Source organism: Rhinolophus hipposideros, assembly GCF_964194185.1.
Source record: "Rhinolophus hipposideros genome assembly, chromosome: 3".
NCBI classification, from domain to species: Eukaryota; Metazoa; Chordata; class Mammalia; order Chiroptera; family Rhinolophidae; genus Rhinolophus; species Rhinolophus hipposideros.
This window is the reverse complement of record NC_138049.1, coordinates 56,965,609-57,037,697: the sequence shown is the minus strand read 5'-3', so window position 1 is coordinate 57,037,697 and position 72,089 is coordinate 56,965,609. Positions and strand designations below refer to the sequence as shown.

General features: G+C 34.6%; 1 protein-coding gene across 1 annotated transcript; it reads left to right on the top strand.

The window, feature by feature from the left end:
* Positions 1-35,719: 35,719 nt before the first annotated feature.
* On the top strand, positions 35,720-71,742 carry UFL1 (UFM1 specific ligase 1). Its single transcript, XM_081044812.1, has 19 exons — positions 35,720-35,903; positions 37,068-37,213; positions 38,263-38,291; positions 38,934-39,031; positions 39,567-39,681; positions 42,482-42,612; positions 47,712-47,770; positions 55,010-55,156; positions 56,405-56,580; positions 57,795-57,974; positions 59,699-59,819; positions 62,113-62,229; positions 64,848-64,965; positions 66,091-66,257; positions 66,342-66,472; positions 67,501-67,581; positions 67,897-67,982; positions 68,494-68,674; positions 69,578-71,742. Exons 1-19 carry the CDS (start codon positions 35,827-35,829, stop codon positions 69,785-69,787), a joined length of 2,370 nt encoding a protein of 789 aa, XP_080900938.1. The 5' UTR covers positions 35,720-35,826; the 3' UTR covers positions 69,788-71,742.
* The last annotated feature ends 347 nt before the right edge of the window (positions 71,743-72,089 follow it).

Below are 72,089 nucleotides of genomic sequence, written 5' to 3'. Positions count from 1 at the left end.
GCTTTGCATTCTCACTGTGTCATTTTGCTACTTCAAGGATATCAGCAAGGAATTGCCATCTGAGGACATATATAAAATAAAGAACATCTTTCTGAGATTTAGTATAGAGTCTTAACTGTGTATTACTTGTCTTTTTCTCCCTAGCTCCTGATATGATTTCTAGATCATAAGAAGCACTCAGTAAATACATGCTGAACCGAACTGAAGTACCAGACAGAAAGTAGACTCAAAATCTTCAAAAGAATACCCTCTAAAGCCTTGAGCATAAAGAAATGATGCTTCTCCCCTAAGCCCAATAAAGCTACACTATACCTACTGCTGAGCTTATCTCTCCCCAGGCTTTTTCACTGGCTGGGACTATACAGTCTAGAATAGTAGGTAAGTGCAAAATCTCTGGAGCACAATAGCTAAATTTAAATCCCAATTCTGCCCTTTTTATAGCTGTGTTATCTTGGACCAGATCACTTGCCCTCTCTGTGCCTCAATATTACATTTGGAAAATGGAGAATAGCATTGCCTACCCGTTAGGGTTATTGTGAAGAATCAATCCATAAGCATATGTAAATAATGGAAACTGACAACTAAGCAGTCAATAAATGTTGGTTGTAATAATAGGCATCCGATCTGGTATTGTCCAGGGTACGCAGCCCAGGGTCAGGTCTTAGGTCCTCCTCCTTGCTAAATCAGCTGGGGAGCTGCACAGATGCTGCAGCAGAGAATACACTTTGCACTCGCACACACTGAGAAGGATTGCTGGAGAGGATTTTCTTTCCCCCACAGATCTAAAGAGCATGGTGGATAGAGATTCACACTGAAAATCCTTAGAAAGCACAGCTGTGAACAAAAAACTTTTATTTCATGGGCAGTTATTTTTCTTCAGTTTTGATTTCAATTAATGCCAAATATGTCTTGAAAACTCAACAAGTCCTTGATTTTACCCAGCAAATAAGGCGGTCTTACCAAGCTTCCCTAAACCAAGAACACCTCGTTTTGTATATTTTTATATATGAATTATAAAGGCTTGAAATGCTGCCACCTAGAGACAAAAAATTCATAAAGATAACCAAGACAGTGATCATGAAAATCACTAAACTAGAACCTGGACATGCCTTCAAAATGTCACTTTTAAATTCTATAATGTAAACTGGTAATTTACCTGTGTTATACAAAATAAATAAGATCAAGTCAGATGGTTACTAGACTTATTGTGGGGATCACTTTGTAATGTATACAAATGTGGAATCACTATGCTGAAACTAATTAATATTATACGTCAATTATAATTAAAATAAATGTAAAAAATAAATAAGATCAAGCAAAAAAATGAAAGTAATTTAAAGTAGATATAAATAGCATCCTTAATAATGAATATCTTTAAACCAGTTGTCTATCACTAGCAATGTACCAGTTGTGTTTTTATGACTGGAATAATCCATCCTCAGAACAGAATGTGAATATGTAGAAGTGAGAATATCCTGCCTTCCTGCCTATCACCCAAGGCTGGGTGTTGAAGTCCCACCTGCTGTGCCCTGACAAATCATATACTTCTTCAGGAGAACAGGGACGAGATGGTTTGTGCATGGGTTTTTTACTAGAGCCTTATTTACATAGTCTACCTGAATTTCTCTACAAATCCCTCTCCCTGTGCACAAACCTTTGAGGAAACCATTTTTAGTGTTCCAGGATTGAAATTATGCAGTGGAGGATAGGACCTAAGCAGTTAGTTAAGTTTGTTGGTTACAATTAGAAATTTCATGAGGATCAGAAGAAAATTGACGAAAACTGTTATTTCCATCCCACCAGTAGGGATGTTTTACTAATACTGTCCATTATGCAAAGGGAAAAAATACAAACATAAATATATAAAAGTTTTCCACATTTTCCATTACTATATAACCATTGCCTCCCTTCCAGCCTTTAAATCTCTCTTGCTGTTGTAAAGTATTACTGTCTTTGATTGTTGTTAGGCAAACTTCATTTTTTTATTGTTTTCACCATTAACTTCTCTCTATGTTCTGGTCCACTTTCCATTCATCTACAAACTACAGGAGTAGAATCATTCCACAACCACCTGCAATTGTCCAGCCTACAATAAAAATGGAACGAAATAGAGTCATGGATCTATCTGAGATATTTTTGGGTCATTAGAGAGAAAAGTGTCACATTTAGGAAAATATATGAAGAATGATAACTCTCAAACAATGTTCTAGCTACAGTCCAACAGATACTGAAAGACGTAAAAGCTGGCATGCCTTTCATTCGACACTTGGCCAAGTGGCAACCCAATTTCCCAATTATCCTCGAGAAGTGGCAGGATCACTACAACCCCCCTATTTAGTGGCTGGAATCTCATATACTACATAACACATTCAGAGATGAGATACAAATTTAAACCTCACTGTTCACAACAGGATAGGATTTGATTACATGTCTAAATGCAATCACAATAAAATTATAGATGTCAGGAACAGGCATCACAATAAGATAATAGTGTATCACTTTTTTTTTCTCGGAGGCTAGATCAAGGACAAAAAAAATGTATGTGATGAGAAGTTCCTCTAATTTTACTTTCCCTATCTTATTAGGGTTTTGCTCTTCTACAGTTAATTTCAGGACTATTCTACTGTTCTGAAAAGAATATAAATTAGGTTCTTGTTCCTCTGCAAATTCCATGCTGAATTGAGTATTTGAAGCTATTTTATAATATATTTTATAAGTAATGCTTTTGAATGCCTTTTGTTAATAATCTACTTCTAATGTGTAGATAAAATATATGGGGAAAGGATTTATAAGCCATACGAACTTACAAAAAGGGAAAAAATAAGGCAGCACAGCAAAGTCTCCTGAGGTGAGGAATCCAGACACACACACACACACAAACACACACACACACACAAATGCAAGTGAAAATAATCAGAAATAGAGAGGCATGACAAAGTAAAACATGTCTAAACTATTGAGAAATGCAGATAAGAGTTAACGTGTGATACTTGCATATTCATTCCTCATATTCACAAATGGGAAGCTTCTATTTCATGGAAATTAAAATTTTATTGATATGAAATCTCAGAGCAAGAAGAGGATGGAGGACAGAGTAAAACTTTTTCCATCTCTGAATGGCAACCCCCTCCACACTCTTTAAAGGTTAGTAGATAACAATTATGCCAGAATTTATTCATGGTGAGAAAGGCCTGGCCAAAGATTTGTCCAGATTCTAACAAGAAGGGTAGAATTTGGGGAAAGAATTTCCCCTAATTTCTTCTAATGGGTCTTCTAAAGCTAGGTTTTAAGAGCAAAAAATATAATTCAAAAGCTAGGTTTTAAAAATTATTAAACTTTGTTCCACATGTGAAGCTACTTTGAAGCATACAATGATTCATTTTTTTTAACAGTCAGGAATTAGGACCATCTACTATGTATCCAAATTCCACTGGGTTTGTAGAATTCTGGATAATATTAAATGATCTCTGCATTGACCAAATCCAAATGACACATGTGATTCACAATAAAATATAAATGCTAAAATTTAAAATAAATCAGAATTCAATGGTTTACTAGCATTTTAATCCATAATAGTACAATAAATAATATCTAGCCTAATTATTAATAAATTTTACCCAAAAATGACCCAACATGTAGTATCATTATGTCATCAAATTGCAAATTCCTATTCCATCTTGCTCCCAGGACCTCCTTTGATAGATACAGTTTCCTTGGTATACCAGGCTGACACAAGCAAGGCAGAAGAGAATTCATAGGAAATTTCACTCACTATGATGCCCACCAGCATCATGCATACAGATGCCAGTGTCACAAAAAAGCTCAAAAAAATAAAACTTTTTTCTAGTTTTTTCCACATTAAAATAGAAAATCTTCTCCAATTCTGTCCTAATTCAACCCCTAACCCAATTTCCAGCATTTCATAATAAAGCTGTTATCAAGAAAAGTGGAGAAAAAAAAGAGCTTTTGATATTTCTCTTTCAGCGTTTCATCTGATGTGCTTATCTGATAATATGCCATATTGCTAATTAGCACTATAAAGTTTCCAGATTCATGCAGGTGCTCTAGATATTTTGGTACCTGAGTTACATAAATCTTTCATAGCCAATGAGTAAAGATAAAAATGTGGTTATTTTTGTCACAAAACGGTTGAAATGAGCCTGAAACCAAAATGAAATACAGAATGAAAGCCTCTATGGTGGTATTATTAATTCACTTTTATTAATACAAAGTTAAGTTTTTATAGAAATCTTCTACCCCCAAGAACAAACAAGAGCTAATAAAGTCAGGCCAATATGCAAACTTTTATATTCTAAACTCCTTCTCTTGGGGACCCAGTGAAGTGGATCCAAATGGAGGCTATTAGAGGATATAACTAAATGATTACTTAAAAATCATAACATAACTAAGGTCACATACATTTTCGTGAGCAAAAATTCACAGATACTCAACGATGTGTAATGTTCTCATTGAAACAGTTTCACAATTAATATTAGCATTTGTTTATCTGCTTTATAAAGGATAAATGTACTCATTCTTTTCTCACATATAACTCTGTTTTACTCAAATCTTTCTCTGACTACATTAAAGGCAAAATGAGAAGAATCTTCTCTCTCCCAATCCAGGCAACTCTTCACAACCAGATTAACTTTCATAAACTATTTCCACCATGTGACTTTTATCCTCAACCACATCAATGGCTTCCGGGTGGTAGCTGAAACAACCTTCTCTGCATTCACTGCCTCTCGTAAGCTTATAACATTTGCCTTTCCTGTCTTAGGCCTGGTGCATGGCCACTCAAATCCTCTGCTCTAGTTGTTCTTATCAGCCCTTTGTTTTCAAACATAATGTGTAGATTCACTAGGGCATGGCATTGTTCCGCAATTTTCTTCACTTGGAATAAGCTCTCATTCTTTTCTCTACCAGTCTGAACCTTACCCATGATTTTAAGGTCAGGGAAAGTCTTATGTTCTCTATGAAGTTTTCCCTAATCAGCCCATCTCACAGCTGTCTATGCTTCCTAGGGACTTGTACTGCATTTATTGTCTTTGCTAACCAATTAATATTTATCACATTCCTTGTATTTTTTATTAACTACTTGAATATTTATATATCTCTTTCCACACATATTTAAATTTAATAAGGATAGAGACACTTTTTAAAATTGCTTTTGCCTTTGATTGTCCCCCTCTAGTGTACTGAACATAGCAGGTGTTCAACAAATTCTCAATTTATTCAGATAAACACTAAGAGCAACACAAGGGATTCATGCAACATAAAAAGTATTCCTTTCCAGAGAAATTTGCTAAGCAGTACTCGCAGTTGCCAAGAGGAACCTTATCCCCTGGATGTCATTAAAAATAGACATACACTATATTGTGCTGGATGATATAAAGGAAAGAAATAACTCAGGAAAAAAATAACCAGGGGTGTATCAGACCCAGTTCTCTTCTTTCATTATTCTTTATATATTTCAATGCCTTCCAGACTGTAAACATCCAAAGAGATTACTTTGTACCTGGATGGGTGCTTTAGTCTCTAGTGGATGTGGAAAATGAAATAAACCATTGATGTTGAGTATTTTTTGTGGTTCTAAAGTTAGGCCTGATAAATCTGTGAAAGTTCCAGAATATATAATATGGCAACATCACATTATATCAGATAGTTTTCACAATATGCAGCTTCTACTAAATATTAGCCAGAATCTACTATCACTGCATCTCTCGGTTTCATCCTTTTCATTTCATCTCTACTGTCATCAATTCTGCTTTTTGATTGGTCTGCTAGAAGATTTAAATTTAATGTGATTATTGATATGGGTGATTGAAGTACACCATTTTGCTACTTGGTTTCTATTTGTCCTTGTTTTTTGATTCTCAGTTCCTCCTTACCTGCCTTTCTTGAAGGGAGAAGGTATTAATCAAATAATTTTTAGTATTTCATTTTAATTTATATATTGACTTTTTAGCTATACCTGTTTGTATTATTTTGGGTGGTTATCCTAGGGATTAATTTATCACACCCTAGTTAGACTTAATAGTGTATTAATTCAAGTAAAATTAAGAAACTTGCAAGAGTAAAATTCCATTTAATTACATCCTATTCTCCTGTGATTGTTTTTATATATTTTACTTGTGTTATAAATGTTTTATGAACCTCAGTCATTTCATTAAAAAAATTAGAAAAAAAGAGTAATCTTTTATAATTATGTACATATTTGCCATTTTTTGTGCTTTTCTTATTTGCAGTAGTTCCAATTTTATCAGGTGTTATTTCTCTCTGACATGAAGAACACCATTTAGTATTTCATTTATCTGAAAATATTTTTATTTTGCCCTCATTTTTAAGAATGTTTTTCATTGAATATAGAATCCTAGATTGACGATTGTTTTAGTTTTCTTTCAATACTTTGAAGATATTTTCTACTGTCTTCAGTCTTCAAATGTTTCTGATGAGATGGTAGCTACTACCATTCATATCACTGTTCCTGTGTATGTAAAATGTCTTGTTTCTCTGACCACTTTCAAAATTTAAACTTATGTGTAGTTTTCAGCACTTTGAATATGATGTGCTGAAAGTGTGGTTTCTCTTTGTATTTATGCTGTTTGTAGTATACTGAGCTTCCTGGAGCTGTAAATTGATGTTTTGTTCTTAATTTGGGCCATTGTTTTTTCAAATATTTTTCTTTCCTATTCTGCCTTCTCTTTTTCTGGAATTTAAATTAGACTTAAGTTAGATCACTTGATTCTATCCCATAGGCCACTGAATCTGTGTTAATTTTTTTCCATCTTGGTTTTCCTCTCTTCTTCAGATTCGATGATTTTTATTGACCTGTCTTTTAGTTTCCAACCCTTTTTTTTATTTCATTCAATTTGCTTGTTAAGCCCATGCAGTGACTTTTTAATCACTTCAGAAGCTGTCCGTTTCAATTCTAAAATCTCTTGATTTTTATAGATTTCCTTTCTTTATTATTGCAGGACGTCATCAAGAGAACATAACCACCAATTGACCTGTGAACTAGACCTGGGCAATCAGCAGCTTCTTACTCCCTCTCCTCTCCTTAGAATATACATTCTACCCACTATTTCCATACTAGGAGTCCATACTGAGAGTGTTGTTGAGACCATCTGGACTGTATACTCATATGTGACTGAACCCCATTAAGGCCTCCATATAAACTTTAAGATTCTGGCAGGTGGGTACGTAGATATACTTGTCTTACAGCAACCCAAGACAAGCCTTGTAGGTAAGTTTTCTTGCTTATTAAAACTGCTGCCTACCAATCTAGAGTGGCCCGCCTCTTTCTTTGGTTCCAAATATAACTGCCAGTTTTGATTTCCCTGGGGAACTCCCTAGGTTGAGACAAACATTTGCTGAGATTTGTTATCTGTTCACTCTTTATAACCATTGATTCCCTTAAGTTATTTAACATATTTATAAAATTAACTTTAAAGTCCTTTGGTCTTGATTACAGTTAGATTCTTCTGTTTTTTGTATGTCTGGAAACTTGAATTGTATATCAGATACTGTGTTTCATGTTGAAATGCTGGAATCTATTATCTTCCCAAGAAAAGTATTGATTTTTGTTCTGGAAGGGTGTTAAGTGACTGGATGATACCTAGAACTTGTGGAGGCTAGGTGTTATGCTTTTTTAGGGTGAATGGGTGGAAAACCCATGGGGTTCACCAAGCTCGATAATTTAAAAGGTCTGGGACTCCAAATTCTGCCTTCACTGCCTTGAGACACATCTAAATCCTTGTTCAGTTTTCCATCCTTTCAGTTATTACTTCTAAAGGGCTTTTGAAAATCTTGTTCATGCATTCATAGTTCAAAAGTCAACCAACAATTTGAAGAGAATTCATCTTCATATTTTAGTCTTGGTTTTCTTCTCCCTCTCTATGAATTCCTTCTGTACAGGGTGTCTTTAAATTTTCATTCACACTAGCATTCTTGAACTCCATCTTCTCATTCTTCAAGCTAATAGAATTCTGGTTTTCTGCTTAAGTTTGTATGTTCTATATCATGCAAATGCCAGAGTGATGTGTCAAAAAAAATCACATAAATATGACTCTCAACCAGTGCATATGGGCATCTGCTTTTAAGGATTAAATCCTCTCTAAGTTCTGTCTGCTTCTGGCCACTCTTCAACACCTTCAAATTACATACACATAAGTAAATGCACACACACACACACACACACACTCACACACACGTATATTATAACTGTTATCTGCCAAATTGTCAGTTGAATTCTCTGCAATTACAGGGATTAGAATTCCATTCTTGGTATTTATTTTCAAGTTGTCACTATGAACTATATAACAAGAGCCTCTAGCTAGTTCTTACGAGCCTTTAAATTTTCTTTGACTCATAATTTTGCCCTATTCCAATGTACTCTATAGCAGCCAGAGTTATTTTACTAGAAACCCAATTTTAATCATGCCACTCTCCTTAACATCCTGGTATGTCTTCTCATTACACCTAGAATCATATCCATAATTCTAAATATAACCTTTAACAACTTACATAACCTGTCTCCTGCCTATCTCTTCCACCCCATCTTACCTGGTCTCCTATTTGTCCGTTGCGTTTTAGAAACACCTCAGATCCGTGAACGTAGCAAACAATATACCAGTTCGATAATTTCAGATATGCTGCTCCCTCCACTACACCCATACTCCCATACTCCCAATATGGACCACCTCACTTAACTCCAGGTTTTTACCTAAATGTCACTTCCACAAAGACAGTAGAGCTGATAGATTATTTTAGTCAAGTACTACATTATGAATGGTGAAACCCTAGTACCTTTCTCCCTGGCTTGGAGAAAACAGGTGATGCAATTTCAATCCACCATCACCTCAAAAACAGATTGGAGGATTCTTTTCTTGGAGTGACCATCCCTAGAGGAAAGATTTAACCGATCCCTTATCACTAGTACTCTACAGTGAAACTGCCAAGCTGGATCATGCTACAGAGAAGCCCACCAGTCAAAAGTATAATCTACACACATGCGGAGAGAGCTTCTTGTCAGGTTTTAATGTCTCCCTCTGAAATGGAAGTAGCCCATCAGGGACTACCAGACTGTTGAGGAAAAGTTTCAAGATGAAGAGCAGAGAACGACACACCTTACAGAAAGGAATTTGCAGGTAACAAACTCTAGATAAAAACCAAACTTTAAAATCTATCATTAATATACTCACAGAACTAAGTTTTGCTTTTATAACAGTATATAATAGAAAATTTTAAAACACCAATGTATTATGAATACTGCCATGTTTCCGTGAAAATAAGACCTACCCCGAAAATAAGCCCCAGTTAAGATCGTCAGCCAGATGGACGCAGTTAATTCGTTATGATGATGTTCCAGAAGACGACATGACTGTATTTGAATAAATGCAGATTGTTGTAAGTGAAAAAATAAGGCATTCCCTGAAAATATGCCCTAATGGAGCAAAAATTAGTATAAGACCCAGTCTTATTTTTGGAGAAACATGGTAGCTATCAAAATGAGTTAAGCAGCAACACCAAGTAGAACTTAAGCATTTCAAAGTGATGTGGTACAGAATTAGACAACTCTAAAACCTACACAGAGAGTATTAATGGGTAACAGTGGAATTGGAGAAAGGATTTGGGAGGAGGATCACATGGGGAGAGTTGCTGGGATGCTGCAAGCAAAAGGGGACGCAGAGGCTCTTCAGTAGAAGCACCGAGAGAATGTGATATGTTCCTGAGAGCTGGGAGAGCCTATCAGACTGGTAACTGACCCCTGCCCAGGAACTCTGGAAGGTCAGAGCGTTCTGACAGGTTGCTTTGATGGTGGCAATAAGGAGAGATGCTACTACTTTAGGGTTAGCTTCCATAAGATGTATGTCTGTTTTTTTTAAGGACAATTGTGGCCACATATTAGAGAGAACAAGCTTAGGAGTTGTCTTGGGTCCTTTCCAAAATGCTCATCTAAAAGGAAAAAACAGGCCTCAGGAGAGAATTTGGAGATGAAAAGCTAAACTCCTGGGGGATGACTGTTCTGTTTGAGTGTATGACTGCTCAGATAGAATATATTAATTAGTCTAAGCCAAGAGAGAACCACAGTAAAGAGTTTGGTTTCTAAAGAATGCACTAAAGTATTGTAGAGGAGGGGGTAACATTAAATATCTTCCAAGTCCACTTGGGAGAGGACCAGTAGTAAAAAGATTGCCCAGTTTCACAGAGAATACAGCCAAGATTTTCATGGAATTAATGTTGATATCATTACATGCCAGTCTCCCTTTTCACAGAAGTTTCTCCAAAGGATGAAAGTTCTGTGGTACTTATTAGAAAGGACAGGAGATCAAATGCTTACCTAGCACTAATTATATTCCAGGCACTTTTTGTGAATTTTATATTAACTCCTTTGATCTTCCCAACAATCCTATTATATAGGTAATATTACCACCATTTTATATATGAAGAATCTCAGGCCCAGAAAGGTAAGTACTACTAAAGTCACAAAGCTGCTAAGTAGTGTAGCCAGAGTTTAAGCCCTTCAGTCTGGTTTTAGAGTCTGTGCTCTTAATCAATATACTTTATGGTTAGCTCTCTCATTATAGATGAACAGATTATTCCCTGGCACATCCCTGATTATAACATATATAAATAATAACATTCTGACATGTTTTTAACTTCATTTTAAACCACATTTTCAGAGAGTAGGTTTCCATTATTTTCAGTTGTCTTAATACTTTTTTAAAAATTTTCTTTAGAAATAGAAGTAAGGGAATCTACACTACACCACTCTAGCTATTGTGGGGTTAGCCACAGTTCTCTTACGTTGAATTAAACCAATAAGCAGTTTGTTACTTACATCACAAGTTTCCTGGTTGACACAATATTTAGATCATATGTTATATGATCTAAATATATAATTTAGAGTTAACTATAATTTAGAGTTAAATTTGATAAGGGCTGTGTTTTAAACATGTAAAAATAAACCTGGTTTAAGAAGCTAATAAAAGGATATCAATTTTCTACTTGGAGGTCAGTGTTGTGACTATGGCTGAGCTTGTTTTCAACCTAAGTAGTTGACAATGACCTCCGTCATAAGTTTGACAGTTTAGGTCATCCAAGACAGAGCTAACAGACCTCAGAATAAAAGTGAACTAGTTTCCATTCCAAATATCACTAAAAGGCAACGCCGTTAGCATCACAACTGAGATATTTAGTTCTCAGGATATGTCACACCTCTGGTTCATAGGAAAGATCTAGATTTCCTGCTAATCCCAATTAATTTTCATCATTGATCTAGTCAACAAATATTTCTTGCACCACTACTATGTGGTAGGCATATACTATATGCTAGGCATTGGAAATTCAAAACTGAATAAACATGGTCTCTGCCCTCATGGAGGTTGCAGTCCTGTATATTTCTCAGGGTTATGTAGATTTATCTTTATGTACCTTTTGAATGCTGAAAAAGTAGGTAATCAGGCAGGTAGAAATGTCATATGATATACAGTGAGTAACCTGTGGATGAGAACCTAAGGGGATTTCCTATCAAATAAAGCATGTGGGCTTTACAATGTGAAGTTCAGGTACTGAGATGCTATTTTCCTTTCTCTTCAGATTCTCCATTTTTATTTTATACCACTAACATTTTTTTAAGAAGCAGTAACATTTGTCACATTCATTAATTAAAAACTTACTTCCTATAACCATATTTTCAGGGAATGTGTTTCTGTTGATTTTCATTACACTGCATTAGGTATTTCCTTTTCCCAAGGCAGAAACAGAAGTAGGGCATAGATTAACTGAAGCAGCACGCTTTCAAGGGATTAGCATGTAACAATAACTGGGTAGGTTGGAAATAGTATCTTCCTTGAGCTTCTTAGGTTGAGTGAAAATAATGCATCTAAAACATTTTTGGTAAGAAGCTTATTGGCCCTGATAATATGTTTAGGCCTAAAATACACTTCATTCTAATTCTGCCTTTCAAAACAAAACAAAACAAAAATGTTAAAATAAGAAAAAGAAAATATTGGCAAACTATGGAATCCTCAGTACCCAAACAGAATGTAGCAACTAAGTTAAACAAGGCTCTATATTACCTAATGTTCTTCATAAACTCCCTCTGAGGGGCACTAAGCAGTTAGCTGCCTCCCGAAAAGACTTGCTTGCCAAAGAGCTGTGGACATGCCAAGCCCACTGGCATCAGATCAATTCACACTTCCTTTGATTTTGGGCACTTCTCAAGTCTAATTCCCTCACCAAACCATTATTGGAGAGGTTCCTTCTTATTCTCTCTGCATTTCACAGTTTTTCAAAATTATGTCTTGTCTTCTTTACTTTTTCAACTCATTTTACCTTTTCTTACTTCAGATCCCCCTCATTTCTCCTTATTTTCTTTCTTATTTCAGGATCTCCTGGACCAAAATATTTGTTTCTCATGTGGAACCTGCTGGGAGGGAAATCAACAAAGATCTCTCATCCATACTTAATTTTCTTCACAGCTGGTGCTGTGATGCAACAGCGGTTCTGAACAGTATGTGGTAGGGCTTTTGTTGCAGCTGCCATGGGATATCAGTAAATGATTAGAACACCTAACACTGTGAATGATTCCGGTGGCGTTGAAACGGTGATATAGGAAACTGCTTAAAATTTATAGATGCACTTGTTCTTTGGCTGTCAAGATTTCAAACTTAACATGCATAGTACCTACCAGTTTCTGAATATATTATTTTAAAGAGTTTTAAGGTTGATATTTTTTGTTTGTTTGTTTCATGCTTTGCTAAATACATTTAGAAAAAAAGAAAAACAATTTAAAAATTTGGGGCAATTGATTTAATCAGATAAAAAGTAAAGAAATTCAGTGAGTTTATTTGTCCATTAAGTAAACTTTCTAGATAGCGAATGTTTACTCTTTCTAGCATAAAAACTTTAAAGTTTATAAGCACTTTGCTTTCAAGAAAGCTTTCAAAATTCCTATACACAATTACTTTTTTTCTTAAAATTAGAATAGAATTTCATCTTTTTCTTGATGCAAGATTCCAGTTACTCATTTGCCTTTGCTCTAAATACGTCTTTAGTTTGTAATTGTGATTTTTACAGCTTTTCCATCTTTCCAGGGCTGACAGAAAATGCCACAACCTCACAAAATGAATATAATTCAAATTCTCATATCCACACTCAGGCTCTCAACACTGATCAGTCCTTCTTTTTTCTTGATCATCTTCCTCTCTTTCTCCATGTAGAATCTCAGCTTTTACCCATCCCCTCAGGCTTCCAATTCTACCACCCACTTTTACGTCCTTTAGTCTGCCTATTACATTGAGGATATTGAACCATGAATCTGTCAAGATCTTGTCTATTCCTAATTCAACAGTTTAACATCAGCTTCCCTTCCTCAGGGGATAAGTGGGTCCTTTCCCTTCAACCTCTGCTTTCAATCTTCTGGTATACAATAGAATTTCCATCACTTATTTCCCCTGACTCTTCCAACTAAAATCTGTTTTTCCTCTTGATCTAGAAACATAATTAAACCTATTCCATCTTAAAAATCAAAAGAAAAAAAAAAAAAACAAAGCAAAGGAAAACATAAAAACAAAAACTCCCATTTATGCTGTACCACATTTTAAATTCTATTGTTTGTTGTTCATACAGACTCTCACTCATGGTGGTTTTTTTCTTGAGTGGTTTATAATTTTGAATTTTGAGCTCAGTTAATCTCAATCCATGGAAATAATGAGGGGATTGGAGTTAACTATGGATTTTTCTAGAATAAATCTATTTGCTTCTGCCAGATATCCTTGAGCGCACTATTTTAATTTCTAGAATTGGGATTATGTAAGTCCAAATACCAATGCCACATGAAGTCAGGGTTATATTTAAAAATTCTTTAAAAATACATTATGTTTGCCCACTAGAGCCAGAGCCAAGGACAAACAAGTGACCTTGTCATGTATCTTTGCTGGTGGGAAGATTTTTTTTTTTTTTCTAGCTTGTCTTTTCACTGAGAAAATGTCCCTTTGATGGAACTAACTATAGGAATTACTCTGCAAGGAACAGGTATTATTGAGCCATAAAAACACAAGTCTCCTTTTGTCAGAAAATATCTTCATGCAGCCACAAATTTGGTGTTGGCTTACCACACCAGATTCCTGCTTTTTCTTTATTTTTGGACAATGAAGAGCTCTCTTGTGAACTTTAAAAAGTTGTTGCATTATATCCAGCACATTTTATACTAGGTGATCTAGCCCTCTAGATTGCTGGGAGCAAAAAATCCTGAAGTTTCCCTAGCAGTAAAGATTGGAGTCCTGTCTGTCAAGATAATAACAAACTGAATCGTTGTGATTACCAGCAGCTCTAAAATACCAAATTTTATATACTTACAAAACAAAACTTTTAAATTATAACATTTTCTGGTACAAAAATGCAAAAAATTAGTCCAAGTTTCTTCACTTTTATATTATCAGAACAGGTAAAAATAAAAATCTACATTACACAGGTAACTATGAAAATTATATTTGACACATATTCCACTTCAAAAAGACAGAGAAAATTAAGCCTTAAAAATATAACCAAACTGCCTAAGATCACAACACAATTAAGGAATAAATCTAGCGCGCAAATCCAGAGTCCCCAACCTCTTAAAAAAGAAAAAAGAAAAAGAAAAAAAGAAACACAAGAAACAGTAAAATGATATCCACCAAGAACTTCTAATCATGTAGCTATTAAGTAAACACTATAAAATAACTATCTTTAGTATAAAAATAAATGACATGGAAAAGAAATTTAAGACATACTAAATAAAGACAAGTCTATAGAAAATTTTAAAGTGTAGGAAAATTTAAAGAATAAAATAAAACTTATAAAAATGAAAAACCTAGCAATTGCCTTTGCTCATGATTTGAATTTCCAGTAAGTCTAAGCAAAGTTAAATCAGATCAAACTTTATGCTAAAAATAAAATAATACACAATTAAAGCTGTCGATTTTTTTGTTTAAATATGCTTGATTCTATTTGAAAATTAAAGAGGCAGGAATGAATCAAAAGAGCAAGATCTAGGGGAAAAAATAAAAAGACAGAAAAGCTCTGTATTTGGGGCTACTTTTCCTTGATGTATATGCTTTTCCTAGAAGAGACATCTGAGAGAATCAAGAATTTAGGATTTTGAACAGATTCATGGAACAAAAATTAGAGTTCACTGCCTGCCCATGACAGGAGTGAAAATAAATACCGTGGACTTTGCTTTGGGAGCATAGTGATATATACTCTAAGAGTGAGGGTCAAGAACTGAAGCCAAAATAAGAATTATCTCAAAATTTGATTGATGTAAGATGATCTGGGATTTCTAACCATTCACCAAAAAAAAATAGACATCCTCTCTGGTGGAAAAAAAACATCATATTCATAAATTATCTTTATTACTTTGGATAAATGTGCAGTTTACATTAATAAATAAACAAGATATAGGGGAAACAAGCCAATATGATCACAGCCAAGAGAAAAACAGATAACAGAAACACACTAACAGGAAATCCAAATAACAATTAGAAATAGATTTTAACATTCTCAAGAAAATTAAAGATAAAATCAGAAATATTGACAGATAAATAAAAACTTAAAAAATCAAATGAAAATTCTGTATATAAAAATGCAATGACAATATTAATAGCTCAATACATGAAAAAAGAATGTGACTTGGAAACTAGATCAGAAGAAAATGTACAGAATAAAGTACAGAGAAACAAAAGGAAGGAAAAATAGAGAAAATTACCAGGACATTCATAGGAGATACAGCAAAATGTTCAAACAGATGTGCAATTAAAATCTCACAAGAGGAGGAAAGAAAAGAAGCAGAAAAATGGTTGAAGAGATTATGACTATGGATTTCTCAAAACTGGCAAAAACAACATCAAGCCACAGATTCAGGTAGCATTAGAATATCAAAAAAAAAGATAAACACAAAGAAAGTTACACATAGACACATCATAGTGAAATCAATGAAAAACAAAGAAAAATAACAAAATCATAAAATCGGTTATAGGGAAGGCAAAGAGACTAGCTTGATGAGATTCATAATAAGATACATCATTGACTTTTTATTAAATATTAAAGCCAGAAGACAGAGAAATTTATTTGCAAAGTGCCAAAAGAAAATAACTACCAACCTAAAATTCTATAATCAATGAAAATATCTTTGAGGAGTCAGAATATTTGCAGAGAAAACAAGGGAATCTTTTGCCAGTAGACTTGTTAGTAAATTCCACTAATGGAAATATTAAAGGAATAATGATTACCTCTAGGTAGGAAGAAGATTATAGTGAAGGGCGCCTGGCATGAGGGGATTCTGGATGCTGGCAAAATTCTATTTATTCACCTAGCTGGTGGTTACAGGGTATGTTTACTTTGTAATGATTCATTGAGATTTATCCTTATGATTTGTGCACTGTATGTGGATGAGTTAAACAGAGATGATTAATGAACTTAATATGGATTTGAACAAACCACCAAAAGAACAGCAAAAGGAAATAGAAATGGATACAATGAAGAAGTTTAGAGACACAAAGGCTAGAACATGCAGTAAAAGTTGCAAAAGTAGAGAAGTTAGAGATAAGAGAGAAGCCAAAAGACTCCAAAGTACTGAAAAAAAATAACTGTCAACCTAGAGTTCTCTACCATGACAATTTACCCATCAAAATAAGAGTGAAATATAAGTAAAGACATTTGTATTCACTCATTTACACATTGTTTTTTTCAACAATTATTATTGAGTACGTATATTGTCTAGATATAGGGACATAGTATTAATGAAAACAGTTCCCACTCTCATACTTTTGATGTCAGAAATCTGAAATGAAGTTAATGAGGCAAAAATAAAGGTGTTAGAGGTTCTAGTATCTTCTGTAGTCTCCAGGGGAATCTGTACCTTGCCCCTCTGGCTATTAAAGGCTACCAGCATTCATTGGCTAATGGCCACATCACTCCACTCTGCTTCAGTCATCACATTGCTTTCTCTCTGACTGACTCATCCTGTGTCCCTTTCATAAGGACCCTTGTGATTACATCAGGGCCAACAGAGTATCAAGAATAGTCTTCCCGTCTCAATATTCTTAACCACACATCTTTAGGTGACTACTATTCAGTCTGCCATAATATGTATGCATTTTGATAGGACTTTACCTATCAAAAAGTGAAATTGTTGGAGTATAAGATATTCCTTATGTTCAGCATTAATAGATAATGCAACTCTTTCTCAATTGTTGTATCTATTCATACTTCTACCAGCAGTGTTTCACATACTCATCAACACTTTCTACTGTCAAGCTTCTTAGTTTTAGCTTTTCTGCTGGATATATATTGGTATTTCATTATTTTAATTTTCATTACATTTAGTTTTCATTCACATTTCCCTAATAAGTAATGAGGTTGAGCACATTTCATATACTTAATGGTCACTTAGATATTCTCTTCTCTGAAGTGCCTATTAGTCTTTTGCTCATTTTCTTACTTGGTTGTAGTATTTTTCTTAATTGATTTGTAGAAGTTCTTTATATTTTTGCATATAAATTATTTCTCACATATATGTATTGAAAATATTTTCTCCTACATGCCTTGCTTTTTAAATATCTAACAGTATCTTTTGATGAAAGTTCTTAATTTTAATGTACTTCAGTTTGTCTTTTTTTCCCTTTTCAGTTAGAATTTTGAAGGGTATTTTATAAAAAATTTTTGCCTATACTAAAGATGAAAAAACTTTATGTTTTCTCTTATAAACCAATATTTTCAAAGATTTCTTTGACTACTATGTCAGCAGCAGTCTTAAATAAACTGCATCAATTAGGAGATTGCTAACATAGACTCTATTACTCAAAGATATCAGTACCAAAATCTCAGCAATGCACCTGGATTTCCTTTCTGGACTCAGTGGCTGTTGAAGTTCTTGCTATCACATCCACATTGTACACATTAAAATGAGAGAAACACAAGAGAAAAGAGTGTTCCTCCCAGATGATACAACTCCCTTGAAGAGCTTTCCCTAAAGCTTCACCTAAAGAAAACTCTGTCATCTCCTCAACCCCTCTTTTGCAAGACAGGTGAAGAATTGTAACTTTTTAGCCAGTTATTTTGTTGTTCTAATATAACTAGGATACAATTTTTAACAAAAGAGGATAGAATGGATTTGGAGAAGGTAATTAGCAATATTTACTGGGAGGACAAGCGTAGAAGCGCGATAATTAGTTATCAAGGTGCTCCCATCACCCATTGGAAGAGGAGTAAGATGATGGTGGTGGAGGTTGGGAAAAGTGGTTGGATTCTGAGGATATTTTGAAGATCTGATGGAATTTGCTGATGAACAAATAAAGACTATGATAGCTTTACTATTAATCGCTCTTTGCAGAGGGCACTGTTAACGGATCTACTTCATAATGAAGGAATTTGAACCAAGAAAGAAAGAGTAGATGAAAGATGAAACAGAGGGAAAATAATGTTGAGCCTTTGACTAATTTGGAAACTGAAAATAGTGGAAAAATTAAAAAGTTTTAAAATCATATTAGTGGAAAAATTAAAGTTTTCTAAGGTCCTTATATTATTCAAGAGAAGAGACGATAAAGACTATTAGAGCAACGAGGAGGGAGGAACTTACTTCACTAGGGCGAGGACAAGGGCATAGCATGTGCAAATATTCAGAGCCCTGCATGAATCCTACAGGTTTTGAGAAAGGTAAAAATGTGGCATGTGGCTGGGTCCCAGCCTTTGTGAAGGGTGCTGCGGAAGATTAGGCTGTAACTGGGACAATAATTTGGAGATAAATTGTGTAGGCTTATTTCAGGAAATTTCTAGGAGTCTGTAGTTTATTTCTTTGATGAACAAAGAGCCATTATGTGTTTTAAAAAGCAGGAGTGGTATGACTATGCTCTTAATACAGTTATGTTTTTTAATATAAATACATTGTCAAAATGTAAACTGAAATCTGCAAAACAGTTAAGTGACTATTGTAATAATCAATATATAAGGTGACGACTTAGTATTTCACCTCAAGGCACTGTGCTATGTACATGTATGTGAGTACAAAAATGAATGACATGGTTCCTAAACCCAGGTAATTCATAAGACAGTTTGCTGGTGGTTGTAGAGAAAATTGAAAGGAAGTAAAGGATGTCAGAGATTAGAAGCAAAGAATCTTTGATATCGAAGAAATGCTAGAAGAAGGTGGTTGGTTTTCCTCCCCAGCATACACACACACACACACACACACACACATATAATGTCCCTTTCCATTTTGGGGCTTGTGTGTTGTTGAACAAATGTCATTAGGAAGTAAAAACACTGCTGGGTTTAGAACATGATATCATACTGTATATTTAGAGTACTTATTTGTTTAAGATGGCAACATCAAATTTCTGAAGCCAAATTCATAGATAACTAGTGAGACAGGTTAGTTAGCATGTTGTTAGGTAGACAGGAAAGTCCCTGATGGAATAAACGAAGGCAGCTATGTATCCTGAAACACCAGGTTCTGAAATAACTCATTCACTCCAGGAAAAAAATGTAATTACTCACTGACATTAACAAGTTATCTCATAAATCCCTTTAGGCTGGACAAACAGAACAAATCTGATAGATGGAACTGGGGTATTTCATAAATCCCTTCAGGCTGGACAAACAGAGCAAATCTGATAGATAGAACTGGGGTATTTCGTAAATCCCTTCAGGCTGGACAAACATAGCAAATCTGATAGACAAGTTCCATTAGAAGGCGCCAGCTCCCTTCCCCAAGCAGGCAAGCAAAGGTATAAGAATAAGAGCTTTTGCCTTAGCCAGTGGGCATCCCATTTGGGGTACCCCCTCTCACAAGAGAGTTATACTTTTGCTTTAATAAATCTTGCTCCTTTACCTCTCCTTCTGAGTCTGCATTCTCCTTCTTTGGGTACATGACACCAAGATCTCCAGGCACCAGGAATCAGAATCCTGTGTCATAGGGGGGGACCAGATCCCTATATCAGTAGTAATACCTTAAGAACTACTTAATGTGTTTTTTTCACATTGTTTTTCTCTACCAAATTATCCAAAAGAAAGCTGTCATCGACAGAAGTAAAAAGTGTCACGCCTCCGTGGGGTTTTTGTGGCTTTTCAGGGTGTAGCTATAGAGTTGAATCCCAGTTCTGCCTTAGAGTTGGAATCATGATCTCAAGTAGAACTACTGAATCTTTTTTTTCTCCCACATCCCAATCTATTCTAGTGTATATCATTTGCTTGAAAGATAAATGATCAGATTGCAAGGAGCACAGATGTGCCTCTCTTTCTCAGCTATAATGATGAAAAACTCCAGTAAGCAATTATTTTGTGAATGGATTTTACAGAATGCCAACTCATGCTGCAAAACTAATTCATCCTTCTGTTAACAACAAATGTTCAACCAAATTTCACTCCACCCACCAAAAAAAGTATGGTAACAAATATAAGATTTTAGAAAAACATGTATTTACCAAGTTCTGGAGCATTGTTCAATCATAACAATATTGTAGACTCTTTTGAGGAAAATCCATTAGACTTTAATATGGTGCAGTATCTCCCAATCTAGAACCTTGTATTGTTAGAGTATTTCAAAGAAGCAATCTTGTTACGAAAGGTGCTTCCACCTCAGGAAAAGAAAGTGGAAATTTCTAACTTAACTTGTGAAACACTACGTATACCTTGAGGAGTTGGGTATTTCATTATTGACCCTTTATTTACAGTCTGATATTTTTTTTTTATTTGTAACTAAATACTTAAAGCTTTCCTGTTAGTCCCTGTAAAAGATTAATTTCTTTTTTAAATGCAATGCTTTCTATTGTGTTTGGGATTCAGTCTAAATTCTGGGTTCTCTACCAAATAAAAAAATCAGAAAATTTCCTGAGGCATCATTATTTACATGACGGGATTTTCTAATTGCTTCAAATATTGTATCACCAACACCTCCAAGATAACCAGTGTATAAACATCCTTACTTTTGTACCTCATGTCTGAAAAAAAGAATATGCCCTCTGATATCCAAGCTTAGTCCATCTTTCTGTGGCTGCTGTAGCAAACTACCACAAACTTGTGTCATAAAGGGAAAGAAATTGATTTTCGCCATGCCTTTTCCAGTGTCTGGTGGCTGCAGGCATTCCTTGGCTTGAGGCCGTATCACATCACCCCTCTCCTCTTCTGTGTGTGTCTGCCCCCAAACTCTCTCTGCCTTTCCCTTATAAGGATACATGTGATTGCAGGTAGGGTTCCTCCAGATTTTACAAAACAAACATTTCCTCTCAAGAGCTTTATCTTTATCACATCTTTTGTCACGTAAAGCAATATTCACAGGTTCCAGGGAATGGACATGGATATCTTTTGGTGCTATTTGTTCAGCCCACCACACACTATCTACCTGTGATTTTTACCTCATACTCTTCTTCCACTTCTGAGATTTTTCTCCCTCTGATTCCCACCCCTTTCCCTGCCTCCTTCTCCCTTCCCCTCTTATCTTTTATTCCTCCCCCTTTAATGATTCCTTCCCCTCATCATATAATCATACTGTATTAGTTTGCTAGAGCCACCATAACAAATTACAACAGATTGGGTGATTTAAATAATAGAAATTTATTTTCCCACAATTTTGCAGGCTAGAAGTTTGAAGTCAAAGTGTTGGCAGGCTTAGTTCTTTTGAGGCCTCTTTCCTTAGCTTGTAGATGGCTGCCTTCTCTCTGTTCTCACATGGTCTTCCCTTATATACTTCTGTGTCCTAATTTCCTTTCCTTATCAGGACACCAGTTACATTATTTAGGTCCACCCTAATGACCTCATTTTAACTTAACTACCTCTTTAAAGATCCTATCTCCAAATACAGTCACATTCTGAGGTACTGGCATTTAGAATACAACTTTGGGGGGAACACAATTTATGCCATATATAAACCATCCTTTCCCATTCTGGAACAAATGCACAAACAAAAGCCTTCCATCTAAAGAACTACTCCCTCAAAGTACCAGCTGTATCAAACATTTACTTCCCATCAAATACCCTGTACTCCTCTACATTTCCTGGTCCTCCTGCAATAACATGGAGCCTTGGGACTAATTTTCGGTAGGCAGTACTACAGTTCTCATGAACCAGTAGGGGCTTGTGCTAAAAAAATGTGGATATAAAAAAAAAAAGTAATTTCGTTTTAGAGTCTTTTAAGACTGGCAGCAAATGGATTATAATGATGTTTGCATCACAAAAAGCCACTTTTGTGATATTCTCAGTGGCATTGTGTTCTCATGTCCTCAGCTCTCATCATTGGAAGTTATAAGAAAAAGCTTCATAAAATCCATTATGACATTTACTATAGGAAAACTGTTTAGTACATCTTCAAAAAATCTTTGTTTCCCCTGAAGGTCCCTTTTCCTGTTTTGGTCAACGATAGTTGTGTAAATGACATATTTATTTGTTTTTGTTTTGTTTTGTTTTAGTTTTACTTAAAAGCCGTATTTGGGATTCGAGTTATAAAACCAGAATGTAAGCTCAATGAGGGCAACAAGTGAGGCTGTCTTAGCCATTTGTGCATCCCCTATATTTAGTACAGGTACTCAGCAAACACTTATTAAATAAATGAATCAGCCAATGTTGTAAGGCGATATGGCCTAAATATCTGCACTTTGATTTTTTCCCCCAGATTTTGACTTCCCATTTTCACTTGTATTTCTCTGCACATGATTATTTTCTATTTATTCTTGATGCAATAATTATTTCTGTATCAATAATTCTGGCATTTACTTTCTATAAATGATGAATGTATATATTGCAATTACAAAAATATTTTTAATAAACTATTATTTGAAAGAATGATCTCATTTGATATATATTGTTTCCACAGACCTGATACTTTTTGAATGATGAAATACTAAGGAAAGCCCTAGCAAGAGGCTTTCTGCATTCATTTTACATCAAGTCAGTAGTCATCACAGACTGCGTTAAGGCAGCAGTTTTGAAAATGTCAGTCAGGAACCTCTGCTGTCCACAAATTCTTTCAGAGGGAACTGTGAGGCCAAAATTATTCAAAATAATCCTAAAACATTGTTTGCCTTTTTCACATTTTTCTCATGTATGCATAGTGAAGTTTTCCAGAAGCTATATTATGGGTGATATCATAATAGATTGAATTAAGCTAGCTATCATCTATTAAGCTTGGGAAAGAGAAACCAAGATGGAGGGCACAGTTTGAATGTACTTTTAGACCAAACTCTTATAGACACATAACCAAATTTTAAAACTGTCCTGATTTCCATGTAATACTGACTCTGACCTTAAAGGAAATTTATTCTGTCTTAAAATCAGCAAGACATTATAGTGTCCTAGCCAATCAAGTACTCGTAAGTGTATATACAAACAAATCAGTTTATGCAGTGATACTGCTATAACCAATCACAATAGAAAACAGTGTGCTTCCTCATTATGCTTTATGAACTGAGCTGTAACTACTAAAAGTCAAGCTTCTACCACTTTTAGTTTTGAAGGCTCCTGTTTGTGAATATGTGAATAGTTTCTTTCTTGCTTAATAAAATATTCACATCAAGTAAAGTTCTTCAGTTTTCTTTTGACAAACCAAATGTTAAAAAGATTTGCAAAAACATAAAACAATGCCACTCTTCTCACTAAAGTTTTTTGTTCTAGATTAGATAAATTTACAAAAATATGTATATTATTTATGTTAACAGGCTTTTACTATAGTTATTTCATTAACTATTTTATTTCAGTTTTAATTTTTAACATGGTAAATATTGATAGACATAACTCGCATACAAAAGTTCCCTGAGATGAAAATGTGAGAGCTTCTAGCTTAAAATAAGAAGCTCCTTCCTCTTTTTGTAGGTAAACAAAACAAAAAATAAATGTTTTCCCTTTCAATACTCCTTTGGACCACTAGTCCCAAAGAACACCCATGATGTCACAATTAGGCAATGATCTTGGAACACGGACACACACACACACACACACACACACACACAAAATGCTCAGTAGAATAAAAGGATTCTGAGTGAGGGCTATATAGATTGACACTATATAGATCTAGAGATACAGCCCCAGCGTATATTTTCTCTTTTCACTTCCATCCTACATTTACTCCAAGTCCAAACCAGAATTATCTTCTCTCAATTGCTGTCTCCTGAGAAATTAAAATCTCTATTTGATTCTCCTGGCACAATTCCCCATTCAGAAAGATATCTGACCATAGTTCATTGGTGACTTATATTTCTGATGTCATTATCAGAGGTCTTTTGACATCTCAGTAGCATGGCCCTGCTTTGGAACGGCAAATATACTTTATAGCAAGTGCCCATTCTGATATATTGTTAGCGGTTGGCTAGAACATTGTTTGAGAAGGATTCTGAGCATTTCAGGGCTTAGCAAGACAAATGTCATAAGCTATTAGTGGTCGACCCTGGGTGCTAGAAAGAAGAGTGTTAGGTCTGTGATGTATATTTGTTGACCCTGTGAAATCAATTGTAATCACTATGGGCAAGACAATGTTTAGTCCACATAAAAATTATACAGAAATATAGTTACTATGATCAAGTATTAGCAATAATATCATATTCATAAGCAAACTCAATCCAGTTAAAATATGAGAATAGATTTTAAGAATGTTCTGGGATCCATGATGGTGATAGATAAATGCTGTGCTTGCCTCATACGGTGAACACATCAAAATTACAACTAAATTATAGAAAAACCAACCTGGAGAACCATCTGAAGTCTAGATAAACAGAAGTTTTATAACTAAGGATATAAGGAAGAAACAACATCCAGACTGGTAGGAAGGGTGGAGACACAAAACGGGCTGGCCCCAACCTCTGTGTAGCAGATGAAAATTAGGAGGTATCATGCGGGGACTCTGATCCTGCTCCCCGTATAAGAACACAGGATAGTGAGGCCAAAAAGGAACACCAACGGAGCTATGGATAGGGGATTCATACCTCTATATTCTTGCTGGCGGCTGGGTTGGAGATACAGGAAGCAGGCTCCACACGATGCGCAATCTGTCGACTGTTTCTCTGCCAACCAACCCCACTTGCTAGCTGCAATCCACACTTGCTAACCGCAATCTGCTTGCTTGCTAACCACACTTACTAGCCACAATCCACCGTCCGCTTCTCTGCCAACCAACCAACACCCTAGCTAGCCACGTAAGTTATATTAGTGGCTAATAGCCAAACAGTTACAGCTGACAGCCAACTAGTCACAGCTGATGGCCATCTAACAACCAAGCCACAACCTTTCCAAGTGAGGCCGAGAGCCTGGAAACTGCTCTCCTGGCTCCAGCCCCACAGAGGTTCCCCATGGAAGAGCAAAATATCCTAGCCTCACCAGGCTCCCAGCTCACAGTGCTGGTGCTGGGAAGAAGAGCCCCCACAAAATCTGGCTGTGAAAAAGAGTGGGGATTCCAACTCTCCAGGTGGGACAGAAGGTTGTGGGAAACCCAAACATACTCTTAAAGGGCACTCAGAGACTCACTCCTAGGCACTTACCCTGGACTCTGGTGGAGGGACAGTGAATTGGGGGGCATCAGAGACAAACGGGGTACAGACTGAGGTGTATAGCTTTGGTGAGGGGGGATGGAAGATAGTCGCCATTTTCCCTGGTGAAGTCCTCCTCCTGTGCAGATGTCAGATAGGCTCCATATTTGCTGTGTTGAGCCTGCCCCCACAGGCCAAATCTGAACCTGATTTGCCTGGGGAGCTCTGCATGCTCCACCCTGCTGACTCACAGAGACTCTGCCTCACCCAACTCTGTACCACATCAGCCTTTATTAGCAGCTGAACTTGACAGGAGCTGGCAAACCGCAGCTAGCTTCAGTGTGTCCCTCCTGGCTTTTTGTGGAGCTGCCCCAGACCAGCCACCCTCAGTTTTAAGTGTGCCGTCTCTCATGCATCTCCATGCCTAGCACAAGCAGCAACAAATCGTGAATCACTTTATAGCTCTTACCCAGTTGTCCCCAGCCTGTCACAGGCAGTGGCTGACCTAGGGTCTACACCAGAGCTCCTACCAAGAGGGCCCAGAACCAACATACTTGGAGGTTGGCTTCAGCCAATAGCAGAGCACCACCCAATTAGTCCCATGAGTGGCACACAAAAAGGGCAGTCTCACAGGGGTAAATCCCGCTCTGTGTGGTAAGTCCCCTGCACAGCCACACATAAGCTGTGGATGTGGCTGTGGGGACAGAGCCAGGAGTGCAGTTTCCAGGCTCTTGGCCTCACGTGGAAAGGTGCTGGCTCGGGTAGTAAATGGCCATCAACTGTGATTTGATGGCCGCCAGCTGTGGCTAGTTGGCCGTCAGCTGTAACCAGTGAGCCATTGGCCACTACTATAACTGCTGTGACTACGCTAGAGGAAAAATGGGGGCTAGCAAGGGCGGATTGTGGATTGAGGATTGCAGAGAGGTGAATGCCGCCAGCGAGAATATAGTGGATGACACCCTACATGACCCTGCGTGACTCCCTGCATGACAGTAGCCAAACCCCAAAGCCATTCAGTCTGAGGGTCAATCCCACCCAGTGACAATATAACATGGGAGCACACACAACCCACCAAGGGATACTATCCTGGAGCACCCAGAGCAGGTGACCATCAAGACTATGCCGCGGGGCCCTACAGGGCACCTACTACATAAACACACTCAGTAAGACTGAAAGATGTAGCAGATCTACCTAATACATAGAAACAAACAGAGAGGCAGTGAAAATCCGAAATACATCCCAAATGAAAGAACAGGAAAAAACTCCAGAAAAAGAACTAAACCAAATGGAGGCAAGTAACCTACCAAAGACAGAGTTTAAAACACTGGTTATAAAAATGCTCAAGGAACTTAGTGAGAATGTCAACAAAGAGATGGCAAGCATAAAAAAGGTACAGAAACCATAAAAAAAGAACCAGTCAGAAGTGAAGAATACAATAACTGAAATGAAGAATGCACTACAAGAAAGCACCAGCAGACTAGATGAAGGCGAGGACAGCATCAACACCCAACCAGAAAAACAAAAGGAAAAGAGAATCACAAAAAAATAAAGAATATAGTTTAAAGACCTCTGGGACAACATCAAGTGTAACGACATTTGCATTCATAGAGGTACCGGAAGAAGAAGAGAGAAAGCAAAGGATTGAGAACCTATTTGACGACATAATGATAAAACACTTTCTTAACCTGGTGAAGGAAATAGGCATACAAGCTCAGGATGTGAAGAGAATTCCAAACAAGATGAACCCAAACAGGCCCACATCAAGACACATCATAATTAAAATGTAAAAAGGTTAAAGACAAAGAGAGAATCGTAAAAAGCAGCAAAAGAAAGGCAACTAGTAACTTATAAGAGAGCTCCCATAAGATTGTCAGCTGGTTTCTCAACAAAAACATTGCACACCAGAAGGGATTGGCACAAAATAGTCAATGAGATGAAAAGCAAGGACCCATAACTAAGACTTCTCCCTGGTAAAGTTATCATTTAAAATCGAAGGACAGATAAAGAGCTTCCCAGACAAGAAAAATCTAAAGGAGTTTATTGCCACCAAACCAGCATGACAAGGAATGTTAGAGGAAGTTTTTTAAGATTAGAAAGAAGAAAAGATCAAAAATATGAACAATAAAATGGCAATAGCTACACATCTATTAACAATTACTTGCAATGTAAATGGATTAAATGCTCTAATCAAAAGACATAGGAGGGCTGACTGGATAAGAAAACAAAACCCTTACATATGCTGCCTAGAAGAGTCTCACTTCAGATTAAAAGACACACATAGACTGAAAGTAAAGGGATGGAGAAAGTTATTTCATGAAAATGTAAATGGAAAAAAACACCTGGAGTAGCAATACTTATACCAGGCATACTAGACTTTAAAACAAAGGCTATATAACAAGAGACAAAGAAGGACCCAGTTATCCCATTTCTGGGTATTTATCCAAAGAAACCCAAAACACTACTTTGAGGGGACATGTGCATCCATATGTTCTTTGCAGCATTGTTTACAATGGCCAAGATGTGGAGGCAGCCTGGGTGTCCATCTATGGAAGAACGGATAAAGAGGAGGTGGTCCATGTATACAATGGAATATTGCTTGGCCATGGAAGAGAATGGGTTCCTGCCATCTTTGGTGGCATGGATGGACCTGGAGGGTGCTGAGTGGAGTACGTCAGACAGAGAAAGATAGACGCAATGTGATTTCACTTACTTGTGGAATTTAAAGAATAAAATAAAACAAACACAACGGAAACACACTCATAGATACAAAGAACATTTTGATGGTTGCCAGATGGAGGGGGGTTAGGAAGGGTGGGCAAGAAAAAGGAAGGGATTAAGAAAAACAATTTGGTTGTTACAAAGTAGTCATGGGGATATAGGGTATAGCACAGGAAGATAGTCAATAAAACTCTATGTATGGAGTCAGATGGGTACTATATTCCTCGCGGTGATAGATGGGAAGGGGTTGGGGGACAGAGTGAAAAAGGTGAAGGGATTAAGAAGCACAAGTTGGTAGTGATAAAATAGTCATGGGGATGTAAAGTAAAGCATAGGGAATATAGCCAATAATATGGTAATAAGTATGTATAAGACCAGGTGAGTACTAGACTAGTCAGGAGGACCATTTCTTAAATTATACAAATATCTAACCACTATGCTGTACATTTGAAATTAATATAAAATAATATTGAATGTCAACTCTAATTGAAAAATTTTAAAAAGGGGAGGAAAGCGAATGGGAACAAGAGGCTCAAATCTCCAGGTATAAAACAAATATGTCATGAGTATGTAAGATACAGCATGAGGAATATAGTCAATAATATTGTGATAGCATAGTATGGTGTCAGATATTCGCTGGACTTATGGTGATCACTTCTTTAGGTATATAAATGTTGAACTATAGTGTATACCTGAAACTGATATAATGTATGTTAGCTATATTTCTTAATAGAAATCTTTAAAAAAAGAATAGATTTTAAGATTCAAAGGAACAAATTAATTTAAAAGAACATAAGAAATGCTTTAGAGGTTTGCAATAACATAGCCTTATATATTCAAAGACATTTTTACCTTTCACATAAACTAGGATAGATAGGAACTACCCTTCACTTTGGCACTTTTAGGACTTTGGCCAGAATGTACACTCAGAAACAATCTCTTCAGAATGAAATTTAGGAAGGTAAATTTTAGAGATGCCAGCTGTGGCTCTTGACAACTTCCAGATGTCATCACTGCTGCTGCTACAGTGTGGCATCTGCTACAAGTCCTCAATTTCTTTACAACATATCATCTTATTGGTGTAATTAATAATTAACTTATAAGACTTGGAGAGAAAAATCATAGATACAGAGAACAGGCTGGTGGTGGCCAGAGGTCAGGGGTTGGGGGTGAGAAAAATGGGTGAAGGCAGTCAAAAGTTACAAAAAGAAAACAAAAAGAGGAAATAGAAGAAAGACACAAGTTGTTCCTGGAGATTTGAGTCCAACTTTTACCTCGCTTGGCAGCAAGCACAGATACTATACATTTCTTTAGAATGTGTTCCTATGACTATTAACTCTATACACCACTGCTTTAGCAGTGATACAAGCTGGCAATATATTCCTTTAAATCACATTTCGTTGAAGAAATAGAAGAATTTTCAGCTCCTTTGATTACAAGGCCCAGTACTGACAAGAGCACTAAGTTGTCCCTTTGTGAATTTGCCTTTTTGTCATTTTGCCTGGAGATTATACTGTGAAGAAGTGTACACAGGAAAGCAAGTGAAGCCTGGAGCTAATAAATCCGGCTCTAAATACAGCATTGCAAAGGAATTGAGGGGGGCGGGAGAAGCAAAACCAGGAAAGACTAATATAGATTTTGTTCCCTTGGAAACAAAAGAATACTTAGTGCTTTAGGAATATATATATATATATATATGGCACAAATTTCCCAAAGCTGTGTCTCTAAAATGAAATTCTGACAATATCATCTGAAATAGCACCAGTGAGGAATAAATGGGGGGGAGCACAAACTTATATAGAATTTTATTGTTTACATTTATATGCATTTGACTCCATAGTTCAGAATACAAAGATTATATACCAATGATACACTGATGTGAAACAGAAGCAATGTCAGTAATTGCTTTACTGACGAAGGGGAAAGGGCACAACGAGCATAAACTTTCTGTCTCAACCCCAAATCAAACCTACATACATCGAAAGGGAATTTTAAAACTCATTTTAGAATAGGAAGAAAAATAAAAATATAGGAAAGCAGGAAATATTTCAAAACAGATTATTAAATAAATGGATTTGTAGGATTTAGATAAAGAAAATGATGATTATTAGGAAATAGCATGAGTTTCTTAAGAGTAAGTCTATAAAATGTACTCCTTCTAAGATTGATAAATTTGAATCTGGTATTCCATAAATAAGGTAGCTTTCCATGATCTTCCCCTTAAACAAAGGAGAAATATGGTATTTAAGACAATCATATGCACGTACATGGTAACTATTTAAGACAATCATATCCAGGTACATGGTAATTCTCTTTTTATAAAGTAAATGAATCAGACTGTTAGCTATCCCTAAAGTCCCCTCTAGCTCTACACTTTTTAAAATCTAGGATCCTAGTGTATCATTGTCACCAGCTTATCACAGAAATACATCCTTTATTCTCAATCAATTTTGTTATTAACTTGAATAAAGTCTTAATCATACATTTCAAATTTATAGATGACAGGTAATGGCAGAAATAATCATGTTGACTGACACATTTAATGTTTGAAATAGGCTCAACTGGTTAGAGCAGTTTGTTCTCCTTGGTATCTTCAGGGCATACCACAAAGCCTGGGATATAGTAGACCTCAAATACTATTTGCTGAAAGAATAAAGAATAAATTAATGAATGGGTCAAAACTAACAAGGTGAAATTTATCAAATAAAATTAATTTGTTCAGGTACAGAATAGACTAAACCTGATTTGATAGCAATTTAGATAAATACCAGTCAGATACAGTTTGTTACCAGCTCAATTTAAGCCAAGAGTCCAATTAACAGAATTATAAAAGCAGGGAAAATTAATCTCACTGTCACCTGCTCTAGTCAGACTATGTGTAAAATACTAAATTCCTTCTGGGCATCCCTTTCTAAAGCTGACCTTGGCAAACTAGAGTTCAATGAGAGAGGGTGAGTGGCCAGGATAGTCAGAGATCTGGAAATCTTGTCAGGAGACGTAATTGAAGGATCTGAGATGTTTAATTTGGAAAAAGAAAACATGCTTTGAATATCTGAAGAGCTGTCATGAGAAAAATTTATTAGAGTCATTCTATGGATCACCCAAGGAAAAAATATGGAAGCGATAGGGTAACACATCCTATTTTAGTGCAAGGAGGGAATTTCTAACAGATCTGTCCAAAAACGAATTGATCTACCTTGCAAAGAAGGGAACGCTTCATCACTTTAAATGTACAAGCAAAATGTAGATATGTAATCTACCAGGGCCTTGCAGACAAATTATTGCTGTGGGTGGATATTAACATGTATGATGAAGAGCCTTTTCTAACTTCATATTCTGTGATTCTATGACTACTGAGTGATTTGCGGCCTACCTCTTCAACATCATCATAATCTCTCTTTTCACTGCCTTATCTTCATTTCATTTAATACCTGACTATGTCTCTGTTCTTTCTCCTATCATTCTCATTTGCTCATGATGTAGCTCAACAATCTGACTTCCTTTGCAAACATAGAAGGCAAAAAATATCCCCTCTTACAAGTCACAACCTCTTAGCTCTAATAGCCACTGGACTTGCATTTATTTTCATTTTCTTTGACTCTGTAGAGGTATTCTTAACTATTCCATCCCCTATACCTTCTTGCTTCCCTTATTTCTATTTCTTCAAGTTCAGTTACTCCTTTACCAACCTTTTTCTCTCTTTTTCCACCCATGAATAATAGTTTCCTAAGGAATTGATGCTTTCTATGTATAGGATTTTACTGACAATTTTATAGTGGAATTTGTGTATTATTAAATTCCTAACTACAATAAGATAATGTGGACGATAATATATATATTGTCTATATTTTTGTAATTCCTTTGTAATGACAAATAGTAAATGCAGTAGTCCCTGCTTATGGGTGGGCTATATGTCCCAAGACCCCCAGTGGATGCCTGAAACCATGGAAAGTACCAAATACTATACATACTATGTTTTTTCCTAAACACACATACATACCTATGGCAGTCATTGACCTTTTTACTGTCTACATAGTTTTCCCTTTTCCATAATGTCATGTAGTTGGAATCATCGATTACATAGGCGGTTCAAATTGGCTTCTTTCAATTAGTCATATGCATTTAACGTTCCTCCATGTCTTTTCATGACTTGATAGCTCATTTTGTTTTAGAGCTGAATAATTTCACTACTGGATGTAACACAGTTTATTATCCCTTGACTTACCAAAGGAAATCTTAGTTGCTTCTGAGTTTTGTCAATTATGAATAAAGATGCTATAAAATCCATGTGCAGGTTTTCGTCTATGTAAGTTTCAACTCCTTTGGGTAAATACCAAGGAGCAAATTTGCTGGATTGCATGGTAACAGTATGTTTAGCTTTGTAAGAAAGTGCCAAACTGTCTTCCACAGTGGCTGTATCATTTTGCATGCCCAGCAGCAACAAATAAGAATACCTGTTGTCAGCATTTGTTGTTGTCAGTGTTCCAGATTTTGGCCATTCTGATAGGTGTGCCGTGGTATCTCCCTGTTTCAATTTGCATTTATTTGATAACATATGATGTGAAACATTTTTTCAAATGCTGCTTTGCCATGTCTATTTTCTTTGGTAAGTTATCTGTTAATTGGCCCATTATTTAATTGGGTTGTTTATTTTCTGGTTGTTGAGTTTTAAGTCTTCTTTATATATATTGGATAACAGCACTTTATCAGATGTGTCATTTGCAGATATTTTCTCCCAGTCTGTGGCTTGTCTTCTGTTCTCCTGATATTTACTTTTGCAGAGCAGTTTTTAATTTTAGTGAAGTCCAGCTTATCAATTATTTCATGTGTTGTGCCTTTGGTGTTGTATCTATAAAGTCATCTGAATTTTCTCATGTTATCGTCTAAGAGTTTTGTAGTTTTGTTTTACATTTAAGTCTGTGATCCATGCTCAGTTAATTTTAATAAAAGGTGTAAGGTTTCTGTCTAGTTTCACCCTTTTGCACATGAATATCCAGTTGTTCCAGTACCATTTGTTGAAAAGACTATCTTTACTCTATTGTATTGCTTTTGTTTCTTTGTCAAAGATTAGTTGACTATATTTATGTGAGTCTATTTCTGGGCTATCTATTATGTTCCATTGATCTATTTGTCTATTTTTTCATCAATAGCACACTGTCTTGATTACGTAGGTTTACAGTAAGTCTTAAAGTCAGACAATGTCATTCCTCCAACTTTGTTCCTCTTTTTCAATATTGTGTTGGCTATTCTGGATCTTTTGCCACTCCACGTACACTTTAGAATCAGTTTATTAATGTCCACAAAATAACTTGCTGATTTTATTGGGATTGCATTGAATCTATGGATCAATTTGAGAAGAACTCACGTCTTGACAGTATTGAGTCTGCCCATCCATGAACATGGAATACCCTCTATTTATTTAGTTCTTTGATCTTCCATCTGAGTTTGTAGTTTTCCTCATAACCATCTTGTACATATTATATTTATACCTAAGCGTTTCATTTTGGGGGTTGCTAACGTAAATGGCATTGTGCTTTCAATTTTAAATTCTACTTACTCATTGCTGTTAAATTTCATTTAATTTTAATTCAATTTAAATAGCTTCATCTGGCTAGTGGCTACCATTTTAGACAGCACAAGTCTATTCTGTAGAAAATATAATCATGGATTATTCCTTTTTTAGAAATTATTCCCTTTTAAGGCATAAAAGTAAACGTTGTTACTATACAACATGTAATGCTGCACCAAAACATTTACACTGACTTATTCATTTAACATTTATGGAATATAGCAGGCAATAGGTACCAGTTGTTTTACTATATCTAAGGAGCATTTAGGAGCACACTTAGGACTCAGGCTATTGAGAGATGTACTAGCAGTAAAACTGAAACGTAATTTTGCTTGGTATTAGAGACATCTGAATAAAGAATTGTGGGGACAAATTATATAAAATAACTGTACGAGTTTTAAAAGGTTTCATTGAGTTTTATTTAAGCCGGACTTCATGGAAGAACGTTACAAAATAAACGGGGGCAGGGTGGAGTGAAAAAGAGAACAGACATCCCCAAAATGATATGGAATCCTGAAAGGGCTTGGTGTGTCTAGGGCTCAGCAAGCTATTCCACAGGTGGTTTCCAGTAGCAGAGGATGCTGCTGGCAAGTAGACTGCAACCTGATCGTGGGTCTTACATGGTAAGAAATTTGAATGCCAGGTGGTCACATACTAGTACATGATATTTGTAAAGTCATAATTTGTATTCTTTATGTTAAATACGTTTTTTTAAAAAAATCTGCTGCTTCATTAGAGTTCTAAGTTGTTTCTGGTAAGACCATGTCTGCCTTATCTACCATTGTACTCCATAGCATCTGATAGAGAATCAGAAAGTATGTTACAAGAATATTTTTGCTTGTTCTGAAATCTGACACCCTTTGGAACCACACCACCTACCTTCTTTCCAGTTACCCCTTTGACTTGACTTCTGGTGTTCCACCTCTTGGTTGGAAACCACATTGTCAGACAGAGTGGCTGTTTGGTGGCAGTATTTAGTGACAGGTTTTATGACTGTGCTCTCTGTATTTTAAACAAAGCTGGGGACTTGACTAGCGAAGTACATTTGTGGCACTGGATTTGAGTCACCCAGAATAAAATACTGAGATAGGAAAGGACCTGAAATAAACCCCCTTCACCAACTCTATAGGGCATGTGGAAAAAAATCCTAGAGGAATTTTTAAGTGAAAAGTGAGGTATAAAAGTAAAAGAAAACAAGAAAGGTACTCCGGAGTACATTTCTACGTTTTATTGATTTCAATGCAGGGGAAAGCAAAATAAACATTCCCATTGCTGCTTCTATTTCTTCTGTAGCCATAGGCACTTACTATCCTTATGTTTCGATTTCTTCATTATTTGATGGGGCTAATCATCCCCTTAAGAGAAACAGGAAAGGGTCTAGATACACGGAAGCAAACCTTAACCTTTACGGGAACCAAATTATTCATCTTTGTACTAAATAAATAAATAAATCAAAGAACCAAGAAAAAAAGTGATTACCTTCAGCTGTGTCCCTTGTCTCCTAAAAAGTGTCTGCTCTGAGCCCACGTAAAAACGCGATTCCCTATGCAAAGAGGACTGATCTACTAACCATTCCAGAGCTCTACTTTGCACTAATTGCAAACGCTAATTGCAGGCACAGGCACATCTCTTCCACCCCTGCCCCCCCAAAAAACAAATGGAGGGCAGAAGAAAAAGAAAAGCGGTTAATTTGATTATCACTGCGCGGAAACGTTAGGGATCGTGCAAACACACACTAAAGTAATACTTCACTAACTTGGCCGGTCCTGCAACCCACCCGCAGCCTCGCCGAGACGTCAGGACCTCGGTCCCTAGGAGCTACGCCCGACGCGCGCCGCAGGCTCGTGCCGCAGCGGCCACACCTCCCGCGCGGGGTGGGAGGAGCTGCGGCTCTTCTGCCCGCCCCCGCCGGCGCGGGACGTGCGCGTGCCGTGTCTGCGTCAGGGGCGGAGTCTCTTGTCCCTCCGCGCGGCCCGCTTCGCGCAGGCTCCAGCCGCCTTAGGGTTGACGTGTCCGCGGTTCCTCCGGCGGCTTGGCGAGTAGGCGGTGATGGCGGATGCCTGGGAAGAAATCAGGCGGTTGGCGGCTGACTTCCAACGGGCGCAGTTCGCCGACGCCGCGCAGAGGTGCTCGACCCCCCTCTCCATGGTGGCGTCCAAAATAGCCCCCGGGCGGCCACTCCAACGTCTGAGGCCTCGGGTCCCTGGCTCTGGGCCCCGGATCCCGGACCTTCCCGGCCTCTGTCACCATGCCCGCCTCACCCCTCCTCCTGGAGCCTGGGTTGCGGTTCCGAGGATAGTTCTTGGCCTGGAACCCCGAAACCTGCTGTGCCCCAGAACCCCCGATCCCAACCCCAGCCAGGTGCTAGCGTGTCCCACCCTCACGACGGCCGAGGCCGGTGACTTCCGAGCTGTCATAGTGTCCCTCGGACCCTTACCCGTCATCAAGCCACTGTGGCACCATTGCCTTTTATGCACTTCCCGGCCTAAAGCGAGCTTGAAAGGCGAGGCTAACACCGAAATACAGCACTTTGCAGATACTGTGTCGACTCGTAAAACATTCTGCCTTTCTGACCACCATACGAGATGTGCGAGGCCAGGCCCATGGTCCCGTCTGTCTTGTTTAGGGACTCCCGGACACGGACATTTCCTACAAAGCCCTTAATTTTGGAGGGATGTGTCCAGAGCACCCGAACTGCTTTTTAACAGAACACATATGCAATGCTAACCGAATCCTTGTTTGTTCGTTGTCTATTTCTTGCTTTTGGTGCTTTTGTTCCTTCTGGGGCTGGAGACCTTAATCCCTTGATGCTGTATTTTGAAGCACAGAGCAAACTAGGGCACATACAGTACTTAAGGGCTTGGGTCACTAACGGTTGCAGTGACAGTTTTCCTAGGCCAGATCTCCTGCCGACAGAGCAATTGTATGAAAGTAGGGCCGGGTTTTTTCCTACCCAAATTATACGTCCTCACTTTCCTATTCAGCTTTGAAGATTAGAAGCAGCGCGAGAAGAAAAAGCAAACTTGAAATCCATAATTGAATGATTTGTACCAGTTCAATACATGATTTAAATGCATGTGAACCTGCTTACTCCCAAGTTTTTTCTTTTTTTTTAACTTATTGAACTAGTATTGTCATACTAATGAAAGATACAGATTTTGTATTATAAAACCTATGACTCTTTACCCAAACTTTTTTTTTTTAAAAAACCCGTCTTCAAACATTCTGTTAATTTTATTGAGCACTAAATGTATCAATTGCATTTTTGAAACTTTTCTTGTTTCCCTCAGGTTGTCAGAGCGGAACTGCATCGAGATTGTGACTAAATTGATTGCTCAGAAACAGCTAGAAGTTGTTCACACACTTGATGGGAAAGAATATGTTACTCCAGCCCAAATTAGTAAAGAAATGAGAGATGAACTACATGTCCGAGGTGGTAAGTAATTCCCGAGTTTTTTTTCTTTTGGTTCTTTGGAAGGGAAAAAAAAACCTTAAAACCATAAGAGTAAATTATTCCGAGGTTATAGGACGCCTGTCTCAATTGTCAATATAACAGCCTTAATATTTTTAATAGTTTCAGGTAAACATGAGCATATAATTTAAATGAAGTCAAATATTGTCACTATACAAAAAAGCATTATGATTTTGAGTTATGTGTCTGTATGTGAATAATCGATTGTTTCTTTGCACAGAACATGAATTTATTGCATGACTCAAGGAGGGTTATCAGGTGGTAATTATGAAGGGGGAACAGAGATTTTAAAGGATTATAGATTGTTGAAACCAAAACTGTACTACCATGTCGCCCCGCCTTTATTTTGCACCTAACTTTAAGGATTTGCAAATTAGGAAATAATTCAATATGGTGCTACATGTATCATATAGTAGGAAATGCTATTATAAGCACACGCAACGTTTTTGTTTTCATTTGTCTTTTAAAAATTTGAACAAACTACAGAGCAAATTTGAACACTTATTAAAATAGAAGCAACTACGGAAACAATTCTTCATTAGATGTTATTAGATAAATCCTTGGTGTTTTGTTTTCTTTATCTTCCTGCATAGTGCTATAACATATTAGCTATAATTTGGAATGCTTAACAGATTTTCTTTTGATAATAGGTGGAAGTCTACCAATTTTAAATAGTTGAAAAAAATTCATCTGAATTTAGTTGTCAATGTCTCTTTCACAGTTGATAAATTGTGAAGGGTGATAAATACCCTCCATAGGTCTGGTCAACTTGTGTATCAGTTGATGTTTGTAATTGGCCTGATGTGGCAAATGATACTTTCAAAATAAATTATTGCCCATGCCTTCAGCCATGAAGATTTATGTAGCTAGTGGTTCGTACTCGAAGACATTAATTACTGTGGCTGTATAGAAGATTTCAACTGTTCTTAATGTAAATCTGTTGAAATTTACAGTTTTGAGCTAGTGTGTACTTATACATAATTTAGACTAAATGAATATTTTTTTCTTTAAAGGTCGAGTAAACATTGTTGATCTGCAACAGGTAAATTTTTGATTCATAAAATCTTTTCCTTTGATTTCTCAATTTTTTGATACTATGAATTTTTTCAATGCCTTAAGTATTCCCTAATACTGGTATTTCTCAGTATTATAGTGAGTCAATTTAATAAGTGCTGATATGTTGAATTGATTTAATAAGTTCTTATTTCTCTGTTGTCTTGCTTATTCTTTATTCTTTACCAAGTAAACTCAGTTATCATTTTATTTATTTATAGCATTTATGTAAATTTGGGAGAAAAATTACTAACTACATGTTTACTTGTTTTTAGTATGTGGAAATAATAGAGAAATATTTAAAAAGTAGAAGGTATTTTTAGAAAATGTAAGTACACATATCAGCAAGGTACACTATATACAAAAAGCTGGAGAATCTTGTGTGAAATGGTGCCCATTATATGAAAATGTAACTTCTTAACACAAACTTTCCTAGCAAGTATAAATTTTCAGAAATGAAAATAAATAAGCAGTAAGCCTCTGATATTTTATTTGAGGCTTTTTACAGTATTTCAAAACAATTTGAAATCCAACTAACAGTAAGTCTTTAAAAAGACAGTTCTAGTATATAATTTTGAACTTAAGAAACAATATGAACTTATTACTAATAGAATTTGTATTTATTTTCCAGGTAATTAATGTGGATCTGACTCATATTGAAAATAGGATTGGTGACATTATTAAATCAGAAAAACATGTTCAGCTAGTGCTGGGACAACTGATAGATGAGTAAGAACAATATTTAAGAGCACTTTGTTGTGTTTCTTTAAAAAAAAACAAAACTAGTGTTTAAATTTAGAACAGTTGTGGTCAGTTCAATATTTTGTTTAGAACTCATATGATTTTCATTATAAGGATTATTACTTAAAAAGTAACTGCTTAATTATGTGAAGTACTTGGAAATAACATAAACTCTGATTTGTTTTTCTGTTATCTAAATGCAACACAAAACATAATTTTTACAATTTTTCCTATGTGATCTTAACTCTGAAAGCAAATTTGTTCCAACAATATTAACGAAAAATGCAGAATTTCCATTGTTTAAAAAATTCCCAGATTTATCATTTGATTAACTGTACATTCAGTTACATTGATAAGAAAAAAAAATGTTTTTCAGAATATGAGTATTGAGTAATGTTTATCTAAACATACCCTATTCATTAATTTTGGGGCATACCTTATTGCAACAGAATAAGCATAAAAGATAGAGGAAAATAATTTTATTAATCCTAATTATTTTGTTTTGTCTTGTTTTTACTATTAGGAACTATTTGGATCGGTTAGCAGAAGAGGTAAATGATAAATTGCAAGAAAGTGGTCAGGTAACCATATCAGAACTGTGTAAAACCTATGATCTTCCTGGAAATTTTCTGACACAGGTATGTTGTCTTTATAGTACAATGTGTCTTTTTAAAAAAATAAACAAGAATTTTAATGGGAGAGGGAAAAAAAACTAGACTTTCTTATTATTAACTGATTTTTTGCAAGTGGTTGACTATTGCTATTGTAGCGACATATTTTGGGGATAGTTCTTATTGATTGTTGGCTCTGAGGAGACACTTTAGAAATGATTATAATCTTCCTGAACCTGGAGAGACCCTAAAAACAATTAACAGACTACGTTCTAGGCCTGCTTTGACACAATAGCAAGAATATCATGAGTGCATAGGTTTATTTAACGATTCTCATATCAGCTGTACTAGTATTATCTACAGTTCTGATTGTCCAGTTATATTTTAAGAAGTAATTGAAGATTATAATTTAGAGGGGGTGCTACTGGTATCTTGTAGGGTAAAGGTCAGAGCTGCTACTAAATATCGTACAATGCATAGGACATCCTCCCCAACAAAGAATTTTTACCCAAATGTCAATAGTACCAACATCTTTCGATGTCACATTTTTTCCTCCTCTACACTGTCAGTGTAGTAGAAAGAAGAACCAAGGAATCGCTCATAGTCTCTCAATTATAGTGTGATAGCAGTGCTACCTAAAAATAGAGGCTATTTTCTTGTTTGTTTGTTTTCTTTTTTCCTTAAAATAGTTTGACATTTTAGGATTATAGAAGTACATTTATTACAGTGGAAAATACATGGACTTTGTAGTTAGACCTTGATTTGAATTGTCTATGCCACTGCTTAGTTATTCAGTATTAGAAAAATTATTTCCTCTCCTTTGTGCTTCAAGTTACATATCTGTAAAAGGAGAATAGATGTCTTTTTTATAGACTTCAGTGACGTTATGTACATGCAGTACCTTGTGAAATGTCTGGCACAATGGAGGCACTCACTGATAATGGTTTAGTTTTATACTTACTGGAACAAATAAGGGAAAAGCCAAATCTCTTTTTAGGTATATATCATGTTAAGAAAATCCAGTTTAAAAATATTTACCAAACCATAATTGCATGAAATTAATTTGTAGTACAAACAGATTTATTCACCTATTTTAAGAGAGTGATTTCTAAAATAGATCTATTTTACATAACATTTCAGGAGCCTAAGTTCTATTTTATTTTTATATTTTTAAAATAATTGTTTATTTTTCAATTACAATTGATATGCAATAGTTTATTAGTTTCAGTGTATTACATAGTGATTAGACATTTATATAACTTACGAAGCGATCACCCTGGTAAATCTAGTACCCACCTGACACCATAGTTATTACAATATTATTGACTATATTCCCTATACTATACCCTACATCCCCATGACAACTTTGTAACCACTAATTTGTACTTCTTAATCCCTTCCCCTCCTTCACTAATCCTAACCCCCATCCCACTGGCAACCATCAAAATGTCTTCTGAATCTATGAGTTTGTTTCTGTTTTGTTTGTTCATTTATTTTGTTCTTTAGATTCCATATATAAGTGAAATCATATGACATTTGTCTTTCTCTGTCTGACTTACTCCACTCAGCACAATACCTTCTACGTCCATCCATGTTGTTACAGATGACAATATTTCATTCATTTTTATGGCTGAGTAATATTCCATTGTATATGTGTTCCACTTCTTCATTCATTCATCCATTGATGGACACCCAGGCTGCCTCCACATCTTCTCCATTGTCAATAATGCTGCAATGAACATATGGATACACAGGTCCCTTCAAAGTAGCATTTTGGGTTTCTTCAGATAACTACCCAGAAATTAGATCACTGGGTCTTCTTTGTCTCTTATAGCCTTTGTTTTAAAGTCTACTTTGTCTGGTATAAGTATTGCCACCCCAGCATTTTGTTTTTGTTTCCATTTTCATGAAATAACTTTTTCGATTCTTTTGCTTTCAGTTTTTGTGTGTCTATTTTAAATGAACAAATACATGTTAATCACAAAAGGTCAAAAAGTATATTTTTTAAATACTTTTTAAAAATATCAGAACAGATCTAAGTGATGTTTTATAAAACTGTGCTACTGATAACATTTTGGAAATGTATATGGTTTCTTAATGTTTTTTAGTTCTAATTTTTCTGGCTATCACAAGCAGTATTCTAAAAGTTTTTTAAGAAGTTATTTGAAAAGGATTTTTCTATACCATAAAAAGTATCAGATAGGCTGACTTGAGTAGATTTCACTTATTTTGGGATGTGAAACACATACAGTCTTATTTCAGGTCCCTGAAGCAGTCATAGTGTAGCTATGGAGAAATGTTCTCTTGAGGTTACTAAAAAAATCAGGTTTTCTGCCAGTGTAGATCACTGGGCACAGATAACTTGTTAATATTTTCATGAAAGAAGATAAGTTTTCAGGTCTTGTTTTTCCCTAGTTTTCAAAATTTATCTATCTCCATTAGTGTTAGAAGCTGCAGAGAGAGTCTTCTCCTAGATGTACGTGTATGTCCTGGCTTTCTGAATGTTTCAAACTGCCTATATCTAGAAAAGTGGTTAATCAATAATTTTTATTTTTTATTAGAAATAGCCCTTGTTAACAAGTAGCTAAGCCTTTTAACGTATCAGCTATTTGACTCATTCAGTTCTTGAGTCTACCATGAGATTATGATGTTTCCTAGATCCTAAATCTTGATTTTAGGTTATATATCTTATTTATGCTTGTTGAAATTTCTCAATTACATGTTTAATTGTAACATCAGCATGCAACATGACTTTAGTAAGACTATACAGATGTATATGTGTAATTTTGTTCTTTCAAATTAATATAAATTTGCATCTTTACCGTAGGCACTAACTCAGCGCCTGGGTAGGATTATTAATGGACACATTGACCTTGATAACAGAGGAGTAATATTTACTGAAGCTTTTGTAGCTCGACATAAAGCACGCATCCGTGGACTGTTCAGTGCTATTACCCGGTAAGCATGTTTTAAAGTCTATATATTTCTCTGATTGTGGTTTGCATTTTTTTTCCCAACAGCTTTTTATTAAAGCATAATCTCATTCAGGAGCCTAGTTTTTTAAACAAATAGAAGGGGAACTTCTGTGAAGTAAGAGTGGGGATTACAGAGCCCTAGAATGTAGCGGAAATCTTCTCTAACCCACATCTTCTCCCTACTACTTTCACCACCTGCATGGCTGCCGATGCACTTCTGCAGAATACTTAGATCAGTGTATAAAATCACCTAGGATCATGGAAAGAGCATGCAGTCAGAAGTCTGTAGGTCATAGCTCTATTACATAGTAACCATATGACCTTGAGCACATAAGTCAGTCACCTTACTTCTTTGGGCCTCAGATGGGGCTAGATGATTTTAGAACCCTTTTTACTAAATGACATTCTAGAATTCTAATTAATAACACTATTACTTTCAAAATCACTTTAAACTTTTCTAAAATAAGAATTTCTGAAATGTTTTAGGCCTGTGTGACAAACTCCAGTGTGAAATTAAGAAAACCTACATTCATACATAGGGCAAATACAAAAATATAAAGGTGTCATTTGTTGTCCTAATATAATAATCTGTGCTCTGAACAAGTTCAATTGTTCCCACATGAACAATTATAAATGAATAAAGGATCTTGAAGAAAAAGAAAAAAAAAAGAAAAGAAAAGAAAACCTACATTCTCAATTATCTTCTCTCTCCTGTGTCATTAACTTTCTCAGTGTTTTTTGTGTCCCATCAGCATTTAAATATGTCCAAATTGCTCCCATATTCCTCTCTGAACCCGATATTCCACTACATCTCCTTTCTTGTTTGCTTCTTAAAGTGAACCTTCTCAAGAGTTGGTATCTACATTTACTGCCTTAGTTTTCTTACCTTCTGTCACTTCTCAACTCACTTATCTGACTTCTACCCTATAGCAATGATGTATATCATTGAATCTAGTGGGCACTATCTGTCTTTGTTTTACTTGAATTTGCAGGAGCATTTAATTCCAGTTACGTCTTCCTTCTTGAAATGTTCTCTTTCTTTTTTTTTTTAAATGCTACATTGTACTGGTTTCTTTTTAACTCTTTTGGCTGTACCTTCTAAGTCACTTTTTCAGGCTCTTCCACCATTCCCTAGCCTTTAAAGTTTTGTTACAGGTCATCATCTCAGTCCTGCACCTCTCATAGGTGATTTTTACCTTTCTTTTAAATTCCAGATTGATACTACCTACACAGCATCTCTTCTGAAATGTTTTACAAATGCCTCAGATTCAACATATTTAAAATAACTCACTGCCTGGGCTATTGCACTCCCCACCTTACTTGAATTAATTCTTTCACTAGTGTTTCTATTACCAGTTATATTATCATCCTGTTGATTTTGCCAGAAATCTGGGAGACATCCTTTATAACATCTTCTCTCTCTCACCTCCCTTTCAGAGCACAAAGTCTTTTGAATTCTATATTCTGAATATTTATGTAATCATAATTTCTCTAACATCTCCATTCCCACCATTTCAGTGCATTTTTTACCTGGACTGTTTTAATAGTCTCTTTCTTCCACTTGTATTACCTCCCACACATTTTTTACATGGCAGCCACAGTAATTTCTTTTTGCCATTTAACAAATCAAAAGCATTTATTGAACATCTAATACGTGCAAGGCACTGGGGGTATAAAAGAATGGCAGGTTAGGAGGGAGAGCTTGGAATCTAATGCAACAATTTTCTTTCTTTTTCATATATTTAATAATTTCCTACTTACAGAAAAGTTGTGAGAGAACCTTTGTTTTTCTTCCCCATTTGAGAGGACATTGCTGATATTATGTCCCATCATCACAAATACTTTAGTATGTATGTCCTACAAACAAGGGCATTATCTTACATAACTATAATACAAACATAAAAATCAGAAAATTGACATTGATACATTGATACTCTCCAGTCCTTAGATCCCATTCATCGATTGTTTTATCAATTGTTCCAACAATGTCCTTTATAGTAAAAGGAGCACATATTGTATTTAATTGTCATGTCTCCTTAGTCACCTTCAGTCTGCAACACTTCTTCTCTCCTTGACTTTCATTACTTTGACACTTTTGAAGATCACATGCCAGTTATTTTGTAGAATGTTCGGTTTTGCTTGCTATTTTTTTCATTCTGATATTCAGGTTATGCATCTTTGGCAGGAATATCACAGAAGTGAGTCTGTGTTCTTGTTATCTAATCCTATCAGATGGCATACGATTTAGATTTTTTTCCAGTTACTGATGATGTGCATTGTAATTTCCTAATAAGGGGTACCTTATCCTGCTAGGCTTCTGGTAACAATACTTGTTTTTACTTTATAATTAAGTATTTGTGGGGAGAGCAATTTGAGATCATGTAAATTATCTTGTCTTTCTTCAAACTCTCAGTTTATTTATTTATTTATTTAAATCACAATAGACTCATGGTTCCCCTTTTTATTCATTGGATTATAATCTATTATCATTAGTATTTAGATTTTCAAATTGACTCCGGTTCAGCTAGTGGCAGGCCCTTCAGGCTACACACACATATATATATATATATATATATATATATATATATATATATATATATATATATATATGTATATATATATATATATATATATATATATTTATTTCTATATTTTTATCTACGTGTATCAAAAATCATGAATTCACACAATACCTCTAATGCCCTTCCAATACCATAAATTTTGTTCTGTTTTTTTTTTCCTTTTCCATATTTATAACTCCCTTCTCTGACTGAGAAACCTAGCTTCCATAACCTTGAATATATTTACTTACTTGATTAATTCTCTTGTATGTGACTGAGCTCCCATTGCTGCTGTTGCTCTCTTTCCTGTGTGGATACCCTCCTTACTCCACATGGGCTCTGATAACTTCCATCAGATCACCCTCCTAACACAAGAAACTGGTAATAGAGTTATTTCTGGGAGAGTAGCTGTAACTTTTTTGTATCCTATGACTTATTAGTCAAAAAATAAAAACTAAAAATACATTTGTCCTGTTGATAATTTTTTTGACTAATTACTGTGAGTATAGTTATCGGATACAATAAATAATATTTTTATGACTCATAGTAGCCCTGAATTTCTTTATATAGAGATAATATCAAACCGCAAAACAAATTCTGAGCCTCAAAAAATGTTGGTAGGCTGTGTGGCTTCCAGGTAGTTCCATCTAGTGCGCCATGTTTTCATATTTGCGTCTTAAAATATAAGGAATCACCCCACTTTTCTGGTCTAACTTCAGAGAAAATACCTGCATCTCTGATTTAAAAAGGTTTATATTTATTGTTATTATTGGTAGCCAGAAAGAAGAGCAGAAAATTATTAGTGAGGTATGTAGGTATACTAAATTACATTGTATTCCAAATAAAAATAAAAATTCAGCAGCTAAGTTTCATTGCACAAAAAAAACTAGAAGTTTTGTTCAATTAAACATTTATTGAACACCCACAGTAAGTTATGCACCCAGAAATTTTAAGATAAAGTGCTTCCAGGAGCCCTCTACATTTTCTAGGGATGTGTTCAGATAGAAGGGGGAAAGAAAGCAAACAGAAAACAAAACATGAGAAAGCTGTCAATCATTACAACATAAACAGAAGAGAGCAGAGTATGCAATTGGTTTGGGGGCTCTAAATAATTTAGCTGAAAAATTTGGGTAAAACAATTTAATAAAAGCTAAATTGATCCATATAATAATTTGGGCAAAATAATAATCTATGCAAAACACCCCAAATACAGGGGTTTTAAATATAAATTTATATCCAGACAACTGTTTTGCCTCTCCCAAATTTGTCATGGAGAAAATTTATAACATCTGAAATTATCAACAATAGAGGATCAAATAGCTTTAATAAGTTAAAAGTCTCTTAATTATATGCATAAGCATAAAAACATAGACTAAACCTAAACCAGAGAACAGACATACTGGATTAAAATAACTAGGGAAAAAAACTATAGTCAGAAAAAGTCTAGATGCTTCTTTTAGTTTCCTTACTTTGAAAAAATTATTAGAAAGGCACTCACAGGGAATCTACCCCAAATAAATGAAAACATGTGACCACACAAAGACATGAACACAAGTGTCTATAGCAGCATTATTCATCATAGCCCCAAACTGGAAACAACCCACATGTCCATCAACTAATGAATGGATAAACAAAATGAGGTACGTGCATACAACGGAATGTTATTCATCAATAAAAAGGCATGAATACTGACTGGTTCATGCTTAATTATGCAGGAACCTCAAAAACATGCTAAGTGAAAGAAGCAACTCACAAGAAATCACATATTGATTCAATTTTTGTGAAATCCTTAGAAAGGGAAATTATAGAGGCAGAAAGCAGATGAGTGGTCTCTAGGTCTAGGGATAGCAGCAGGAATAACTGCAAACATCTATGAAGGAAGTTTTTAGGTGATGGAAATGTTCTAAAACTGATTGTAGTTATGGTTGCTCAACTCTATAAATTTATTAAGATCACTTAATTGTATACTTACAATTGGTTGGATTTATGATATATAAAGTATACCTCATTAAAGCTTTTTTATTTTTTTCAAAAAATGCATATACATTACAGAAAATACTGATAAGCAAAAATGAGCATTTTAAGTGGATCCCTACCAGTCACCCACCTAATCTGGGAATATATAATTTCTGATTCTTTCTAGTTCATCCATGATCTCATTTTTCTTCAAACATAGAATCATATAACATTCACTTGATTATTCCCAAGTGGGGAGCCTCCCAGACAGAAAGAATAGAATGAAGAAAAACAAACATACAATACAGGGCAAGGCAGATGGTCAAAAATCACTATATGATGAAAATTTTGGTGGGAAAGTAAATTGATCCTGCATTGGGAAGATAGAGCCATTCCCCTGGTATTTCAGTAGCATAATTTTGAGTAAGGACGCAAAATGTGATGCAATTTTTGCCTTCATTTTTAAATTTTAAATTAATTGCTTTTTTTAATAAACTAATTGTCTTATTTTTATTTCATAAATATGTATAACTGTATAACAAGTTTTTGTTTTGTTTTCATAAAGGCCTACAGCAGTGAATTCTTTGATTTCAAAATATGGATTTCAAGAGCAGCTTCTTTATTGTGAGTTTGGTTTAAATGACATATCACTTAATTAGCTGCTGAATAGACTATTAATATAAAACTTACTAATTTTGATGTTTATACCTCTTTTAATCTTAAGACTTATATAAATAAAATATTTCCTGTTGAAAAGTTTCTATACCAATTTTCATGTATGTGTTATACCCACCAAACATTTAGTGTTGGCTACCACCAGAGGAGTGGAATGAAAACAAAAAATTGTGTGTATGCATGTGTATAAAATACTCTGTAATTATACATATACATATAGAGATTTAAAATTGTAGTCTTAAGAATAAGTCTCACTTTGTTTATTACAGATTTTTCTAAATTTTCTAATATGGAAGTAAATAGTGTTTGTCTAAGAAATTTTTACAAAGAGTATAATGGCAATTACGTGCTGGTTACGATCCCTACTGGAATACAGCCAAACTATGAAATGGGTATTATTACTATCCCCATTTCGTGGATCAGAAAATGGAGACAAAAGTAAAATGACTTGCCAGTGTTTGCAGCTACTAGGAGGAAGAGTTGAAGATTGGACTTAAGCTCCCTGAATCCAGATCCATCCTCTTAACCACAGCATTATATTTTTCTTATAGGTAGGGTTAAAATGTGTTGTTCCAAATTAAACAGTGAAAATGTAATAACTTATAAAAATTTCCAGATTATGTCATAAAAATGGCGGCATGTGGTGAGTTTCTTGAAATCTCCCTTGGAATTTACAGCAAACTGGACAACTATAATTCTACAAAGGACTCCCTATGCAGAGACAGGCAAGACTAAGAAGTGCGCAACTGAAATCATCTAAAGGGGTAAACAGAGCCGTTGAAACACACAGGTTCTGAAACTGGTGCAGGAAGAGCTTTGGAACTTCAGAAGGACTCCACATCCCCCCACAGTGGTGGTGCCCTGTGACCCAGGGGACCTGTTCACAGAGGAGGAGCCTGCCTTCCAGGCAATCCCCCCATTGTGTGAGAAGCCGGAAGAGTGCAGAGAAAATACAACACTACAGCGTGAGAGAGAATAAAAGGCTGAAGTTGGAGCAAAAATAAAACACTCTACCAACACCTATTGGAAAACAAAAGAAAGACCTCTTCCTATCAATCTGTTGCAGAACCCACTCCTGTAGATGCCTAGGAAGAGAAATAATAATTCTTTAATTGCCATGAATAACCAAGGTAACAAGACAGCTCAGAAAGAAAATGAAAAGTCTCCAGAAAATTAACTTAAAGATATGGAAATATGTGACTTAAATTACAGAGAATTCAAGATTGTACTTCTTAAAAAAACTCAGCAAGATGCAAGAAAACAGACAGGCAGTTTAATGAACTCAGAAATACAATCAAAGAACAAAATGAACACTTTACCAAAGAAATGGAAATTCTAAAAAAGAGCCAAATAGAATTTCTGGAGATTAAGAACTCAATAAAAGAAATGAAGAGTGAAATAGCCAGCTTAAGTAGTAGAGTTGACCAGATGGAGGAAAGAATCAGTGACATCAAAGATAGAAATCTGTAAATGACATGGATGGAAGAAGAGAGAGACTTGAGACTTAAAAGAAATGAAAGAACTCTATAAGAACTTTCTGACTCCATCAGAAAGAACAATATAAGAATAACGGGCATACCAGAAGAAAAAGAAAGGGAGAAGGGAACAGAGAGTATATTCAAACAAATAGTCGACGAGAACTTCCTCAACTTGTGGAAAGAACTGGATCCTCGAATCCAAAAAGCAAACAGAACACCTAATTACCTAAATCCCAACAGGCCTTCCAAGGCACATTGTTTTGAAACTGTCAAAAATTAACGACAAAGAAAGAATCCTCAAAGCAGCCAGGGAAAAGAAAACAGTAACCTACAAAGGAAAGCCTAGATTATCATCAGATTTTTCAGCAGAAACTCTACAAGCCAGGAGGGAGTGGATCCAAATATTCAAACTATTGAAAGAGAGAAATTATGAGCCAAGAATAATATATCCAGCAAAGATACCCTGTAGATATGAAGGAGGAATAAAGACCTTTCCAGACATACAGAAGCTGAGGGAATTTTCTAACACACGACCTGCACTACAGGGAATACTGACGGAGGCTATTTGACCTGAAACAAAAAGGCAAAAGAATACAAAACGATGAGTAGTATTACAAACAGACAGAAGCAGGAAATAGCAACCCCTACACCAAATAGGACACTATACACTTAAACATGACATACAGGGTAAAGAACGGGGGAGAAAAAAACTTGAAAACAAAGGAAAAAGACAACTTGCTACTGCAGCGCAGAAATCAACTCACAGCATAAATAGGCATAATTTGTGACAACAAAAACATAAAAGGGGAGAGAGTAAAGGTCTGAACTGGCACAAGGGAATGGAGAAGTAAGCCTGCTAAAGAAAATGGAATAATCTAAATATGAAACTTTCTTTTTGCATAAACTTAATGGTAACCACTCAAAAAAAAATCCAGAATTGAAATATATAATAAAAGAAGAAACAGAGGGAAAAATCATAGAATACCCACCACACTGAAATAATAGACAGCAACAAAAAGGCAAAGAAACAATGGAGACACAGTCTTACCAGAAAACCAAAGATAGAATGATAAGAAATTCTCATATATCAATAATCACGCTAAATGTAAGTGGATTGAACTCACCAATAAAAAGACACAGAGTAGTAGATTGGATCAAAAAACTAAACCCAATCATATGCTGCCTCCAAGAGACACATCTCGGCTACAAGGACAAATATAGACTACAAGTGAAAGGGTGGAAATTGACACTCCAGGCAAATGGTATCCAGAGAAATGTAGGTGTATCCATACTGATACTAGGTGAAACACACTTCAGGATAAAAAAGGTTAACAAGAGACAAAGATGGAAATTTCATAATGATAAAGGGGTCTATACAACAAGAAGACATAGCAGTCATCAATATTTACATCCCCAATCAGGGAGAACCAAAATATACCAAGAAACTACTAACAGAACTAATGGGAGAAATTGACCAAAACACAATTATATTATGGGACCTAAATACATCATTGACAGCTATGGAGAGATCATCCAAATAGAAAATAAATAAAGAAATATCAGCCCCAAGTGATACATTAGATGAAATGGATATAATTGACATTTATAGAGCACTTCATTCTAGAACATCAGACTATACATTCTTTTCTAGTGTACATGGAACCTTTTCAAGGATAGACCATATATTGGGACCTAAAAGTAGTCTCAGCAAATATAAGAAGATTGAAATCATACCAAGTATATTCTCTGATAACAAGGCTTTGACATTGGATATCAATTGCAAAATGAAAACAGGAAAAAACACAAATATGTGGAGATTAAACAACATACTTTTAAAGAACGACTGGGTCAAAGAAGAAATAAGAGGAGAGATCAAATGATACATAGAAACAAATAAGAATGAAAATACATCCTACCCAAATTTTGGGGATACAGCAAAAGCAGTATTAAAAGGGAAATTTATATCACTACTGGCCTATCTCAAGAAACAAAACAAATCCCAGATAAATAACCTCACGTTACACCTTAAAGAACTAGAAAAAGAAGAACAAATGAAACCCAAAGTCAGCAGAAGGAAGGAAATAATAAAATCAGAGCAGAACTAAATGAAATAGAGAACAAAAAGACAATAGAAAAAAATAATGCAACAAAGAGCTGGTTCTTTGCAAAGATTAATAAAATTGACAAACCCTTGGCTGGACTCACTAAGATAAAAAGAGAAACGACACAAATAAACAAAATCAGAAGTGAAAGAGGGGAAGTTACCACAGATGCCACAGAAATACAAGGATTATCCAAGAATACTATGAAGGATTATATGCCACCAAATTCAATAATCTAGAAGGAATGGACATGTTCTTATAAACATATAGTCTTCCTAGGCTGAATCATGAAGAATTAGAAAATCTAAATAGACCGATCAACAGTAAGGAAATTGAATCAGTCATCCGAAACCTTCCCAAAAGCAAAAGTCCAGGACCAGATGGCTTCACTAGTAAATTATATCACACCTTCAAATAAGATCTAATACTTGTTCTATTCAAACTCTTCCAAAAAATTGAAGAAGAGACAATACTCCCTAACTCATTTTATGAGGCCAGCATTACCCTGATACCAAAACCTGGTAAGGATAACACAAAAAAAGAAAATTACCGACCAATATCTCTGATGAATACAGATGCAAAAATCCTAAAGTACTAGCAAATCGAATGCAACAATACATTAAAAAGATTATACATCACGACCAAGTACAGTTCATTCCAGGGGCACAAGGATGGTTCAGTATATGCCAGTCGATCAATGTGATACATCACATAAACAAAATAAAGGACAAAAATCATATGATTATATCAATAGATGCAGAAAAAGCATTTGACAAGATACAACATCCATTTATGATTAAAACACTTAATAAAATGGGTATAGAAGGAAAATACCTCAGCATAATAAGGCCATATATGACAAAGCCTCAGCTGCTATCATAATTAACAATGAAGAACTGAAGCCCTTTTCTCTATGTTCAGGAACATGACAGGGCTGTCCCCTATCACCTCTGGTTTTCAACATAGTATTGGAAATCCTAGCCAGAGCAATCAGGCAAGAGATGGAAATAAAAGGCATCCAAATTGGGAATGAAGAAGTTAAATTGTCACTTTTTGCAGATGACATGATACTATGTATAGAAAACAGTAAAGACTCCACCAAAAAGCTATTAGAAACAATAAACAAATAGAGTAAAATTGCTAGCTACAAATTCAATATACAAAGTCCACTGCATTCCTATATACTAACAATGAAATTGCAGAAAAACAAATAAATAAAACCATTCCTTTTGAAATTGCCACAAAAATAGTAAAATACCTAGGAATAAATTTAACCAAGGATGTGAAAGACTTATATACTGAAAACTGTAAGACATTTTTAAAAGAAATTGAAGAAGACACAAAGAAATGGAAAGATATTCCATGTTCATGGATTGGAAGAATCAACATAGTTAAAGTGGCCATATTACCCAAAGCAATATACAGATTTAGTGTAACCCCCATCAAAATTCCAATGGCATTTTTTTTAAAGAAATAGAACAAAAAATTGTCAGAGATCCATGGAACCACAAAAGACCCTGAATAGCCAAAGCAATCCTAAGAAAAAACAATGATGGAGGTATCACACTTCCTGACTTCAGATTGTACTACAGGTCAACAATAATCAAAACAGTGTGGTATTGGCAGAAAAACAGACACAGAGATCAATGAAATAGAACTGAGGACCCAGAAATAAACCCACATAAATATGGACAGATAAATTTCGACAAAGAAGCCAAAAATATACAATGGAGAAATGAAAGCCTCTTCAGTAAATGTTGCTGGGTGTATTGGAAAGTCACGTGCAAAAGAATGAAACTAGACTGCTATCTGTTACCATATACCAAAATTAACTCAAAATGGATCGAAGACCAAAACATAAGACCTGAAACAATAAAATGCATAGAAGAAATCCTAGGTACTAAACTTATAGACCTTGGGTTCAAAGAACATTTTATGAATTTGACCCCAATGGCAAGGGAAGTAAAAGCTAAAATAAATGAATGGGACTGTATCAAACTAAAAAGCTTCTGCACAGCAAAAGAAACCATCAACAAAACAAAGAGGCAACCAACCGAATGGGAGAAGATTTTTGCAAACAATGCCGCTAATATCCAAAATATATAAGGAACTCATACAACTCAATGACAACAAAAAAACAAACAATCCAATTGAAAAATGGGCAGAGGACCTGAATAGACATTTCTCCAAAGAAGACATACAAATGGACAATAGACAAATGAAAAAATGCTCAACACCACTAATCACCAGAGAAATACAAATAAAAATCACAATGAAATGTCACTTCACACCAGTTAGAATGGTTATCAACAAGACAAATAGTAACAAGTGTTGGAGAGGCTGTGGAGAAAAAGGGACCCTCAAACACTGTTGGTGGGAATGCAGACTGGTGCAGCCACTGTTGAAGGCAGTGTGGAGTTTCTTCAAAAAATTAAGAATTGAATTACCATATGACCCAGCAATCCCTCTCCTGGGTATCTACCCAAAAAATCTGAAAACCTTTATCCATAAAGATGTATGTGCTCCATTGTTCCTTGCAGCTTTACAGTGGCCAAGACATGGAAATAATCAGTATATATACACAATGTGTATATATACACAATATGTTGTGGTATATATATATATATATATATATATATATATATATATATATATATATATATATATATATATATTGTGGTATATGTACACAATGGGATACTATTCTGCCATAAGAAAAGATGAAATAGTACCATTTGCAACAACATGGATGGATCTTGAGATTATTATGCTGAGTGAAATAAATCAGACAGAAAAAGTCGAGAACCATATGATTTCACTGATACGTGGTATATAAAACTAAGAACAAGATAAACAAATGAAGAAACAAAAACTCATAGACGCAGACAGTAGCTTGGTGGTTACCAGAGGGTAGGCGGGGAGAGGGGAGGTAGATGAGGGTAAAGGGGATCAAATATATGGTGATGGAAGGAGAACTGACTGGGTGAACACACAATGTGATATATAGATGATATATTACAGAAATGTACACCTGAAGTCTATATAACTTTACTAACAATTATCACCCCAATAAATTTTAATTACAAAAAAAGGAAAACAATTCCATGGCTTTATCTCATTGTTCTAATATGATCTGGGTATCTTGATTTTTCTAAATATGAGAAAATTGAATTTAGTGACATTAGTGATTGTATATTACCTATTCTCAAAGTATTTTAGTCATCCCTTTTAAACAAATCATGAGATAAATAATGACATAGTTTTCCCCCAAAATTACCCAAACTGAAAATTCAGTGTTGTTAACTAGTTTACTAGTTTGAATTACAAGTTCAGCACCTTTACCTAGGTGCCAAAATTTTGTCAATTCATGGCCTGACTATTCTCATAAATGGCAGGAAATTTTTGTCTAATATATATATATAATGTATAATATATATATATAATGTCTTCACTTATGCAATTTAAACTTGAAATTGCCTTTCTAAAGGGTAAAGATAGATTGTAAAATAGTAAAGCTTTGGAGTTGGTCTTTTTTTTTCTTTTTTTTTTTTTTTTTTGAGATTTATACCTGCTCTGATTTATTTCTATTTGTTTGGTTTCGTTTTAAGCTGTGCTTGAAGAACTTGTTAATAGTGGACGCTTACGAGGCACTGTGGTTGGTGGAAGACAGGATAAGGCGGTGTTTATCCCTGACATGTACTCCAGAACACAGAGTACTTGGGTGGATTCCTTTTTTAGGCAGAATGGCTATCTAGGTAACTTTTCTTTTCTTTGAAATTAAAGCTGCTTTCTAATACTACCCACATTCTTAGAAAGTTTTGTACTAGCCCTAGGAGTAAACATGTACTTTACTGGTTGGTATCCAGCAAATTTTAGTGGTTCTCTTTAAGTATAAAAGAGACTGCAGGTTTTTGTGGGTCTTGAAACTGAGTTTCATTCCACAATTATTGAACAGTTGTAGAAATGCCAAAAGCTGGTATTGCTTGTTACCAACAATCTAGTGATAGGATACTATTACAACTTTAAGTATTTTTTAATTCATAAAAAGTAATTATATTTAATTATATTTTATGAAGCTGCCCAGTTTTTCAGTTAACAATATCTTAGAAATATTTTATTGGCTATCACGTTTATAGTGTTCATTTTCATTCATTATCCAGTACTTCAGAAACATTGAAGTTATTCTAAATTCAGTTTCTGAGGTTCTGTCATTTATATAATGTAGATTGATTGAATATAGTCATTAAAACAATTAGCAAATATATATATAAATACATATATATGTTTATGCATATATATGTATACATATATATAAAATACATATATTTTATAACCCAAGTGAAACCACGTAACAGATCAGTTGCTTTCTCAGTAAAAACCTGTATTGTGTCATTAGTGTTCAAACATTTTTAAATGCATGGTAGAATACATCATTTAATGATTATTTGGGGATGAAGAGAAGATGGTAGATATCTCCAATAACTTTAATAGTTGTAAATTTAAGTCTTCATTTTTTACTTTTATCTTATATCCTAAATCTTTTGCTAGTTTAATTTAGACTGGAGAATTACTTTGTCCTAAATTGATGAAACATTTGAAAAATAAATTCCATTCCTTTAGTTAATGGTCATAAGCAAAATAGATTCCAGTTTTTTGTTTCTTTACTTAAATCATTACATTCTCCTTTACCTCCCTTCCTACTTTGTTGCTGTATAGTTCTCATGTTTACTTTTGACCCCTCAGTTGGACAGGGAGTAATACTTCTGGGGTTGAGAAATTACTTGAACCAATTTTTCTACAAATACATTTAGTAATAAAAAATTTGGGAAGGTAATATAAGCAGGGAATAGGCTGTGGTACATTTCTATTCTTTATTCTTAAAAAAAGATATTAGAATACAGTGTATTCACTAAGAATAGGTTTTGGTAGAATTTAACTTTTCTAAGATTTCTGAAAAGTGTGAAGCTTGACAGCTCTATTCCAACTTTGTAATATATTTCTAGAATTTGATGCTTTGTCCAGACTTGGAATCCCAGATGCTGTGAGCTACATAAAGAAAAGATACAAGACTACTCAACTCTTGTTTTTGAAAGCAGCTTGTGTTGGCCAAGGGCTCGTTGATCAGGTCGAAGCATCAGTGGAAGAAGCCATCAGCTCTGGAACATGGGTGGATATTGCAGTATGTTTTTTTCTTTTCTTAATTTTTCTATAAACTAACTACAACTGATATTTTACTAATATGCAGCCATTTTAAGAATTGGGATACATAAAGGTAGTGTTGGCTTTAGAGCCAAATCCTAGCAGTAATGGTTATAACAAAAATAATCTTAATGATATGATGCTTAAATATGTTCTAGCTTTTGGAATAGGGTGTCTTTTATATGTGGATAGTCAACATCCAGAATCCTATAAATCTCAAAACAAACAAGCAAACAGTATAAGGCTCATATAAGCCCTGCTATAAAAAATTGATGAGACTCCTCACAATCTTTTCCAAGCATTTACAACTTTACTGGCATCAGGCATCGTGTCTCATTTGTTTATCCCTTATCCATTAATCTCTGCTAATATATTAACACAAGCTGCTTCAGCACTGATAGTGTTTTGCCTCAGGGTTCAGTATTGACCTGCCTTTATTATGCCAAAAAGATAGGTGTAGGTAAAGAGAATGAAATAAGAGACCAATCCATTATTCACTAGTGAGGGCCTAGACTCCTTGTATAGCAGAAAATTCCTTGTCTTAGATACACAAGTTCGCAAAGATTCCAGATATAAGTGTCTGTTTATTCATTCAACAAATTTTATTAAGTGCCTTCTGTGTGCCAGGCACCATTTTACTTGCTGGGAGTGTGTTTTGTTCAGATAAGTTTCCTGCTCTCAGGGAGGGGTACTTTCATTAACGGTAAATAGTTGATAAAAATGATAGTTTCATATACTAGAAAGAGCTGAAAAAAATGTATTTTGGAGGTAAAGTTATCAAGACTTGATAGTGGAATTTTTGTATGTTTATGAGAGGAACTGAGTGTGACATGTAGGGTTGGGACCTGATCAAGCAAGTAAAGAGTGGTACCATTGAGATGGGGAAATGATGGAGAAGTGTAGATGGGAGCTGGGAGTCTGGAGGCAGGTGGGTGCAAATCATTGTTGGTTTGGACATGTTAAGTCTGAGATGTCTATTAGCCATACAAGTGGGAAGGTTAGGAAAGCAGGATGATATATGATTCCAGAACTCAGAGTGACGATAGAAGCAGAAATGTAATTTTGGAGGTTATCAGTATATAGATGGTTCTGAAAGCCATTGGACTTAATGAGATCATCTAGGAAGAGCACATATGTAAAGTTATTTGTATTATGTTGCATTTATATTTGTTTTCATTTTGTTTGTAATTCTAGCCTCTGCTACCCAGTTCTTTATCAGTTGAAGATGCTGAAATGTTGCTTCAACAAGTGATGCGAGCATTCAGCAAACAGCCTTCAGCTGTAGTCTTTAGCAACACTGTTGTAGTCAGTGAAAAATTCATAAATGACTGTACAGAACTGTTCAATGAACTGATGCACCAAAAAGCTGAAAAGGTATGCCAGATTTCCTTTCACCTACTAATCTTAACAGTAATCATCATATAAGAATCATCTGGAGTCTTTTGAAAAATGGAGTAAGCTGTGTTTTATGTTATTTGAACACTGTGTTTTATATGTTATTTTCTTTTACTGCATCGTTCCTTGTATTTCCTTTCCTCTCCTGAATTTATTTTTCTGCTTCTTCATTCCCATCAGGACATACAAATTAGAACTTAGGGAGCTGATTTTATGAATCAAAATTATATAAATGTAATTATACACTTCACAATTAAGTCACGTGAGGGTATTGGCCCAACATTAAATTCCACAAAAGCAATATCTTTGGATTATATATATAAATATACAGTGTATTTATCAATCACTACATATTATATTTTCTAAATCTAGCAGAGTCTCATTAATTTTTACTACTTGGGGTATACAAACCAGATAACTTACTGAGGAAAGAGAGTCTTTGTTACCATCAAAATCGATTAGTTCCTCAGAATAACCACTGTCAAAGTATTTAGCAGCAGAGGTCATGCTAGGTCTGTTTTAGTGACTGTTCAACTCATGTTTCTAATTAGCAGCACCATCTACTTATAAACCCTCCTCACAAATACCCCATTTATCTTAGACTGTTAATAAATTCATGAGAGCTTATTAAATATGTAAATAATTTGTATTTATCTATATTAATTTTAAGCTCTTGAATAGTTTAAAAAATGAAATAATTTTCTACATATGGCCTGCTAAGTAGCAGAGAGGAGTGAAAAGTACACAGGGTTGATATCCGTAAACCTGAGTTCTTTTCTCAACTTGTTTATTCTCTGTTTGATTTTGGACAAATAGACCTCCAGTTTCCTCATTTTCAAAGAAAGGATAGTGATGCCTACTCTCAAAAGGATAAATGTAAATCAAAGAATAATGCATATAAAATTCCAGATACATCTTAGCTACCAGTTACTAAATGGCTATATTATTATTTTTATTTGTGACCTTAAGAACTTAAGATGGTCATCGATTTTTTTTTTTTTTCCATGTGCTTCTCCCTCCAACCACCAAAATAAATTCAGGAAAAAAAGGAGATTCTATCGTTTGAACTATCAACATTCTAAACATTTTTCTTTGGAAAATCAAAAGGGAAATAATCATTTTTAAAATGAAAATGGACTTCTGTCCCTACAGATTTAGAACACCTTTCCATGATAAAGAACTGGTTTCTGGACTGGGAAATAGTTCATTGTTCTTAACATAAATTTTTAAAAGCAGAATCAAGAATGAATCCAGAGATCAAGAATGAATCCTAAGTGTGCAACTCATATATGTGCATTATGGTGGGGTGGTGGGGTGGAAATTTTATCTTTCTAGTAATCACAGGTATCCAGTATGGCATTGGACGTGGGAGTCTCAAAAACAAAGGTAGCTAGGATCACCTGTTAAGCAGCAGGAAAACCAGCAATAAACTGCTGAAGAGGATTGTATCTGATGCTGTGTGATCAGTTGTTCAGTGACCAGATAGGATTTCTCATTAGCTGACAATACAAAAAGCCAAGAATAGCAAAGAGACTGATTTTTGGCAAAGAGAAACAGTCTCAGTGGCAACTGTGAGACAAATCTCTATAACTATTATCAATGAAACCTAACAATTAGCATGTGAGTACATAAACAACTTTTATTTTATGCTTTTTGTAATGCTGTATATTTTTGCCTACCCAAAAAAGCATGTTTTATTTCAGGAAATGAAAAATAATCCTGTTCATTTGATCACTGAAGAAGATCTGAAACAAGTCTCCATTTTAGACAGCATTAATACAAGTAAAAAGGATAAAAAAGATGAACGAAGAAGGAAAGCAACAGGTAATTATTATCAAAGAAGATTCATAGATGAGTTTTTTATTTGTTGCAGTGAACTCTGCACTCTTCAGCCCTTTGAAAGGCATTTTATGTGGTTTATTCATCTTTAACTACTAATATTAACCAAATCTTTTGCTAATGGAGTTAATTTTGATTATAAAAATAGAAATATTGGTGACTATCTTATGTTTTATTTGTGAGAACTAAGGTAATTTTATCATCTGGCCCAACCCCTGTTGTTCTCCGCCCTCACCCGTTTTGTTCCAGCCCAGTAGCTTTTTAGCTTTTTCTGTTTTGTTTTGTTGGGTTTTTTTGATTCTCACACTTGACAAGTTTGTGTTCACCTCACGCACAACTTTTGCTCTAGCTGTTCTCCCTACCTGGAATGTTCTCTCCTGAACTTCAAGTAACTTGTTCCTTCTTGTCATTCAGAGATCAACTTTACGTCAGTTCTTCAGGGAGACCTCCCTAACCACCGGAATAGTAGACAAAGTCACTCCCCATCATATTATCTTGCCAGTTTTTTTCCATCACTTTTATCACTGAGATGTGTTTTATTATTTGGGAACCTTGTCTATCACACTTTTTTCTCGTTTCGCTAGTACTTAGAGCCCTCTGGCATATTTCAGATTCTCTAAATATTTTTTTGTATGAATGAATTTTCCAAGGAGATATTTTCTCTTTAAATTTCTTTTTTTATATTTAGCCACTGGAAATTATTCTAGGTAGCACTGGTATACTGGTAATTTGCATTTGGAAACTAACATGTATTTTTTATAATATTTATATTAGGAACAATTTTAGTTTATTAGCGATATCAGAGTTAAAGAAACTAGATATTCAACATATTTCATTAACAAACACAGGCATATTGAACATGTGTTATAAAAATAATTTTTATTTGCTGTGGGAATTTTCTATTTTTTTAAGATCATTTCTTTCCTCTTCAAAGCCTTTTTCTACAGTCTTGCAATAATGATATTTTTAAATTTCTCTCTATTCTATAGGAAAACTATATAGCAAATTACTCGAATAAATGACAGTATACACAGCCGTACATATTTTATCATATTATTTAAAGATATAGTTATAAATTCACCTTGATTAATTTGTTGCACTTATGTCAGTATAACTAGTCTATTTTATTTCCATTTAAAAATTCAGTCATCTGGTATTTTGTTCTCAGTGGTAGTACTATTGTATTGCAATAATTGAATTACAAACCATGGAATGATATCAGACATGAAAGTTTTCCTCAAGAAACCTGTTACCAAATGTAATAAAAAGCACATTGACTTTAGACTTGTGCTTTTGAAAATTGTATTTTTATCATAAAAACAAAGAAAAATAATAGAACTTGTAGGATTTGATGAAATCTAAAGGAATTGTACTTAGAATTTAGAAAAAGATCTTTATATAAATTATTTTATTGAAAAATGAATCTTTTATGGAAAAATATAGTTTTAATAGTTTTCAATGTTTCAATCCCATTATTATATACATATTTTGTTGAATAGATATTTTAAATTTAAATATGTAATAGAGAAATAGCTCAATAACATTTTTTACTTTTATGGTGTTTTAGTTTCATAATTTCTTTTTTTAGTCTTCATTTAACCAGTAGGTGATTGATATCTATATTTTTCTACTTAACAACTTAATATTCTTGCTCCACAGTTTTAGGTGCTCTATAAATATTTATGGAGCTCCTGTTATGTGTCAAGAATTGCATGAACCCCAAGGATACAAATATTAGTGGGACATGCTTGCTGCTCTCAAGAAGTTCATTGTCTTGTTGGGTGGTAGGAGAATCAGGATGTCTCTTGTAAACATGGGTAATAATTTTCAACCAGGAAGTCAAAACCAAGTATAATTCAATTTGTGAAAAACTGTGATAGGGGATATTCTGTTACCACAGAGATGAGCAAATGAGGGCACACTTACTTTGGGGAAGGTTGGAAAGGAGATAAAGGAATGGGTTTGACCAAGAAAATGTCAGACAAAGCTACAGAAAAGAGGTGTCACTAAAGGAGGAGGAGGAACAGACTGCGTTTAGAGCAGGTAAGTTATCTAAGTGCGTTGCTCAAATTCAAAAAATTTCATATTTTATTTATTACATTTTTATTGAATGTATAGAACTTTTAATAAAGAAATGTCAACATTAAAGAGTGGCTGAAAGTTTAATTGTTTGGATTTTATTTTTCTGCTGTAAAGTTAAATATGACCATATAGTGTCATCATTTTCTAAAAATAGTAGTTAAATTAGATAATACTAACTAATGTCATTTTCCACCAGAGGGCAGTGGAAGTGTGAGAGGAGGAGGTGGTAGCAATGCCAGAGAGTACAAAATTAAAAAAATCAAGAAGAAAGGAAGGAAAGATGATGATAGTGATGATGAGTCCTCTCACACTGGTTAGTAACATTAGTTTACTCTTCCTTTGTATATGCATGATTTTTTTAAAACATTTTCTTAAGATGTATACAGTTAGGTGTATATGCTTGTACAGGAAGTCCTTGCTTTGCAGTTTCATTGGGCATAAATATCGGTTACCACAGTTTAGTTAAATGATATTAATCCCCCAACAACATGGTTTATATTACAGTTTACCAGGGTATGTTAATGGTGAGTAAATGTATAAAGTACTAATTTCATGCTAGGTCCTCAGCCCATAAATCGGCACATAAATAACAGATGTGCATCATGATTTATGACAATCACATCACTTACTTCAGTTTATCAGTGATTGATCACTGTGCATTTCTTTTTTTTTTTTTTTTTTTACTGTGCATTTCTTATTCACTTCACGCACAGACAACAAAACATGTAGTTGGGTTGCCTCTTTTTTCCCAGTGATAAATCAATGTGACATTTTACAAAAATGGATAATCAAAAGAAGGAATTGGCCAACAAAGATGAAAGTACAGCAATTAAATGAAAAGTGATAACACTGGAAATAAAATATGAATCAAGAATAAAAGGAATTGTAGAAAAAATAGCCGACTGTGGGAATGTTGACATTGCCGCAGTTTAGGGGACTGTAGCTGTGCAGTCAGAGGAACTTGGTAAAGACGTACTTACTGACGCAAATGAGGAAAGTGATTGTGACAAAAAGGAAGAAAATGTCTTAGATGATGTGAAGTTGGCAGAAAACTTCACGACGTTGAAAGGGCAAAGGATAAAATGTTGGAAGCTGACCTAGAGTTAAAAAAGGAGTATGACAACTTGCCAAGGCATAGATGCTTACTCTGGATTATAAATTACAGGGTGAGGACAAAACAAGCACTGCCCAAAATATTCCTTATGAGTTTTTACAAATAAATAAAACACTTCCATTGTCCATGTTTCTGAGTTAAATTATAATGTACTAAATTATAAATGTTAGTTTTATTTTTCATTTCCCTATACATTTATAACCATCAGTAAGAGCTTTTAATGTTTTTACAGACTTTTTTAAAAGATCATAGAGCAATCGTAAATTTTCCCATTGTTTATTAAGAACACTTTGCATAGCTTCAGCTGCATAGTCATTTTTATGGTGTCCCACTGCTTTGCAAAGCAAATTATAATATTTTATGAATAGTATTTCTGCAAATTTAAGTAAGAAACATTAATTTTGTACACATTAACTTTTTTATAACTCTTGATTGGTTAGTTACTTCTGTCTAAGGGGGAGAATTAAGTGTATAATTCTTTTCCTACACTTGTTAGTGTTTGGTGTGGTTAAGTTAGGAAGAGACATCCTACTTTGTTTTTCTAAATAAAATTATAATATTTTATATTTCAATTTTTGTAGGAGAGGGAATGAAGGTGTATTTAAGAAAAAAAACTTTTCTAATATCTGTGGCCTTAAGTAATTATTAAATGGGGCATGTGATACTCTTATTATACATAGATTATGGAGAAGGGCTATAAAATAATAGTAAAACTATTCTACCTAAAAAATGTAATTTCATTGCTTTTGAAAAACGGTCATGTTGTAATTTCTGAAATGGGGGATGTAATTAGGTTCGCAGCTAAAATATAGGATCAACTCAGTGTGAAACATTATTAGAAGGAAATACAATTTAATAACTTTAAATGCCTGCATGAAACAAACAGAAAAATCAGAAGCTCTTTGGTGTGAAAGATCAGGAATGGATAGAATAGTACCCATCTATTTTAAATCTGTGATCTCAACTACTTACATCTTGATGCATAGTGAAATTGTTTTTTGAGCTATTTTATTTTTACTTCTAAGGTTTCATTTTTAGATTCAGTAACTAATTTAGCTGGATATCATCATCTTTATACTTTTATAATTAATAAGGGAAATACTATTAACTTTCTTTATCTTCAGTTTATACGTCTCCACGTAAATGAGTAGATATAACATTTCCGTAATTAACAGTTATTTTCATTACAGTAGCTGTATACAAATTTTCCTTAGTATAGAATTATCTTTGTGATAGCAAAAATAACTAATGGGTGTAAAATTATATATATTTTTTTATTTATGCCTTTGCAAAAATGATAATTTTTAGCTTGATCCTACTTGACTTGTGGACTGATTATAAAGACTTTTCCTAAAACTCTTATGTAAATTATAAGGATGATTTGATTTTTGGTAAATATTTAGTTTTATAAAAAATTCTTCTCAGTATCCATTGTTCAACAAAGAGAATTTATTCTTTCCTAAAAGATTTTTTCATTTGGTTGATTGTTTTAATATCTAACTATTTGCATTATCCAACTTAAATCGGGGGAAGCATCTTTATTATTTTCTGGTTGACTCGTAGAAAACAGTCATTAAATGAGATTAGAAAAGTATTACTCAGAAGAAATGTCACTATGTACACTATTTTTAAAATTGTGTTAAAAATCATTGGTATTTGATATTGGCAATTTTGTTCATGTAAAAATTAATATCAGTCTTTATGATAGGCAGTGAATTACTACTTTATGAAATATGTTAATGGAAAATTATTTGCTTTCAGGTTGCTCTTTTGTTTGTTTTGTTGTTGCTTTTTCTCATTGTTCATTTCTATTACAGGAAAGAAGAAGCCAGAGATCACTTTTATGTTCCAGGAGGAGATTGAAGATTTTTTAAGTAAACGCATACAAGATGCTCCTGAGGAGTTTATTTCTGAACTTGCCGAGTATTTAATAAAGCAAGTACAAAAGCATATTGTTTTTCTATTTGATGATATAAATTCAGTGAGTTATTAAATAAAATTTTCACCGAGATGATAGAAAACATATCTTAGGTGTTTTCAAAGCTTAGAATTGAATCTAGCCACCAAATTCCAGACTCTGTTTGCCTACAAAGGCAGTTCAACAAACATGTAAGTGCTTTGGGCAAGGCAGGATGGGAAATAAAAGGGGAGTGTGGAGTTGTCCTCATTCACTGACCTTATTGTCCTAGTTGGGAGGAAACCACCAGCACTAATCACTGGCTGGTCTTTTCCATGGTATGAAAAGTCAAGTTTAAAAGCAGGAAAAGATTATTCTCTATGTAGATTTGACACAGTGCACTTTTAGGGAGAAGATAAAGTCACAAAATGCCTTTGAAGAGATATGAGTTTAGACAGTACTAGCTTGAAATGAGCCCAGCTAATTATTTTTACACAGAAAGTGAAAAAATTGTGTTTAACTTGACCATTACTAACTCAGGTGGTCTTCCACAAATTAGTCCCACTGTATAAGCTGCTATAAATGCAATCCAGTAGCCCAATGCATCTAACTTTTTGAATTTAGAAATTCAGCTTTTCTAGTGAGATTTTTTTTATTTAAGTGAATAGTTTTTGTGCATGAATATATTATCATATTTTTCATATGTAAGGTGAAATAGTTACTAATCATTTGCCATTCGTCTTTAAATAATCTTTTCTGAGTTGAATATAAATAGGGTTTTTTTAAAAATGTTATCTTTATAGTACTTTAGTAATTGAGAATTTAAATTATTATTCCTGAGAATGGAGAACAGATTTATAGTCTACTATTCTCCAATTAATTTTTAAAAGCTGCTTTGAATTGAATTTGAACTGAAGCTTTTGTTATTGTTTTTGTTGTCTTTAATGCAATAACTTTGAGTACTTTAAAACTGAAAAAATAATCCATTTAAGTTAGAATTCCTGGAATTGGAGGACAAATTCTTGTGAACTATTTTCCAAATTAATCTTATTTGTTTAAAAAAATAGAGATCTTTTTTAAGCCCTATGTTCATAGAAGAAAAAAATTTTTATCTATGTAAATCCAGTACCTTTTCATAAACAAAATATGTTTATCTTGTGTAGACCTCTGAATAAAATTTACCTTGAGGTGGTACGTTCAGTATTCATGTCTTCAACAACTTCTGCCTCTGGGACTGGTAGAAAGCGCACAATCAAGGACTTGCAAGAAGAGGTTTCAAACCTGTACAATAATATTCGATTATTTGAAAAAGGGATGAAGTTCTTTACAGGTATACTTAATACTATTTTCTCATTCATTGGTTCTCATAATTTTTCTTGGATATTCATTTTAATAAAGCACCTTTATTTTTCAGATGATACACAGACTGCTCTTACCAAGCACTTGCTAAAGACAGTCTGTACTGATGTCACTAATCTCATTTTCAACTTCTTAGCTTCGGATTTAATGATGGCAGTTGACGATCCTTCAGCCATTACAAGTGAAGTATGTTAATGATATTATTGCCGTTCTTGATGTGCTTTGTTTTGAAATCTGAGCATATTTTAGTTTCTCACATCTGAAATAGTCCAAAAGGGAAATAAAATAGAGGAAAGGGTTAGGGATAAAAACCTATAAAATGTTTGGTAAAGTTTGGTACAATGTATATACAGTTGCTAGGAGGATTAGTAATATAACCAGTCTATTAAATAATATTATATAGGAGGAAAAACACAAAATTTAAAAATATATGATTATAAATAGCAAAAAAAAAAAATAGTCATGGAGATACAAAATAGTCATGGAGATACCATAGAGAATGCAGTCAATAATATTGTAATAACTATGATGTCAGATGGGTACTAGATTTATCGGAGTGATCACTTTGTAAGTTATATAAATATCTACTCACTATGTTGATACTTGAAACTGATATTGTATATCAACTGTAATTGAAAAATAAAAAAATATATTTTTTAAAAATGTAATGATGCTTAATTACTTTGGAATCAATAGCTTTATTTTTTCCTAATTATCGTTATGTCACATCCCCTTTTCCTGCTGAGTTGCAAGTCCCTTAATAGTGTTGATGCCAGATTCCATAACTTTGCAGTCATTTTCATTTAGTGACACTATCTTGTTTCAATATTTAGACTGATTCTACAGAGAATTAATCTAATCTCTAAAGAGATTTCTCTCTCTCTCTCTATCTCTCTCTCTCTATCTCTCTCTCTCTTTCTGTCACACACGCACACATCCTCTCTTCCTCTCATCATCTTATATCGCTGAAGCAGATGGTGGGAGGAATAGGACTGCATCTAGCCTCTTTGGTTAACTGGCTATTGGCTAGCTCTCTGATTTGAGAATGTTTTTTAGCATATTTTTATCTCTAGTTTGAGATCTAAAATTGAAGAACAAACATAAACTCCAACCGTGTCTTATAGTAATAAATATACTTTTCTGTTTTGTTTTGTTTGGTCTTATTATCCATCATGTGTCAAAGACACAATCCTGAAGAATTTTTCCCCCCATAGGTAAGAAAAAAAATTTTAAGTAAATTATCAGAAGAAACTAAAGTAGCCCTCACAAAACTCCATAGCTCTCTGAATGAAAAGGTAAGCAAAGTTTGATTCTGTTTAGATATTAGAGCTAGAATTTGTGATCTTTGAGTAGATTTTTATCAGAATATTTGTAAACTAAATCTAAAACCAGCATTCTGGACTCAGATAGCTTTTTGGGAGGTGAAGGGGAGACCAAGCTGGGGTTAGTGTACCCTCTTTAACGCCCTAAATCAGAATTCCAAATTTAATGACAAAATAACCTTTTATAAAATTGTATTTAGGGAATAAAATTACAAAACATGATTAAATGGCTATATTTCTTTTATCAGTCTGTTTATAAAGTAAATTGTGATATTAAATACTTTTCAGAGCATAGAAGACTTTCTTTCTTGTCTGGATTCTGCAGCAGAAACTTGTGATATTATGGTGAAAAGGGGAGACAAAAAAAGGGAAAGGTAACATTGAATTAATCTATGTTATTAATAAATTCTTAAATGTGTTATATGTCACATCTGAAATTGGAATTTCACTGTCTGAATCTTGCATAGAGAACTGTTGTATCTAAATGGTTGTAAACCTTCAGGCATATTCATTCAGTCTTAATATACTTCAGTCTCCATCCCTGACCCATCTTGATATGGGAGCAGAGCTCCTGAACCCCGTAATTGATCAAGCCTGGGAATGTTTTATTAGCTTTGACACCTTCTTTATGGGAAACCTATTTAAATCAGTGCACTTCTATTTGATCCCCAACAACACAAATAGCATACTTTAAGTGTCCCTGCAGTATTGTTTCTTTTTCCTGTCATTTTCTAGTATATTATCCATGGCCCTTAGGCTGTATCCCGTATTTTAAAAGTCCCTTAAATATTTATGGAACTAGATAATTAAATTAGAGCAGTTAAAAATGAATACAGAAGGTAAGAACTGAAATCGGTGAGAATTTGTGTTTTTATTTCTGTTTAGGCAGATGCTTTTCCAGCATCGACAAGCCCTGGCTGAACAGCTGAAAGTCACAGAAGACCCTGCTCTTATTCTGCACCTCACATCGGTCCTGTTGTTTCAGTTCTCAACCCACAGCATGCTCCATGCACCTGGAAGATGTGTCCCGCAGATCATTGCCTTTCTTAATAGTAAAATTCCAGAGGTATTACACTTTTGATCCACTTAAAACTTTTAAAGCTTTTAGATGCTAATATTTTAAATGGATAGATGTGAATCATTGCAAACACTAAGACATTACTGTGTTTCCCTGAAAATAAGACCTAGCCAGTCAGTACTAATGCGTCTTTTGGAGCAAAAATTAATATAAGACCCGGTCTTACGTTATTATATAAGACCCAGTTTTACGTTGTGGTGTGGAGTGGGGTGGGGTGGGTTGGGGTGGGGTGTGGTGGGGGGTGGGGTGTGGTGTGATGTGATGTTATATAATACCAGATCTTACATTAATTTTTACTCCAAAAGATGCATTAGAGCTGATTGTCTGGCTAGGTCTTATTTTCGGGGAAACACGGTAACATCATCTTCCTGTTTCCATATATGAAAACAGTGAATTAGGAGATTGATTTTTAAAAACTCAGTATAGCTCAAGAATCTTTTAGGATTCTATGAGATCCATGATAAAGAATATTCTGAATTTGGAAATTAGCTTTTTGAAAAGATATGGTAATGGCCTGTCTTCCATTTCGTCTTATTCAGGTTTAAACTGTCCTTTGAGGGGCAGCTCAACAAGTCTTATCTTATAGAAATTCTTCTGAGAAACTGCTCCTCTAAAAGTAATTTTGGTTTCTTTGAACTTTCATCACTTTGACTGTATCTCTGGGTATAGAACCTAGCTAAATCAACTGTTAAAATAATCTGTATTCATGTTTTCTCTCTCCTAAACTGTGAACTCTTTGAGAGCAAAGACCTTGCCAGATTCAACTTTCTACTTACGTGTCTAGTGATTTGTAAAGATGAAGACCTTTGATGTGTATTGGTTGAACAAATCCTACTTTGTTCCACAGAAAATTAAATCATGTTTAACTTCTTCTCCTTTCTCTTTTCACAGGACCAGCACACTCTTTTGTTAAAGTATCAAGGTTTGGTTGTTAAGCATTTAGTTAATCAAAATAAGAAGACTGGGCAGGGAGATGATCCCTTGAGTGATGAAGAACAAGAAGACATCACCAGTGCTACTCGTAAAGAGCTTCAAGAACTTTCTTCATCCATTAAAGACCTTGTTCTCAAATCTAGAAAATCATCTGTGACAGAAGAGTAATGATCTTAATTTACTTTTGCCATATAGTAAACATTTTTTTTCCCAAAATTATTGGTGAGTGGTTATAAAAAATACTCACTTTACAATCCCCAGTGCCCTCATAGCCACTCACACACATACAATTTAGTTAAAACAGTGGTGTTATTTTTAATGTAAATATTTTAAAAATGTGAATTTTCGTAAATTGAGTTCTCTGTTGAACCTTTCTTTTTGACATTATAATTCTAAAAATTACATGTTTTAGGTTTATTTTTGTTCCAGATGCTGAGTGAAGAATAACTTTTCTGATATCTTTCATTTCTAGTATAGAGCTCATCGACATGTTAGATTTCAAGTAACATCATTATATTTATACATATTAAAGAGAAACATAAAATGTGGTCATATTTTTAAAAAAAGAAAAATCCATTGGTGTCAAAAATGAAAAGCATGTATTTTATTTTAAAATTAATAGAGAATGCTTTAAACCTAATATACAAAAATTTGCAAAATATATATATTTTTTATTATAAGCCCTCTCTCTATATCTGGCAGATAGCGGGCCTCCCATCTCCCCTACAGGGTGAGCTTTTATATGGTTGGAGGCTTCAGGGATGCCCTTGCAAGCGCAGAACACCTGATGGGCCCATGCATTGCTGCGCTGTATTCTAAAACAAGATGCTGACAATAGTAAAAGAAGAAGTAAAATTTACTGCTAATAAGTATAAGGCACATGTTAACATTGAGATAACTAAGAATTTTATGCAAACATTTTTCTTTAACCTAGTTTCTGAATTTCATTTATTATCTCAGTAGTCACTGTAGCACCTAATACTTTGTTGTAGAGGGATTTATAAGTGCATTTAAAATCATTGGGACCTCTTTTTCAAAAATCAAAAGAAACCCTTAGAAAAATAGATCTTTTTTTCCCTAAAGATTATTAGTAGTTATAACTAATTAAATTAAATTAACTAATTAAAACCAAAATATTTCTTTGAAGTATCATTTCAACATAATAAATTTTAATCAAGAATTTATATCAGAAAGGAATTTATTTTGAAATATAATAATAACTTAAATTTAGAATATTAAAAAGTACTATTTTATATAATTCCTTATATAGCATTTGAAACCCTCTTGGAAAATATTTGAATACAAAGATCAGTCTACTCTAATTCTAGACAAAGTGTTAACAATGAGTGAAAGGAATTACCATATTTCTCCGAAAATAAGACCTAGCCAGACCATCAGCTCTAATGCGTCTTTTGAAGCAAAATTAATACAAGACCCGGTATTATGTTATATCATATTATATTAGACCGGGTCTTATATTAAAATAAGACCGGGTCTTATATTACTTCTTGCTCCAAAAGACTCATTAGAGCTGATGATCTGGCTAGGTCTTATTTTCGGGGAAACACGGTATATAATTGCAAACGTATAAAAGTTGATAGAAATGTAACAAATTTAAAATGTTTTTTCATTGATAATGTTTTACTAATGTATTTCATATAGGCAAAGGAAGAAATATGACCAATACTTTATGACCACACACTCCAATTAGTTTTGTTTATTCAGCTTCCAAAATATTAAACACTCAACATAATTTTTAATCTTTGCCTAAGAATTTTATCATTTGTTTCAAAAGATACCAAAGTACTATCCATGTTTTTGTCAAGCTAGATCACAGACAGTAAAGCAAAAAAAAGCATTCAGACTATTTAGACTTTCTTAATTTGTGAAAATAAAAATGGAAGAGACGATGAAACAAAAAGGAAACTATTCTGTTTTGTTTGCATTAAATATTTTTTGTTTTTCACAGTAAATAAGTTTATATTTTGTAAATTATATAGCTGATTTTGTATGTACAAATCTAATTTCCTTAATAAAATAAAAATTGTTAAATGTTTATCTGCAATGCTCTTAATGGGCAAATTTAAGAATGTTATTAAAAATAAAGTTACCTGTTTCTATTAAGTTTGGTGGTACTTTGAAGATTCTATTTTAATTACTAGGATTAATTGATGCATGTATTATATGTATCTACCTTTTTAATTCTTATTCTGAACATCTTTAATGGATTTTGCTCTGTTTTTCTTACACAAAAATAGTTCCATAGTCCTCATTGTCTTTCACTTCTTGAAAGTTTGCCATTCATGGAGTATTTCACCATAGGAAACATTTCACTTAGCTCGATTTCAGCAAATGTGCAGTTAGGCTCTTATCTACTACTTCTTTCTATTGCACATTCAGCAGAGATACTTGAATAGCATGCTTGTTTAGATACTTGAATAACAGGCTCGTTTATTCATGTTCATGTGTG

Bases quoted from the DNA above. Each gene is read 5' to 3' on its own strand.
- UFL1 (XM_081044812.1), top strand. From the start codon at position 35,827: ATGGCGGATGCCTGGGAAGAAATCAGGCGGTTGGCGGCTGACTTCCAA. The intron at 35,904-37,067 runs GTGCTCGACCCC...TGTTTCCCTCAG, and splicing joins TTCGCCGACGCCGCGCAGAG to GTTGTCAGAGCGGAACTGCA. The intron at 64,966-66,090 runs GCAAGTACAAAA...TATCTTGTGTAG, and splicing joins CTTGCCGAGTATTTAATAAA to ACCTCTGAATAAAATTTACC.